General features: G+C 44.9%; 1 protein-coding gene, 1 non-coding gene and 1 pseudogene across 10 annotated transcripts; 1 reads left to right on the top strand and 2 right to left on the bottom strand.

Annotated features, from left to right (window-relative positions):
- Nucleotides 1-453: 453 nt before the first annotated feature.
- On the top strand, nucleotides 454-30093 carry SETD4 (SET domain containing 4). 9 transcript variants are annotated; one of them, XM_065943274.1, is made up of 12 exons: nucleotides 454-884; nucleotides 3499-3668; nucleotides 7411-7506; nucleotides 12432-12469; nucleotides 17195-17283; nucleotides 18828-19257; nucleotides 20030-20204; nucleotides 21864-21945; nucleotides 22804-22884; nucleotides 25798-25921; nucleotides 26806-26953; nucleotides 29670-30093. In XM_065943274.1, exons 2-11 carry the CDS (start codon nucleotides 3596-3598, stop codon nucleotides 26938-26940), a joined length of 1323 nt encoding a protein of 440 aa, XP_065799346.1. In that variant the 5' UTR covers nucleotides 454-884; nucleotides 3499-3595; the 3' UTR covers nucleotides 26941-26953; nucleotides 29670-30093. The 9 variants fall into 9 exon arrangements, with proteins under 9 accessions (XP_065799346.1, XP_065799343.1, XP_065799344.1 ...); XM_065943271.1 differs by having other exon boundaries at nucleotides 26806-26975; nucleotides 29670-30091; XM_065943272.1 differs by lacking the exon at nucleotides 29670-30093 and having other exon boundaries at nucleotides 454-683; nucleotides 26806-27079.
- Nucleotides 6129-6215, bottom strand: LOC136173861 (U6 spliceosomal RNA; annotated as a pseudogene).
- On the bottom strand, nucleotides 16372-16443 carry TRNAC-ACA (transfer RNA cysteine (anticodon ACA)). Its single transcript has one exon. It is a non-coding gene; the product is annotated as a tRNA-Cys (tRNA).
- Nucleotides 30094-60991: the final 30898 nt, after the last annotated feature.

Raw genomic sequence — 60991 nt, 5'->3', positions numbered from 1 at the left:
CCACCTGATGCAAATAACTGAATCACTGGAAAAGACCCTGTTCTTGGAAAGACTGAAGACGGGAGAATGGGCAGACAGAGGATGAGATGTTTGGATGGCATCACGGACTCCATGGACATGAGTTTGAACAAGTTCTGGGAGTTGGTGTTGGACACGGAAGCCTGGCATGCTGCAGTCCATGGGGTTGCAAAAAGTCGCACATGACTGAGCGACTTAACTAAATAGTGAGTAGGGCAGCAACTGAATTCCGTCTTCTATAGGGAGAAGTTACACTGTTCCTGGGACAGCCAACCGGGCCAGATGACCTTAAGTGCCCTTGGGCTGAAAGGGAACGCGACAGGGCGCTCTGGCTCACGGACAGTTGGAGGGTCGAAGCAAAGTCAGCCTGGAAATGGGGGATGGCCTGGCCTTGCAAGGCCCGCCCCCGGGAAAGCGGAAGTGGGCTGGCGACAGAGAGGGCGGGCGGCCGCCCTGGCAGACGCACGCTTGGCTGCTCCTCCCTTGGGACTACCGAAGGAAAGACGCTCCAGGTCGGCTTTCCGAGCGTAGACTCCTGGTCCACGGGCCACAGGGTTTTCTTACCCCTAGACTTGCAGTCCAGCCTCGGACGACCCTAACTAGCTCTGTCAGCCGTGCCGTCCCCTTCCACCCTCCGCCCCGGAAGAAGGCGCATGTGCATGCCGGTAGGCGGAGGCACGCGGCGCCGAGAGCTCAGCCTGGCGACTAAGGACTTGGGTTAATGGGGCCTAGAGACGGGCCTGGCGGCGCTCGGCTGTTTCCCCTGCTGCTGCGGCCCGCTTCTATAACTCGCGAGCAACTGGCGTGCTGTTTCGGGTGTTTACGCGCTTCGGGCCCGCCCACCGCCGTCTTGAAGCTGTATCGAGGTGCGTTGGCAAACTTCCGGGGCGGGGCCTCCGCTTGCCGGTCGGCAACTTCCGGGGCGGGGCCTCGGTTGCCGGGGTAACGGAACTCGGCTTTCTCTTGGGCTCCCCTTATATTTTTATTTAAAAAAGAGAGCTGAATTCAGATCGTCCACTCCCTGCCATGCCGCTACGCATTAAACTTAACGCCCCCCAGTATTTGGGACTCGTTCATTTAGCAAAAGTAGACCCGAGAATCCTCGACGTAAAGTGCCCTAAGTCAGGGCGTTTGTAAGCAGCAGGGGTCTCAGCCCTGTGTCCTCCAGCGGCGGCAGAGCTGTGGGGTCAGGGAGGGGTAGGTGCGGAGTGTGTGCCAACGGAGGGGCGGCCTCAAGTCTGGCGTTCTCAACGGGTCACCCTTGGCGCCACGTGCACACCTCGCTCCCCGGACCTCGGGTCTTGGGGCTCCGCGCGGAGGCATCCCGGCCTGTGCGCAAGAGTGGCGGTGGGGACGCCGAGGGGACGAGCCGGGGTGGGCCCTGGGGCCCGACTCCACCTTCGGGTCTATGAAACACTGAACCTTCCTTCGCTGGAGAGGAATAGTATGGTAATAGAGCCTGGGGTTCGTGTCTCGTTATTCATGGGCTACCTGGTAATTTTTAGTAATTTAAGAAAAACTGATTTGGTTAAAGTGCACATAGTACTATTAGCGTTGGTTGCTCAGTCGTGTCCGACTCTTTGCTACCCCACGGACTGTAGCCCACCAGGCTCCTCTGTCCATGGGATTCTCAAGGCAAGAGTACTGGAGTGGGTTGGTTGCTGTTTCCTTTTCCAGGGGATCTTCTCGACCCAGGGATTGAACTTGGGTTTCTTGCGTTGCAGGCAGATTCTTTACCGTCTGAGCTACAGGGAAGTCTTAAAGTGCACATAATATGCACATAAGTAATATTAGGATTATGTCACTTATGTACCTATATATATATATTAGAATAGGAAGTTACAGAAGGAATAGTAAAAGCCCCCTCCCCTTGTACGCTTTTGAATATTTTCCTAAATCCTCTTGTTTTGTAAACATAAAATGTGCCCAACACAGACCAGTAAGGGGTCTTTGAATTTGTTCTGCAACTCTGTTTTTTCACTTAATATATCTTGTATATTTTTCTATCTTCGTAGGTACTTTCAATTAATGGCTTCATAATACTCCATTACCTGTATCATGCCAGTGTGATTCATGGATTTCATTTTTGTATTTCTGAGGAAGTAACATGTAGAAACTGTAGTGGTCATTGTAGATTTTATAATCATCTCTTTGCTTTGTCTGCTCTCTTGGGTCTCATTTTCTCCCTCATCTCTGGCAACCACCTACTTAGTTTATGTTTACTTCAGGATCCTGGTTTTAAGAACAAGTCATTACTTCACACTGAAAGAGAAACCTTTTTTTTCTTTTTCTTTTTCTTCTACAACTTCTGGGCAGATGGGGGTTTCATTGCTACTGTTTTTTTAAAGAACAGTTGATTTACAGTGTTGTGTTAATTTCTGCTGTGTGGCAAAGTGATTCTATATATATATATATATACACATATATATATATATACACACACATATGTATAAACACACATATATATATTTTTATATTCCTTTCCATTATAGTTTATCCAGGATATTGAATGTAGTTCCCTGTGCTATAAAGTAAGCCTTGTTTATTCATTCTGTATATAATAGTTTGCATCTCAGTGCAATCCATCCCTCCTCGCCTCCCTCCCCCAGGGCAACCACAAGTCTGTTCTGTGTGTGACTCTGTTTCTGTTTCATAGGTAGGTTCATTTATGTCATATTTTAGATCAACATATAAGTGGCATTGTATGGTATTTGTCTTTCCCTTTCTGGCTCACTTCACTTAGATAACCTCTGGTTCCATGCATGTTACTGCAAATGCCATTATTTCATTCTTTTTAAAAAATGGATGAATAGTATTCCATTGTATATATGTACCATATCTGTAGATGGACATTTAGGTTGGTTCCATGTTTTGGCTATTGTCTATAACACTGCTTTGAACATAGGGGTGCATGTATCTTTTTGAATTATAGTTTTGTTCAGATATATGCACAGGAGTGGGATTGCTGGATTGTATAGCAACTCTGCTTTTAGTTTCTGGAGGAACCTCCCATACTATTTTCCGTAGTGGCTGCACCAACTTACACTCCCACCAACAGTGTAGGAGGGCTCCCTCTTCTCCATACCCTCTCCAGCAATTGTTATTTGTAGATTTTTTAAATGATGGCCATTCTGACTGGTGAGAGATGGTGCCTCATTGTACTTTGGTTTGCATTTCTCTGATAATTAGCAATGTTGAGCATCTTTTTATGTGCATGGTGACTGTTTATTCAGACTACAGTTAGGCTGTTACTTCGTAAATGTTGATTAGCATTGAGATGTGCACACAATTATGAACTTGATAATGAGAATTTCCATGATTAATCAGCATTTGGTAGAAAGTTGAGATAAAACTGTTTTAGAGGGACCAATATAATGGTGATTCTGTTACTGCACAGGGATCATGATTTAGCTCATAGTATAAACAATTTGTATGCAAAAACATTTTAGAGAAATGGTTTGTATATCTGTATCCTTACAGGTACAAAGGACAGTGATTGTCATAGAACTGGAAAGAAAAGCAAAGAAAATGCTTTTTGTTTTAGTTTGGACAGTTAAACAGAAACCTCATTTTTAGTATGAAGAACAGAGGAGGAAGAACAAGCCGGATCAGAAGACGAAAACTCTTCAGAAGTTCTGTATCAAGAGGAGGTACAGTTTTGATTCTTTTGGTGCCAGTGATGAAAAAAGGAATCCTTTGCTCATTGATATTAACAGATACACAGAGCTTTTCTCAAAGCCACCTGAGCAGTATTCATAGAGAATACTTCGAATACTGGAGTGGGTAGCCGTTCCTTCTTCAGGGGATCTTCCCAGCCTGGGTCTCCTGCCTTGCAGGCAGATTGTTTACCATTTGAGCCTCCAGGGAAGCCCTCTTAGAGAATACTGTTTTGTAATAGTGCCATTTTATTCTTTTAAACCCTTGTGGGATGACAGATATATCGCTTCAACTGTGTCTTCTCTGGGAATGACTCCCAGGTTTCTGATTCTAGACCTGACCTCTCACTACCTATAGGTTATCAGTGTTTGGATATAAGTTTATCATCTCAAGTTCCGTGTAACCCAGTCTGAACAAGATACTGTATGTGAAAGTACTTGGCCCACTGGAGAGGACTGCATAAGTGCACTTGTTATTTTTTATTTATTTTTTTCACTTGTTATTTTTGATAAAAGTGACTAAAATGTCTCGCAGGTGACCCGTAGCACATCAGCTCCGTTGGAGGTTATCTTTGACTCTGTGGCCTTCTCTACCCTGTAGGTCATGTCCCACTCACTCTCACCTGGTCTTTCTTCGATTAACCTCTCCGCCTCTGATGTACCCAGAGGTGACCTCAGCTGACTCTTCATCACATCCTTCTTTTTCTTGCCTGTTGGTAGTTCCGGTTGCCACCGTCAGGCTGACTTTCCTAAGGGACTGTTGCCTTTTTGGTTTAGGAGCCTCCAGGATCCTCATTGTCTTTATTTTTTTGTTTTAAAGACCCGTTACCCTCTTTCTTTCTTTTTTCTTTGGGTTGTACTGTGCAGCATGTAGGAGCTTAATTCCCACACTAGGGATGGAACCCATGCCGCCTGCTGTCAGCCATGGGACCACGAGGGAAGTCCTGCCTCATTGTCTCTCTCTCTTTTTTTTCCTTATTAAAATTGTAAATATTATTTTTTAATATAAATTTATTTATTTTAATTGGAGGCTAATTACTTTACAATATTGTAGTGGTTTTGCCATACATTGACGTGGATCCGCCATGGGTGTACATGTGTTCCCCATCCTGAAACCCCTTCCCACCTCCCTCCCCATCCCATCCCTCTGGGTCATCCCAGTGCACCAGCCCCGAGCACCCTGTCTCATGCATTGGACCTGGACTGGCAATCTTTTTCACATATGATAATATACATGTTTCAATGCTATTCTCCCAAATCATCCCACCCTTGCCCTCTCCCACAGAGTTCAAAAAACTGTTCTATACATCTGTGTCTCTTTTGCTGTCTCACATGTGAGGTTATTGTTACCACCTTTCTAAATTCCATATATATGCGTTAGTATACTGTATTGGTGTTTTTCTTTCTGGCTTACTTCACTCTGTATAATAGGCTCCAATTTCATCCACCTCATTAGAACGGATTCAGATGTATTCTTTTTAATGGCTGAGTAATATTCCATGGTGTATATGTACCACAGCTTCCTTATCCATTCGTCTGCCAGTGGACATCTAGATTGTTTCCATGTCCTGGCTATTATAAACAGTGCTGTGGTGAACATTAGGGTACACGTGTCTCTTTCAATTCTGGTTTCCTCAATGTGTATGCCCAGCAGTGGGATTGCTGGGTCATATGGCAGTTCTATTTCCAGTTTTTTAAGAAATATCCACACTGTTCTCCATAGCGGCTGTACTAGTTTGCATTCCCACCAACAGTGTAAGAGGGTTCCCTTTTCTCCACACCCTCTCCAGCATTAATTGTTTGTAGACTTTTGGATAGCAGCCATTCTGACTGGCGTGAAGTGGTACCTCATTGTGGTTTTGATTTGCATTTCTCTGATAATGAGTGATGTTGACCATCTTTTCATGTGTTTGTTAGTCATTTGTATGTCTTCTTTGGAGAAATGTCTGTTTAGTTCTTTGGTCCATTTTTTGATTGGGTCATTTATTTTTCTGGAATTGAGCTTCAGGAGTTGCTTGTATTATTTTTGAGATTAATTCTTTGTCAGTTGCTTTGTTTGCTACTATTTTCTCTCATTCTGAAGGCTGTCTTTTCACCTTGCTTATAGTTTCCTTTGTTGTGCAAAAACTTTTAAGTTTAATTAGGTCCCATTTGTTTATTTTTGCTTTTATTTCCATTACTTTGGGAGATGGGTCATAGAGGATCCTGCTGTGAGTTATGTCAGAGAGTGTTTTGCCTATGTTTTCCTCTAGGAGTTTTATAGTTTCTGGTCTTACATTTAGATCTTTAATCCACTCTGAGTTTATTTTTGTGTATGGTGTTAGAAGATGTTCTAGTTTCATTCTTTTACAAGTGGTTGACCAGTTTTCCCAGCACCACTTGTTAAAGAGATTGTCTTTTCTCTATTGTATATTCTTGCCTCCTTTGTTGAAAATAAGGTGTCCATAGGTGTGTAAAAATATGGAACACTTCACGAATTTACGTGTCATCCTTGCGCCGGTATCGTTCCAGTTTTAGTATATGTGCTGCCAAAGCGAGCACCTCGTTGTCTCTTGTATGCTGTTCGACATCAGCTCCCTTTCTAAGTGGCTCCCCCTGCCACTCCTTGTGCTGAAAGTATGTTCTCTACCAACCTCCCCCACATCTGCCACTCCTCAGTCTTTCTCCAACCAAACCAGTTTTCTTCCCTTCTCCCAGCTTGTTGCGTTTCCCTTTCACCTTTGAGACTGAGTTGAGGTCTTGTGTTTTCGGTAATGCCATTTCCAGTTCTCACTAATGTCACCCAGTTTCCATGCTTCTGGTTTTCCACTTGGTTTTTGTGGAAGTCTTGTTTACCCAACCAAAACATTAACCTCTCGAGGGTGAAGAGCATGTTGGACGTCCTCCACAGTGGTTAACAGTGCTGGGAGTGTAGTAGTTGCTTTTTCAGTGCTCTTACTGTGAACTCTTTTCTTTAGGTTGTGATAACCTATTTTAGGAGCCTTGTACTTTGGATCATATGTTTCTTAAGAAAACACTTTCGTTGAGGTATAACTAGCCCACAATGAATGTCACTATTTGATAGAATTTAACATATGTATACACACAGGAGGCCATTACCAAAGTCAGGATATGAACGTTATTTAACACCCTAAGAAGCTTCTCATTTCCCTTGGTAATCCTTTCATCTGGCACCTCTTTGAACCCTCCCTCCCTCCATCTTCAGACAACCACTGATCTGCTTTCACTATTGATTTGTGTTTTATAGTTTTATTTAATTATATAGTATGCATTTAAAAAAATCTGTCTTCTTTTACTCAGCATAATTATTTTGAGATTATTCTGTGTTGTTACGTGTATCAATAGGTCTTTGTTTTAACATGAATTATAGTCCATGATTTGTTTATTCCAAATGTTCTAGCAGTATTTAGTAAAAAAAAAAAAAAAAAATTGTTCTTTCTCCATGGAATTGCCTTTGCATTTAGAAAAAAACCAGTTTTCAGCATATGTGTAGGTCTGTTTTGAACTTTCATGTCTATTCCATTGATTTCTTTTCCTGTCTTGATGACAGTATCACACAATCTTAGTTACTGTCATGTTATAGTGATAAAAAGTTTTGAGATCAGTATTTCAAAGTGGTTTTGGCTATTTCAGGTCTTTCACATTTCCATATGAATTTTAAAGTCATCTTGTCAGTTTGGAGTGATCAATTATATAGTGATTTTAGTCACCAGGTTTTCTTTCCTCTCTTGATTAGTGAATGAGAGCTACAAGCCTGAATTTATAGAGCTTAAGAAGTGGCTGAAAGATAGGAAGTTTGAAGATACAAACTTGATTCCTGCTTGTTTTCCAGGTAAGATCTGGCATTCATTCATCTGTCTCCTGAAAGACACATGGGCCCAGGTGATGGGAGAACCAGGGTGATTCTCGCAGGCGGGCTGTATTCTTTCTGGGAGCACGTCTTCTGTTGTGTGGCAGGCTTCCTACCTTGTAGGTGTAATATTTATTTATGCTTTACCTTATTCTAAAAATGAGTTTTAAGTGGCTTGTGGATAGAAATTCCAAAATGGTGAAATAAAATTTAGAAAAGGGAAGTGAGAACAGAAAAATACGATGAAGGCAGGGATAAGGATAACACCTAAAAGCCATAATCATGACATCTTGTACCCCTGATTGAAGGCGAGAGGAGAAGGGGACGACAGAGGATGAGATGGTTGGATGACATCACTGACTCAACAGACATGGGTCTGAGTAAACTCCGGGAGTTAATGATGGACAGGGAGGCCTGGTGTGCTGCAGTCCATGGGGTCTCAGAGAGTCGGACACGACTGAGACTGAACTGAACTGTAGCCCTGTCAGAGGTGGGCTGTCAGTTTGACTCCTCTGTCTAGCAGCCCATTGTACATGGTCAGTTATCTGGATCTTAGTGTTCTGTGAGCACAACTAAATCGTTTACTCATCAGAACTATAGGTATTTCTGGAAAATAGGCATGAGAAAAATATCTTCACTGGGTTTTTGTAGGGAAGATGCTGTGTAACATGGTGACTGGTGACCCCATCAACCTACTCATGGTGGTTTCTTGAGATTTTCAAGTCCTGCGCAGCTGATGGGATTATCCCCTAGCTCAGGTGCATCCCAGGAGTTTTCTCAGGCCAGCAGGTTCCAAAGAACCAGCGGGGGTGCTTATTCCCTGGGTGGGTGGCTCCAGGACAGGGGCCCTGAGGGAAGCCTTAACTGCACTGCCCCCCGGCCCCAAGCCTTGGAGGAGGAGCCCCTGTGTGGCCCTGGCGTCCACAGCCACTGAACAGGGATGGGTGAATATTCTTTTCTGAAAGTTGAGGGGTTTCCCTGTGGAGGTTGGATTAACATTTACCGAAAATTGAGGAACTTTCCAGGAAGTTTGGGTCAGCATTCTCTTCCGGAACATTCTCTCACAGAAGTTGGGGAGCTGGCGGCTATGGGCATGTGTCTTCAAGCAAGGCCACCCAACTCTGTCCACGAGTGGGCTTGAGGTCACCACCGAGAGGACCGATGTGTTCCTCAAATGGGTTTTTGGGTTTGTGAGCTGAGGGCCTCGAAGTTCAGTATCACAGGGCAGGTGCAGACGTTTCACGTTATAGAATACTTAAGTCGTAAGCCTCTGAAGGTTCCCCTTGGCCATTAAAATGATCATTCAAGTACCCATTAGGTAATTTAACTTTAAGCACACTGACTTCCTTATATGCCCACAAGATGAACTGTTTACCTCATGTGCTCCTGGTCTAGTGAGGCGATGTGTGTGAAGTTATTCCCTACGTGTCAGTAATACATGATGACGTTGGGCTAAAATACTTGATTTTGAACCATTCTCTGTTAGGATTGCTCCTTTTTTATGATGACGAATCATATTTATCAGCCTCTAACACAATGTTTAACTTTCTGTGTGTCAGGGAATGCCTAGGAAAAAACATGCTCTTAGATTTTACTGAATGGAGGTTTTTTCCCTTAATAAATGTATTTAAAGACTTTATGTATTTTTGGCTGTGCTGGGTCTTGGTTGCTGCACGTGGGCTTTCTCTAGTTGCCCCGAGCAGGGCTGGGGGCTGCTCTGTAGCTGCGGGCACAGGCCTCTCATCGCGGTGGCATCCTGTTGCGGAGCACGGGCTCCCCTTGCACCGGCTCAGTAGTTGGGGTGCATGGGTCCAGTTGCTTCAGGGCATGTGGACCTTCCCGGATCAAGGATTGAACCTGTGTCCTCTACTTTGGCAGGTGGAGCCTTAAACCACCGGCCACCAGGGAAGTCCCGGGTGGAATTCTTTGAGATGATCAAGAGAAAAGCAGTGTCCAGAGTAGGCTTGCTGTGCCTAAGGCCTGCCTACTCCTGGAGTGTCACTTTGCCTTAAGAAGGATAGAGTTAAAATGATCAAGCCGGAATTGGCATATGGTTTTAATTGAATGCCTGAAAATAAGTAATCTGTCTATGACTTAGAGCAGTGAAGAGTTAGCAGTTTTTTTTTGTTTGTTTTTTTTTTAATTTTTTTTTATTCTTTATTTTTCAGTGGGTTTTGTCATACATTGATATGAATCAGCCATAGAGTTACACGTATTCCCCATCCTGGTCCCCCATCCCACCTCCCTCTCCACCTGATTCCTCTGGGTCTTCCCAGCCCACCAGGCCCGAACACTTGACTCATGCATCCCATCTGGGCTGGTGGTCTGTTTCACCACAGATAATATACATGAGTTAGCAGTTTTAAAAGTGGCAACAACTTCCTCTGGGCCCACATCCAGATTCATGGTGATGGAGGAGCTAAAGCAAAGTGTTCGGCAGTGAGCAGAACCCAGCACTTACAATTCTGGGGGCAAGGAACCTTCATCATTGTGGGCTGCTGTAACTAATTACCATAGACCCGGTGACTTAAACAGCAATTTATTTCAGACAGTTCTGGAGGTTGAGAAGTCTAAAATTGTGGTGTGGGCAGATTTAGTATCTAGTGAGGACTGATTCCTGCTTTGTGAATCTTCTCGTGTCCTCACGAGAGGAGCTCTCTTCTCTCTTCTTACAAGTGCACAGATTCCATTCATGAAGGCTCTACCCTTGACCTAGTCACTTACCAGAAGTCCCACCTCCTAAACCTGTTGCATTAGAGGTTAAGAAATCAACATTTGAATTTAAGGGGACACAAACAGTCAGTCCACAACACCTTCCCTAGTGCTTCCTGTATCTTTAGCTTTTAATCAGTGTAGGATCAGAGAGAATATTCACGGGAGTCTGTCAAAATGTATGACATTCTGGGGAATTAGTTTGTGGAACATCAAGGCAGGATTCCCAAGTTACAAGCAAGATTCAGTCTTTAGACTTTGATCTGATTTATGCTTTGGGAGCTGACCCCGGTATTTCCTTTTATTTTTTTCCAGTATTTCCTTTTAACACTAAAAGCACTGTCCAAATCTGGACCTCTGGGATAGATGGCCGCAAAAATTATAAGGCAGTGAGTAGTCTAGTAACATTCTAATGACCACTTCCTACCTTGCGTTAGTAAGTACAAGTTACTGTGATCTGTTTTCTGGTCTATTGAACACTGTGTTGTGGACATATAGGTAAAGAACCTTCTGGATTTATTCCATCTGCCGAGGTCTGTTCATACATGTTTAGAGAGGAATTTCCACTTAAATTAGCACATGAATTTTAAAGGATAAAAATGAAAGTGAAAGTTGCCCAGTCTTATCTGACTCTTTGCGACCCCATGGACTGTGTAGTCCATAGAATTCTCCAGGCCAGAATACTGGAGTGGGTAGTCATTCAATTCTCCAGGGGATCTTCCCAACCCAGGGATCTAACCCAGCTCTCCCGAATTGCAGGTGGATTCTTTACCAGCTGAACCACCAGGGACTCCACAGGAAAAAATTTCTCCCGTTTAAGGTTCTTTAAAGGTTCTGGCCCACAGGGATGATTAACTTTACTGTGGGACACACAGAAGAAATTAAGTTCTTAGAACCAGAAGCATGTGTTCGAGCAGACAGTATGCTTCTAGGTAGGAAGGACTCCTCATCAAATTAAACTTGCCAGACACCTGATTCCGGACTCGAGGCAAGAATTCTCTTCATGATCCAGGACCTCCCATTAGGCCCACAGGCATTGACCTTCACTGTATTATATTCCCTCCTATCTGAGAGTTTGAGCAAACTTCGGGAGACAGTGAAGGACAGGAAGCCTGACGTGCTGCCGTCCGTAGGGTCACAAAGAGTCGATATGACTTAGTGACTGAACAACCACAACGACTAGCTGAGAGAAAAAAGTCAGAAACCGTGGTTTTGAGATGACTAGAGAGAGTTCATATAATGATTGCAGGTCATATCCTGCCCATCTCTTCCAGGAAAGCTGTCAGCTGACTGTGGCAGGAGGGGAGCCCTGGGCACGGAGGGGTAAACTTATGGATGTCGGTGGTGTTGCCAAAACCACCGGGGAAGCTAGTGTCATGACTGTGCTCTGGTCAAGGCCTTGGCTTGTGGGAGCAGCGGGTCCTGGATCTATCTCACAGAGCTTGTCCGGTCAAAGAGAGCACGGTTCATGACTTGTCCTGTCTGGGAGAGCGCAGCTCGTGGCTTGTCTAGTCAAGGAGAGCGCAGCTCATGACTTGACGTGTCAAAGAGAGCATGGCTTGTGGTTTATCTGGTCAAGGAGACCACGGCTCGTGGCTTGTCAGGTCAAGGAGAGCGCGGCTTGTGGCTTGTCAGGTCAAGGAGAGCGTGGCTCATGGCTTGTCTGGTCAAGGAGAGCGCACCTCATGGCTTGTCTGTCTGGGGAAGGGAGGGCACAGCCCCAGGCTTTGTGGCACCTGAGTGGGCTTTAGTGGTCATTCAGCCAAAGACTTTAATCATTCCTCCGGAGCGCTGGGTAATGGGTAGAAGTAACCTGCAGGTCCAGCCTCAGAAGTTGGATGGGCATCCTGGGGAGTTGGTCCTCCACCTCAGCCAGGAGACCACAGGGGTGAGAGTCCAGCTTCAGGTGGCCTGTATAAGACCCAGCGCCTTTTCTGCCTGAGGGTGATCATCTTTAGGTGTCACATCTAAGGCAGACTTTGCCCTTCAAGGATCATAACCCCAAAAGGAGGTCGAGACATCGTCAGAACAGCTTCCTGATCCTTGGTTTCCCCGGGGAGTCAAAGGATGCGAGACACTCTGCTTCAGCTTTGTGTCATTTTGAAGTTCACCCACATCTCTTATGCAGAATAGTATCTCTAAGACCTTGAAGCTGTCATAGGATTTATCCTTTTTTTCTCTCTTTGCATTTGTAGGTACAGGAAGAGGACTGATGAGCAAGATGTCCCTGCGGGTGAGATTTTCTCTCTTACCTTGAAACCCAAAGTGGATGTTTCTGCTTGGTTTTGGGGTTCAGGTCAAATGAATTAAAAATATTTTAGACATACAAGTTTTTTTTTTAACTAAATGGATGGCTTTGAATACAGTTCTGTCAGAATTGTTTGCTGCGTGCAAGAAACAAAGCCAAGGTCACAGAGCACACATTTCTTTGGCCGTCAGGTCATGAGCCTGGGTAGGTGCTCCTGAGCTAGTGTGGTGGTCCGGCCTCCATCAGCTCAGCTCCAGGGTGTAGCCCCTGGGTGTGGCTCCAGGGGGTAGCAAGAGGGAGCAAGGGGTGAGGAGGGGCGGGCTTCCGCTCAGCCATGAAGTTCCAGCTGCATCTCACCTGCCAGCGCCCGGTGAGGGTGAGAAGGGAAAGTGTTGGGTTGCATGACTAGCCATCTCTGCCGCAGCAGGTTTTGTAAGTCTGATAGTGTTTTAAATGTGCTGAGGGTGGGCTGGGACTGGAGGGGAACTGCTCAAATCTGAGCCTCTGTAGTAAGTAGAACCCAGCAGCCCAGCAGGCAGGGGAGGGGACTTCTCAGCCTGTCCAGGGGTCCCCTTCTGCCAGGCGAGGCCTCTGCCCCTCTTGGCTTCGGTCTCCCAAGGCTGCACAGCGAGCAAGGAAATGACATAGCTGCTCTGCAAGGTCTGTTTTAGTTCTTCCGTGCTATTTAAAGGACATCCAATGCACAGTTTTCTGTAGAGCTAGACATGAATTCCTTATTTGTAATTATTTAAATTTTCTGTTTAAAAATTGTTTTATGTTTACTCCTTAATTTAGATAAAACCCAGCTGTGTCTGTACCTTTAACCTAAAGAATGGTAGTTTTAAAAGTTGTAATTCTATTATGCTATCGTAATTTTTTTTTTCATTTTTAATTGTGGTAAAATACACATAAAGAGTCAGACACGACTGAGCGACTGAACTGAACTGAACACATAACATAAAATTTACTATCAAAACCATTTTTAAGTGTGCAGTTGAATAGTCTTAAGTACATTCACCATTCACATTGTTGAGCAGTATTTTTCTTTTTGAGGGGTGGTATATGACTATTCTGTAGCAGGCTTTGAAGGTGAGAAATATACCTCTCATGAATATAGTGGTGACTATGGGTAGTTGTTGTTTGGATCAGGAAATGGTGTTTGGCAGTTACTTTACATGTACTTTGAATTGCGGCTTTTTCACAAAAACTTTGAAAATTGAGATGTATTTTACACATAGTGAAATACACACATTTTAAATGTCCAGTTTGATGGGCTTTTGATGATGAAGATATTTATCTCAATCAAGATATAAAACATTGTATTCAGAGTTTTTTTTGCTGTTGACATGGGATGTCAGAGCAGGAAGGGATATTAGTGACCGTACCAAACTCAGTCTTTTTTTGTGTGTGTGAAGATAATTGTTCTTTAAAAAAATTAAAAAAAAATTTTTTTTGGTTGCACTGTCTTTGTTGCTGCACATGGGCTTTCTCTAATTGCAGTGAGCGGGGGCCACTCCTTGCATGGTGCGGTGGCCTTTCTGGTTGTGGAGCACGAGCTCTAGGCGTGTGGGGTTCAGCCGTTGTGGTGCACGAGCTTAGTTGCTCCGTGGCATGTGGGATCCTCCCAGACCAGGGACTGAGCCCATGTCTCCCGCACTGGCAGGCACATTCTTAACCACTGGAGCACCGGGAAAGTCCCAACTCAGTCTTGATTGACAGATGAGGAGACCAGAAAATGAAACCAGGAGACTTTTGAAATGTTTAAACAACTTAGGTGTCAGTTATGATGAAAGCAAGATCTTTTATCTGGTTTCTTCAGTTCAGTTCAGTCATTCAGTTGTGTCTGACTTTGCAACCCCATGGACTGCAGCATGCCAGGCCTCCCTGTCCATCACCAACTACCAGAGCTTGCTCAAACTCATGTCTGTTGAGTTGGTGATGCCATTTAACTGTCTCATCCTCTGTCCTCCACTTCTCTTCCTGCCTTCAGTCTTTCCCAGCATCAGGGTCTTTTCCAAGGAGTCAGTTCTTCGCATCAGGTGGCCAGAGTGTTGCAGTTTCAGCTTCAGCATCAGTCCTTCCAATGAGTATTCAGGACTGATTTCCTTTAGGATGGACTGGTTGGATCTCCTTGCAGTCCAAGGGACTCTCAAGTCTCCAACACAACAGTTAAAAAGCATCAGTTCTTCAGTGCTCAGCTTTCTTTATAGTCCAACTCTCACATCCATACATGACTACTGGAAAAACCATAGCTCTGACTAGATGGACTTTTGTTGATAAAGTAATGTCTCTGCTTTTTAATATGCTGTCGAGGTTGGTCATAGCTTTTCTTCCAAGGAGCAAGTGTCTTTTAATTTCATGGCTGCAGTCACCATCTGCAGTGATTTTGGAACCCAAAGAAATAATTTCTTACTGTTTTCATTAATTCCCCATCTATTTGCCATGAAATGATGGGACTGGATGCCATGATCTTAGTTTTCTGAATGTTGAGTTTTCTTTTTAAAAGTTATTTTAATTGGAGGCTGATTACTTTACAATATTGTAATGGCTTTTGCCATACATTGACATGAATCAGCCATGGGTGTACATGTGTTCCCCATCCTGAACCCCCATTCCCACCTCCCTCCCCATCCCATCCCTCAGGGTCATCACAGTGTACCAGCCCTGAGCACCCTGTGAATGTTGAGTTTTAAGCCAACTTTTTCATTCCTCTTTCACCTTCATCAAGAGCCTCTTTAGTTCTTCCTCACTTTCTGCCATAAGGGTGGTATCATCTGCATATGAGGTTATTGATATTTCTCCCAGCAATCTTGATTCCAGCTTGTGCTTCCTCCAGCCTGGCATTTTTCATGATGTACTCTGCATATAAGTTAAATAAGCAGGGTGACAATATACAGCCTTGATGTATTCCTTTTCCTATTTGGAACCAGTGTGTTGTTCTATGTCTGGTTCTAACTGTTGCTTCTCGACCTGCAAACAGATTTCTTAGGAGGCACGTCAGGTGGTGTGGTATTCCCATCTCTTGAAGAATTTTCCAGTTTGTTGTGATCCATACAGTCAAAGGCTTTGACGTAGTCAATAAAGCAGAAGTAGATGTTTTCCTGGAATTCTCTTGCTTTTTCGATGATCCAGTGGATGTTGGCAATTCCTCTGCCTTTTCTAAAACCAGCTTGAACATCTGGAAGTTTAAGTTCACGTAGTGTTGAAGACTGGCTTGGAGAATTTTGATCTTTACTTTGCTAGCATGTGAGATGAGTGCAATTGTGAACATTGTTTGAACATTGTTTGGCATTGCCTTTCTTTGGGATTGGAATGAAAACTGACCTTTTCTGGTTCTGTAGCCACTGCTGAGTTTTCCAAATTTGCTGGCATGTTGAGTGCAGCACTTTCATAGCATCATCTTTTAGGATTTGAAATAGCTCAACTGGAATTCCATCACCTCCACTAGCTTTGTTTGTAGTGATGTTTCCTAAGGCCCACTTGACTTCACATTCCAGGATGTCTCGCTCTAGGTGAGTAATCGCACCATGGTGCTTATCTGGGTCATGAAGATCTTTTTTGTATAGTTCTGTGTATTCTTGCCACCTCTTCTTAATATCTTCTGTTTCTGTTAGGTCCATATCATTTTTGTCCTTAATTGTGCCCATCTTTGCATGCAATGTTCCCTTGGTATCTCTAATTTTCTAGAAGAGATCTCTAGTCTTTCCCATTCTATGGTTTTCCTCTATTTCCTTGCATTGATCACTGAGGAAAGTGAAAAATGAAGTTGCTCAGTTGTGTCTGACTCTTTGCTACCCCATGGACCATAGCCTACCATGCTCCTCCATCCATGGGATTTTCCAGGCAAGAGTACTGGAGTAGGGTGCCATTTCTTTCTCCAGAGGATCTTCCCAACCCAGGGATCGAACCTGGGTCTCCTGCATTGTAGGCAGACGCTTTACCATTTGAGCCACCAGGGAAGTCTTATCTCTCTCTGCTATTCTTTTGAACTCTGCATTCAAATGGGTATACCTTTCCTTTCTCATTTGCCTTTTGCTTCTTTTTCAGCTATTTTAAAGGCCTCCTCAGACAACCATTTTGCCTTTTTGGATTTCTTTTTCTTGGGGATGGTCTTGATCACTGCTTAGTGCTTTATTTCTACTGGTCTAGTCCTTGCTATCTTAATTTTTCTATGTTTCTATCTCAGTGGGAGAAACTGAAAACTCTACTTTTGCAGGTGAGCAAGTGAAATTCTTGTGCTGGGAGCTGACCTTGCCTTTTCTGCAGCTACTTGTCACTGGTTATATGGCAAGTTTCTGGGAATAGACATCCAGGCATGCGCATTTCACTGGAAGAAATTTTTGGCGTGGTTTCCGTCTGTTGCCTGTAGGTGGCACTATTTCCTGGTATAAGAACAATGAAGGAACACTATGACTTGAGTCGCGGGAGAGTTTCTGCATTCGTTTCTGATGAAAGGTTGAGTGGTGGTGGGTGTCATTCACACAATTAACCTCTAACTCTTGCTGGGGTTGTAGTGCCCGGCGTGCGAGCAGTCCTGCCTGCGTCTCCTGACGGTCCTGGGAACCTGTCCGCTGGAAGGCTCTTTGGTCGTCTGTGGTTGGGCTCCGTCGGATTCTTAGTAGATGATTGTGGGAATCAGGGACTTCAGAAGATTCACTCAGGTCCTCCCCCAGGCACGGGTGTTCTAAACTTTACTTTCTTTCTGGTAAGGAGGGACAGACGATTATCTCGTTGCCTGAGAGCTGCCTGCTCACCACGGACACAGTGATCAGAAGCTACTTAGGGGCGTACATTGCTAAGTAAGTGACTGCTCACCTGCTCATCTGGCGCGGATGTTTCTCTTTTCAAGTTTATATCGTCAGCAAGTGTGTCAGCTAAGACATAGTCCATTAGGACCCAGCCCCTTTGTGTGGCTAGTATACATCAGAAGTGATGTGAGAAGTTTATTCTATGAGGCTGGCTCTTAATTCATGGTAAACTGCATTTTTAAGGTTGTTAATAGGCTGCTTGGGAAGTGGATTTGAATCCAGAGCTGACCTTAATGAAAAATGAGGATTAAATGGGAGCATAGACATACACACCATAACTGAGTGCCTTGATGCACAGCACTCCACTCCTCCTCCACCGTTTAGGTCTTGACAAGTGTTATTTACGCTTTTAGTTTTCCCCTAACTGTACTCGCTTGAATTCTCCTTCAGCTATGAGGAGCTGTTGATAATATGAAGGAGCTGGTTAGATCTGGCATAGAAGTGAGGAGGCCAACATAGGAGTTGAAAACTATCTTCTGGCTTATGTTATAGGGAGGGTCTCTCTTTTGGGTGGGTTTCCAAGGAGAGATTGAGGAAGGTCCTCAGCATAAGAGGTTTCTAAATGATAAAGGTTGAAATACTGTATCGTTTCTCAACCCATGATAAGCCCCTCTGGCTTACTTTTTGTAAGAAAGCTGATATATTTTCATGAGCCTGAGTAGCGCCAAGGATGCTATTGGTCTTAACATTTTTTGTGTTCTGGGGTTTTGAGTAGAATGCATGGTTACATAGGAATCTGTGTGATCTTGAAGGATTAATGAAAACTTTTCTAAGTACACTCATGCAACATGAGCTCTTTTTACTGGTAATAAGCAAAAATATAGCAATATATAATTTGCAGTAGGATGGAAATACCTAATACCAAGTTAATAGCAAAAACTTCAGAACCGTAACAGGTATATAATGAGCTTATTCAGTTTTCTGCCTGGGTTATTACGCACAATGGAACTTTCTTCAGTGATAGGAATGTTTCATGTTGAATTCTCCAGGATGGTAGCCACATATGGCCAGCGAGCACTCGGAATGTGGCTCCTATGACTGGGAATTGAATTTTCAATATTATTTGACTAAAAAAGAAGAATTGGAATAGCTACAGGTGCCCAGTGGGTTCTGTGTCAAATGGGGCACGTCTAGGTTCTTTCTACCAATTGTTCCCTGTCTCCCCCAATTTTATACCCTTACTAAAGTGAAACAAGTGAAATTCCAGCAACAGCTTTAAAACTGGAGAATAGTTGGAAGCAAAGAGGTTTTGCAGAAAGTAATCTCTTGCAAACGAAGCTGGAACTCAGGCTGGTGAGCCAGTTCTTGTGTCTGTGTGGCTTGTTCATGGTCTTTGTACTGGGATGTGGTCCCAGGAGGAGGCTCTTGAGGAAGGAAGACCCTCCCTTGGATGCATTCAGTGAACATGGAGTGTACTGACCACTTGGCCACAGCCCCTTTGGAAGCAGAACTAAGCCCTTGGATGTCTGCATCTCTTGCTTATTCCATATTTTGAATGAAAGTAACTCTTCCAATCTGGATTTTTGTTTTAAAAGGTGGCAACCTCCTCCATCTCCTCTGCTGGCTCTGTGTACCTTTTTAGTGTCAGAAAAGCACGCTGGGGATCGGTCTCCCTGGAAGCCTTACCTGGAGGTTTTACCAAAGACCTACACCTGCCCAGTTTGTTTGGAGCCGGAAGTGGTGAATCTTCTTCCCAGTCCTTTGAAAGCAAAGGCCTGGGAGCAGAGAAGCCACGTGCAGGAGTTCTTTTCTTCTTCTCGAGGCTTTTTCTCCTCCCTGCAGCCTCTGTTTTCTGAGGCCATTGAGAGCATCTTTAGCTACCGCGCCCTGCGGTGGGCCTGGTGCACCGTCAACACCAGGGCTGTGTACATGAAGCGCCCGCCGCTGCTGTGCCTTTCCCCAGACCCAGACACCTGCGCACTTGCCCCCTACCTGGATCTGCTGAACCACAGCCCTGACGTCCAGGTGAGACATCTATTGGGGGACCGGGTTCGGTTTCAGTAGGGCCATGTAGAACCTGCGACCGGAGGAGTGAGCAGAGTCCCAGGGAACGGTGCAGCTGGTCAGCCTCCCTGCCGTCAGGTCAGGTAGGCTCCTGTCCTTCCTCCTGACGCTGTCTCCCCCTCTTGGCATCCTTTTCCTTTGCTCCAGTTCCCGACTGTTCTCCAGGACTTCAGAGCCTGGTGCCGTGTCCCCTGGACGGTCTGAACCAGCAGCTCCCTGTCCTTTCAGGCCTCGGACCAAAGCCTCACTTGCTTTCCTGTCTCTTTCCCTTCCATAGTTGGTGGCATAGCTCTCAGGGTTTAGCTGTGATCGCTGAGGGTCTCACCCCTTTCCCTTGGAGCTCTGCAGCCTTAGAAGACAGGGCTTTTACCTTGCACTTGGTGTAACCGCAGTGCTTAGCACAGAGCCTGGAATGGAGGAGGTGTTCAGCCAGCAGTTTCTGACTGGATGGATACTTGTGGGAAATTGTGACGGGATCCCGCTTTGGAAGTCAGCTAGAGACCTCTTCTTCCCCAGGCTTCTGCCCTATCCTAAAGGACATGACTATATCCCCAGTGGAGTGAGATTGAGGCAAACCAAAGAAATGCAGATATGGCATTTTTTTCTCCATGTGGATAAATTCCATGCTGAGGACTTGAAAGCTGCATCTTGCTTAAATGAATATGATCAGTTAATCTTTTTGGTTTTCTGCTTTGCTTTAAAACGTGTTTTACAGTTTGTTTTTTTCTTCTAGATAAAAGCAGCATTTAATGAGGAAACTCGTTGTTACGAAATTAGAACGGCTACACGCTGTGGCAGACACAAGGAGGTTTTCATATGCTACGGCCCCCACGATAACCACCGCCTGCTTCTGGAGTACGGATTTGTCTCCATTCGCAATCCTCACGCTTGTGTTTATGTCTCAAAAGGTTGGAACTGACTTTGGTTCTCATCACTAAGATAATTGGATTTCCTGCTGCCAATCTGGTTCTTTTTTTATAAAAATGACAAAACCTTAAGATGTGTATCAGTTACTTTCTCCTAGGTAGGGCTATTCTAATTCTTATTGACCACATCATTTCAGTGTTGAAGTAAAAGCAACATAGCTTTGACCCATATTGAAGTTAAGAACTAAGAAAAGTTTTATTGCATTAGGTTGGACAGAATGAAAACAAAGGAAAACTCCTAGGGAAATATAGATGAGAAGAAATGGAAATTTTGTACTGAGACATTGTCACTAAAGATAGAGCAGTGGGGGGCTTGACTGCCATGATGATCCAGTGGCTAAGAATTTGCCTTGCGATGCCGGGGACACAGGTTTGATCCTTGATTGGGGAACTAAGATCCCACCTGCTGCAGGACAACTAAGCCTACTCGCCACACCTAAAGACCCCGCATGACACAACGAAGATGCTGTGGGCCACAACCAAGACCTGGTGCAGCTCACTAAATAAATGAATATTGAAGAGAGAATGGGAGCACTGTAAGAAATAAAGTGCAGGATTAGAGAGTTCCAAGTAAAAAGGACTCATGAAATACCCATGTGTGTAATCACACTGCACCAATCACAGGATAAATGTTACACACAACCCTTGTTTGAAGGGGTTTAAGGCTGTGATAAAAAATGGATTCCATTTGTGTTGTTACTTAGCATCATTGTCGTCATATTTTAAAAATATTTTACATATTAAAGTTGTAAAAATTCCAAATATAGTATTAAAAATAATGCATGGAAGGCTGATTTATTCCTCCTTCCCTTAAAGCAGCAGAGAAGCAGTTTTCTAGGCATTGAAGAAATGGCTGAAGCTTTACCGAGTGTATAATTTGAAGTAGTTTTAATATAAGTTTAGTGGAAATAGAAACTTAGTCAAAGTGCTACCACTCCATCCTCTAGCTAGAGTAATAAAGTGTTTTTCAAAATGAAATAGGACAGCAAAAACTGGGTCTTTCTGGGTCTCTTAGAAAGCTAGCTTTGAGACTAGCATTGTATTACCAGAATAACTTTTAATATTGATGACCATGCAGTATCGATTTGTTAAATATTTTGAACAAAATTCACACTTTATTTTTGCATGTAAGAAAAAAAATAAAAAAATTTTATAAAAAATAGAAAAATCCTTCATTATCCTATTACCCCAAAAAGTTTTGTTAATTTTCACATCATTATGATTGCAATCACTAATATCCAGATAGTTTTGAATTCTGACTTTTAAAAACCTGAAGCCTGGAAACATTTCCTCATGATTGTCTGGAGCCTGTAGTTCAGTGGGTGTGGCTTCCCACTGGCCCTGTCATGTCTTCATTCCCCGATTTTGTGGGTTGATTTGCTTCCTGGGAGCAGGAGCTGAGGTAGTGGATGTTTTGTCTGCTGTCTAGTAATTCTTGCAGCCTTTCAAGGGCTAAGTCATGACCTCATTGAGTTGGACCAGAAGACTAGATTTTTTTTTTTTTTGATGTGAGCGAGGTAAAATTGTTTACATGTGTCTTAATTGCTGATGGGATGGAAAGTAAGCTGAGAAGGGTCTCCCTTTTTGCCTGAATTTTATGCTCTACATCTCAGCCTGATTTTTTTTTTTTTTTTAATGCAGATATGCTTGTTAAATATCTTCCAACCACTGATAAACAGATGAACAAAAAGATTTCCATTTTGGAGGATCATGACTTTATAGAGTAAGTGTTTCTCTCAAAATTTTTCCTTTAGGAAGTCTTGATGAAAAATTGAGAGTTCAGGTTTTGAAAAGTGTGAGAGGCCTGGCTCAGATCTGGTGACAGGTAGCTATTTATTGAGCGTTTACTATATATAGTACACTGTGCTTGATGTGTGGTGGGGCATACAACGAGGGGAAGATACTTGACAAGAGACTTTTCTGGGGACCTGAGATAGAAACTTGATGTTTTAAATGATTGTATATACAGACTGGTGGCCCTGTGTGCTTGTTGCCGACATGCAGTCAGGCAGCGTGGCATCGCTCCTGCAAGCCAGCCTGGCCGTCAGTCTCCTAGCACCCGGGTCCAGGCTCTTGGGATGGGAGGTGCTGAGGTGATTCCACACCAAATGGGATAAACTGGGTTTGAGACCCCCCGCTCCCCCTTGCAGATTTTCTTCTTTATATAAAACTGAGTTCTCAATAGTCCATCCAGCTAGCTGTGATGCCACCGTTGGTTTGATCCTCATGATAACCCAGACTTTTCTTCATCCGTCTCACTGTGGTCTCCTCATCCAGCTTCAGCTTCTTACAATATTGAAAGAGCTTTCTACTTAAGTATTGGCAGACCCACTTTTCTCTTTTGTCTTTGTGACTAAGACTGCGGGCTGCACCATGTTCAATGGCCCCTATTAAAAAAATGTGTGGCCCTTGAGCCATTTACTGGGGTGTAATGAAGTGTCACGATGACGGATTTGTTGTTTTTTAAAATTAATTTTTATTTTGTACGGGAGTGTAGTTGATTTACATTGTTGTGTTAGTTTCATGTGCAGGACACAGAGATTCAGTGATCGATACATAACCTGTCCTTTTTCTGCTTTAGGAATCTGACCTTTGGATGGGATGGACCGTCTTGGCGGTTGCTCGCAGCTCTTAAATTGTTATGTCTGGAAGCTGAAGAATTGTAAGTCCCCTGTCTGTTGGTCACCAGCTGCCGCTACAATTTGGACATAACTTCGGCTTTTGTTTTGGCCGACACTCAAACGCCCTGTATACTGGGGCTGCTTATTCTTCCTGTGGGCTTCCCAGGTGGCACTAGTGGTAAAGAGCCCGCCTGCCCGTGCAGGAGATCGTGAGACGCAGATTCAATCCCTGGCTCCGGAAGATCCCCTGGAGGAGGGCATGACACCCCACTCCAGTGTTCTTGCCTGGAGAATACCATGGACCGAGGAGCCTGGTGGGCTACCGTCCATGGGGTTGCAGAGTCAGACACAACTGAAGCGACTTAGCATACACATTCTTTGTGTAACTTGCCTCGCGTGGGGAATGTCTAGCTTTCTACGGTTTCTGGAAGTGTCTGGTTTTAGAGTCATAATCTGAGTGCACAGTCCTGAGAATTAGTCTCTCTCCAGATATTACCCCCCCGCTCCCCCCACCCCCCCCTCCAACCCGGGTGACCTGCAGTTCTCTGTTGACGGTGAATACTTCAGAGTGTGCGCACTGATGCTGTTCACAGGAAAATCTCTTGAGTAGGTAGGTTTTCCCCCAGAAGCAGACAGGGCTCCTGAGCACGGGCCCCACCCAGTTCCGTCTTGAGGACAGACCCCGACCCCCGCTGAGGAGAGGCGTGGGTGTCTCTGGAGGGCAGGCAGGTAGAGGAGCCCATGCTGGAGACGCGCGTCTCGCTCGGATCCTCAGCACTCCCGGGAGGCTGCTGGTCCTCCCCTTAGCGTGGGAAACGTAGTCAGAGGCCCGCGCTGTAAGCCTCGGAGCCCCTTGCGAGGGAGTCGGGGAGGAGTAATGCCCGCTACTCAGCAGAAGCTCAGGTGGGAGAAACCGCCGGGGGGACTTCCTGGAGGTGGCGGAACCCGTCCTCGAGCTGTGGGGAGGATTCGGCTTGTTAGCGTCGAGACGTAGCCCTCAACTCGGCGCCCGGAAGCAGTTGGCGCTCCTTCCGTCACGCCTGTGACGTTCCATTCGCGACGTTGCCTACGTTTCCCTAGGGACTCTGGGAGAAAAAACCTACCCCTTCCGGGTCTCCACACCAGAAACGGTGTGTTTCTTCTCAGTAGGCGCTGAATTCTGTATTTGACACACTGCCTGCGTCTTGCTGCTTGCTAGAAAACAGGCAAATCAGTGGTCCGTTCTAGTGTGCCAGATTTTAAGGCATGCGGGTCATCACTGACTCATTCCTGACTCGCCGTCTCATCTTTCCTCCTCGTGTCTTTCCTGTCTTGTTTTCCCCATCCATTCATCTCCCGTTTCATTTTATCTCATGTGTACCCACTATGTAAGTTTCTTTGCATCTTCCTTGGAAAAAGAAACGAGTGGTTTTTCAAGACATGTCAACCTCGGATTTAAAAAAAGCAACTGGGTGTTTCCCAGGGGTCCTGCTGAGGGCTCTTTCCTTCCCTCGGAGTCCTTTTTTTCCCCCCTAAAATTTTTTATTTAATTAGTGGCTGTTCTGGGTCTTCGTTGCGGCAGGAGGGCCTTCTCTCGTTGAGGAGAGCCGGGGTTGCTCTCTCTAGTTGCGGTGCATGGACTTCTCATTGGGCTGGCTGCTTGTTGCAGAGCCTGGGTTCTAGGGCCCTCGGGCTTGTATAGTTGCGGTGCACGATCTCAGTAGTAGTGACCCGGGCGCTAGAGCGTGGGCTTAGTAGTTGTTGTACATAGGCATAGCTGCCTGGAGGCACGTGGGATCTTCCCAGCCCAGGGATCGAACCTGTGTCCCCTGCATTGGCAGGAGGATTCTTAACCCCTGGATGACCAGGGAAGCCGTCCCTTGGAGTTCTGTCTGACTGACTGGAGCAGTGTGGCAGAGGAAGCGTGCATTTGGGATTCTGCCTGACTGGTGTTTGCACACTTATTTCTGCCTCTCATTAGCTCTGTCACTTTAGGCTCAGTTCCTCACTGTTCCAGATTCTCAGTTTGTGTCTAAAAGATGGGGATAATAATGCTTTCTTTGCTGGGCAGTCATGAGGGTTAAAACAGATAGCAGTTGCATAGGAAACGCTGTGCCCAGCACATAGCAATGTCCTTTCTTCCTCCCTCCCTTCCTCCCCTTGCTCCTTTCCTAAGAACCTGTCGGCTCCTGAGGTTGCCACCATCGTCTCTAAAGCTAAAGACATCTGAGACTTTATATCTGTGTGACTTGACTGTGGGCAATTTCTCATCAACTTCTGTGCCCTGCACTCAAAAGGTGCAGCCCTCACCTGTCTCTTCTTCCTCGGCCGCGTCCACATCCATGTTCTCCACATCCGTAACCTGTCCACCCCGCTTCCTCCCTCTTTGTGCTTCTTCCCAGCATGTTGATTTTGGCCTGGCTGTCTCCTGCTCGGAGCCCCATTTCCTACAGGCTTAGTATAAAATTGGCATGACCTGCATGGTGAAAAAGACTTCATGGTAGATTCCTCTTTTCCATCTGTAGGGCATTTTACTTGGTGAAACACGTCGTGTGTTGAGTTTGTCGTCTTTTTTTTTTTTTTTTAATGACAGGAGATGCTGTCATTTGAAGAAAACAACCCCCCCTCCCCGCACCTTTGCTCCTTAGTCTGTGGTCCTCTGGCTCTGGACTCACCTTCTTATCTGTCCTCTGTTCTCTGTGGCAGGTGGATGCGGCTCCGCTTACTCGTGAGCCAAAGGACTGTGATGCTAGTAAAACTCAGCTCCTTGCTTCTGATCCTCAGGGTGCCTTGTTTCTTGTCTACTGTGTTTGCTTCAACTCAGGACCTGCACATTGGCAGGAGGTTTGAGGGACTGTGCTGATGGAATAAGTTTTATTATGTTTTTGGAAAAATAGGACAAGTGTTGTATTGAAGTGGAAAAGCCTTTATTTTTGAGAACCTCCTGAAATGACCTTGAACATTTTTGGTTCTAGTACATGCTGGAAAAAAGTACTTCTTGGGGAAATCATTTCTGATACAAATGAGAAGACAAGTTTGGACGTAGCCCAGAAAATATGCTGTTATTTCATAGAGGAGACTAATGCTGTGCTTCAAAAGGTATTATTCAGGAATATCTCATTCTTAAGTGTTTTGATTGAGAAGTTGTTTTGTAACTTGTTGGATAGAAATAGTCCACCTTATTGGGGTGCTGTTAATGCCTTAATAAATAAACACTGATGTAATCTGTGTTTTTGACTATTTACATGTGTTTATACCGTTTAGTGGTCTTCCCAGGTGGCGCTAGTGGTAAAGAACCCACCTGCCAATGCAGGAGATGTAAGACACGGGTTCAACCCTTGGGTGGGGAAGATCCCCTGGAGGAGGACCTGGCAACCCACTCCCATATTCTTGCCTGAAGAATCCCATGGACAGACGAGCCTGGCAGGCTGCAGTCCATGGGGGTCACAGAGTTGGACACGACTCAGTGACTTAGCACACAGCACACACATACCTTTTAGTAGGTAAATTAGTGCATGAATTCTTTCTCATAGATTTTTAAGGTACTCTTTTCCCCTTTGTGTGGTGAAGGTTTTAATTAAATGAGGGATCAGCTCATTTGAATGAAAACATGACTGGGATTAAAAAATGATTTTATTGAACCTTGGAGACATTGTGTTGCGTGAAATAAACCAGGACATGAAAAGACAGATATTGTATGATTCCAATTAAATGAGAGGTCTGGTATTCCAGAATTTATGGAGACAGAAAGCAGACTAGTGGTTCCCAGGGATTTGGGGAGGGGGAGGTGGGGAGTTAATGTTTAATGGGTGCAGTTTCTGTTTGGGAAGATGAAAAAGTCCTGGCGATGGATGGTGGCTGTGGTTTCACAACACTGTGAATGTACTTACTGCCACTGAATCGTGCATTTAAAACTGATCAGGGTCTTAAATCTTAGGTGTATTTTACTACACTAAAAAAAAACATTTAAAAATAACTTCCAGGTTTCTCGCATGAAGGATGAAGAAGTGTCTTTGATGAACCAATTGACTTTGGTAGAAACACTGCGGACCGAAGAGTTGAAGATTCTCCAGGCCTCTGCCAAGGCCCTGATCACCTTGCAAACAGCTTTTACATAACACACTTCACCACGTGCGTAAGATCATCTCGTCTGGTGGGTGTGACTTCTTTAAACATTTTTTAACTCAGGTTTATTTTATATGGACTCACTGAGAGTCAACGAAGAGTTTCTATTAAACAGTTATCTGCTCAGTCCTATCCCTCTGCTTCTGTCTGTCTGTGGGGGGAAGTGGCTGCTTGGGGACGTGGAGGCACTCAGCAGGTGCTGGATGATTCCGGGGGGACCCTGGAGTGGTTGGTGAGGGGGTTGTGCTATCCGTCCCAGCGACCCTTCTGATGCCCTTGGGGTGACTCGTAGTCAGTCCTGGAAGAAGATGGCTGCGCGAAGCGCGACCTGGAATGGGGAAGGGAGGTTGGGACGGAGCCAGGGTTGGCCCGGGGCTCTGTGTGTGGTAACAAGAGGCTGTGCTGCTTTATGCTCAGAGCCCTGCACCACCCCCCAACCATTTTGGCTTTTGAAGCGGTCTCGTGGGCAAGCTACAGCCATCCCGGGACTCGGCTGCCCTGAGCTGGAGTGACTCACTTTGAATTTTTCATCCTTGATTGTACATCTGAAAATGAGGTTGTTGGATTGGGATTGGGCATGGGGGTGGTTCCCTGTGCTCCCACCCAGCGGCGGGGTGGAGGAGCCAGCACGGGGTGCTCCCCCTCCCCCCTCGCCTTCTCCCCCTCCCCTTCTCCCCTACCTCCTCTCCAGTCTTCCCTCTATTTACAGTTGTTTTTCCAGAATGTGTTTGAAACTCTGCTCAGTCGGTATCCTCCCCTTACCATTCTTTGTGTGTTGGTCCCACCGTCATGTCCGACTCTGTGCGACCCCGTGGACTGCAGCCCACCAGGCTCCTCCGTCCGTGGGATTCTCCAGGCAAGAATACCGGGGTGGGTGGCCATTCCCTTCTCCAGGGGATCTTCCTGACCTAGGGGTTGAACCCGGGTCTCCCGCATCACAGGCAGATTCTTTACTGTTTGATTCCCCAGGGAAGCCTATTGTTTGTGGTGGGGTTTTCACTCCTGCTGCTTTTCTTTGTTTTAATGGGGGTGTTGGGAGGAATCAGAGGTCAAGTTTTGTGCTCGGGGCTCACCCTGCACAGCTCTTTTAGCTCTGTTCCCAGGATCTTCCCCATGCAGGCTCTCCCTGGGGGTCCCAGTCCCACCCAGCACAGCCCGGCCGCAGTGGGGCCCTCTGCTTGGCTCAGGGACTCTGTGTAGGGAGACCGACCTAGGACAAAATGGGCATGCTTTAACCTTGATCCTTACCAGACAGTATTTTTTAGCCTTTTTAGGATTGGGGTGGGAAGGGGACGTGTCCCTCCTCAGGCCTCAGCAGTCTTTGGTCTCAGGGATCCCTGGATAAGTCAGAAGAAGGGGGACTTGCAGAGAAACTGGGGCCCTGAGGTTGGGGAGGGATGCTATTCATCCCTGTTGCCACTGTGCTGGGCACCTCAGGAGTCAGAGTTAGAAATAAAATATCTTCACTGTTGTATCGTGAACCCCTTTCCCTGTTCATAGATGCAGTTGGTGTTGAGTTTGTTTTTTAATAGCTGCAGCGTGTTTCAGGATATGCTCTACCATGCATTTGCCAACTTTTTTTGTAAAATTGTAAATATTTTTGTAAAATAGTAAATAAGCTTTTGGGGCATTTGTCCAAGCTGTAGGACACAGCAATCATAGACGGTGTGCAGACATAAATGCATGGTGTGTCCTAGTGAAGCTTGATTCACACTCAGGCCACGGGCCGTGGTGCACTGACCCTGCACTGCACCATCATTTATTTTCCTTTTCTGTCTTTGTGGACATTTAAGACCTAAGTATACTAATTCTTGGACTTCCCGAGTGGGTAAAGAACCTGCCTGCCAATGCAGGAGACATAAGAGATGTGGGTTTGATCCCTGAGTTGGGAAGATCCCCCTGGAGATGGGAATGGCAACCCATGCCAGCATTCTCACCCAGTAAATCTCATGGATGGAGGAGCCTGGTGGGCTGCAGTCCATGGGGTCGCAAAGAGTTGGACCCGACTAAGTGAGTGAGCGCACACATATTAATTCCTGCTTGTAGATGCTTTACACCTTTTGAAACTAAAGCCTCCCCTTGACAAGAAAAACTTGATAGACCCCTGTGGTAATTGTGTGCTTTCGTTGTCCATGATTAGAAAAAATGGACAGTGACAAGAAACAGTCACTCAGACCTTTGCAATGAGAACTATTTCATCATCTGCAACAGATCTACCCTCGTCTGGAAAGAAAACAGTGGTCTAACAAGAACCTATTGGGGACACAGAGACCTCTCCTCAGTCCTCTGTACTGACCATTACAGGAAAAGAGTCTTAAAGAAAAGAATGTGTATATGTGTGTGTGTGTGCATATCACTGTTTCGCTTTGTGTACGGCAGGAACCAACACGACATTGTAAACCAACTATGCTCCAATAAAAATTAATTGGAAAAAAACCCCAGTAATATAAGACCGTCAGTTTGCAGATGATGCTTGGTGTGGAAATGCATTCCGACTCCTTGCAAGGCTCGCGTGGTTCCTCGTGGACAGTGTGGCCCACAGGGTGGATTGCAGGCAGGCCACGCACTGCCTCCCGGGGCTCGTCCGTGCTGGCCTCCGAGGGCCGCAGCGGGTCCGCCCGCGCGGGGCAGCGCTGTCTTCCACCAACACAGCCCTTCTGCGCCCTTCTCTCACTCACCGCCCCTACCCCATCACCATTTTTTTTTGTTTTCTCTTTCCTAGGCCTTGGCCGGCCTGAGGTTCCTGACACTCCTGCCTTTGTTGGTGTCTGGTTCCAGAGTTTGTGGCTGGTAAACCTCCGGCTGCTGACTGGCCCGAGGGGACAGACGCCAAGAGGTTAAGGATGGTTTGAGGCAGTCCTTGAATCTTTCAAGCTAGGCGTAGAGGAGGCTCACCTCAGACTGAAGCTGGAGACTGGGAATGACCTTTCAGGAAACCAGGGCTATAATTCCGTGAAGACGGCTTTCATCGAAGCACCTGGACACCCCCTCGAAGGGGCCATTGGCACAGAAGTGAGGGATTTATTTTAGCCCCTCGGTTGGTAAACAGTGGCTACATTCTGTGATAGATTAGTGTGGGGCAGTAAGTTTTGTCCCGAGGAGGAAGTATAATAAAACCTATTCTGGTTTATCAGCTGACGTTTGAATGTAGAGCTTTGTCAGGAATGCCACCCTGTGGGTTTACTGGAAAAGAGCTTTGTTTTGCAGATCCAGGAGGTCATGTGTGAGTTAAAGGGAACAAGGTTAGGAGGAAGGCCTGATGTAACTTTTCTACGTCCCTGCCAGTGTACCACGCTCACCAGTGTCGTCGTACCACAGGCAGCAAAGCAGTGTGCACACACCAGTGTCACCTATAGTAATGTCGTAGTAGACACTACAGTGCAGTGTACCACACACACCTGTGTGATTGTACCACAGATGTCATACCACACACTACAATGCAGTGTACCACACACACCTGTGTGATTGTCCCATAGACGTCATACCACACACTACAATGCAGTGTACCCCACACACCTGTGTGATTATACCACAGATGTCATACCACACACTACAATGCAGTGTACCACACACACCTGTGTGATTGTACCACAGGCATCATACCACACACTACAATGCAGTGTACCACACAAACCTGTGTGATTGTACCATAGACGTCATACCGAATACTACAATGCAATGTGCCACACACAACAGTGTGATTGTACCAAATGTCATACCACATAATACAATGCAGTGTACCACACACACCTGTGTGATTGTGCCACAGACGTCATACCACATACAATGCAGTGTACCACACACACTAGTGTGATTGTACCACAGATGTCATACCACACACTACAATGCAGTGTACCACAGACACCAGTGTGATTGTACCACACACATCATACCACATACTACAATGCAGTGTACCACACACACCTGTGTGATTGTACCACAGATGTCATACCATATACTACAATGCAGTGTACTTCACACACCTGTGTGATTGTACCACAGACATCATACCGAATACTACAATGCAATGTACCACACACACCAGTGTGATTGTACCACAGATGTCATACCACACACTACAATGCAATGTACCACACACACCTGTGTGATTGTACCACAGATGTCATACCACACACTGCAGTGCAGTGTACCACACACACTAGTGTGATTGTACCACAGATGTCATACCACACACTACAATGCAGTGTACCACACACACCAGTGTGATTGTACCACAGACATAATACCACATCCACAATGCAATGTGCCACACACAACAGTGTGATTGTACCAGATGTCATACCACATAATACAATGCAGTGTACCACACACACCAGTGTGATTGTACCACACACATCATACCACATACTACAATGCAGTGTACCACACACACCTGTGTGATTGTACCACAGACATCATACTGAATACTACAATGCAATGTACCACACACACCAGTGTGATTGTACCACAGATGTCATACCATATACTACAATGCAGTGTACTACACACACCTGTGTGATTGTACCACAGACATCATACCGAATACTACAATGCAATGTACCACACACACCAGTGTGATTGTACCACAGATGTCATACCACACACTACAATGCAATGTACCACACACACCTGTGTGATTGTACCACAGATGTCATACCACACACTGCAGTGCAGTGTACCACACACACTAGTGTGATTGTACCACAGATGTCATACCACACACTACAATGCAGTGTACCACACACACCAGTGTGATTGTACCACAGACATAATACCACATCCACAATGCAATGTGCCACACACAACAGTGTGATTGTACCAGATGTCATACCACATAATACAATGCAGTGTACCACACACACCAGTGTGATTGTACCACACACATCATACCACATACTACAATGCAGTGTACCACACACACCTGTGTGATTGTACCACAGACATCATACTGAATACTACAATGCAATGTACCACACACACCAGTGTGATTGTACCACAGATGTCATACCACACACTACAATGCAATGTACCACACACACCTGTGTGATTGTACCACAGATGTCATGCCACACACTACAATGCAGTGTACCACACACACCTGTGTGATTGTACCACAGACATCATACTGAATACTACAATGCAATGTACCGCACACACCAGTGTGATTGTACCACAGATGTCATACCACATACTACAATGCAGTGTACCACACACACCTGTGTGATTGTACCACAGACATCATACTGAATACTACAATGCAGTGTACCACACACACCTGTGTGATTGTACCACAGACATCATACTGAATACTACAATGCAATGTACCACACACACCAGTGTGATTGTACCACAGACATCATACTGAATACTACAATGCAATGTACCACACACACCTGTGTGATTGTACCACAGACATCATACCACATACTACAATGCAGTGTACCACACATACCAGTCATTGTGTCATAGACAGCATCATTCCATAGACAACAATGCAGTGTACCACACACACACACCAATGTAATTGTATCAGACAATAATGTCATGCCGCATAAAACAATGCAGTGTACCACATACACCAGTGTGATTGTACCACAGAGAGCAATGTCACACCACAATGTCATGTCACATACAACAATGCAATGTACCACACACATACCAGTGTGATTGTATCACATACAATAATGTCATACCACATACAGTGAAGTGTACCACACATACCAGTGTGATTGCATTACAGATAACAATGTCACACCACAATGTCATATCACATGCAACAATGAAATGTACTACACACACCAGTGTCATTGTATCACATACAATAATGTCATACCACATAACAACAATGCAGTGTACCACATACACCAGTGTGATTGTACCACAGAGAGCAATGTCACACCACAATGTTATGTCACATACAAGAATGCAATGTACCACACATACCAGTGTGATTGTATCACATACAATAATGTCATATCACATACAACAATGCAGTGTACCACATACACCTGTGATTGTATCACAGACAACAGTGTCACACCACAATGTCATATCACATACAACAATGCAATATGTCACACACACACCAGTGTCATTGTATCACAATAATGTCATACCCCACACAATGCAGTGTACCATGCACACCAGTGTTGTAGTACCCAGGCAACAATGCAGTGTACCCTGTACAACAGTGGCATCTGCTCTTTCTAGGGCTGTTCCCTCTCACCTTGCAGAGGACATTTCTGTCTTTATCATTCTGCTGTAACCTTTCCTTGAGGAGTTGATTTCTTGTTTAATTTCTTTCTGTTCCATGTAGTTTTAACACTAGGCTATGACTAAATTAAATTAATTTAAAAATTAATTTATTAATTAAAGTTTTAATTTATTTAAAAAATAAATTTCTTAATAAATTATAAAACTGCTCACAAAAATAGAGTACGATTTAATAAAAACATAAGTGTACCGCTTCACCTCCACTAGCACAACAATCTTAAGGGTGGATAGCAACAGGTGTGGAGGATGTGGAGAAGCTGGGACCTTGTATACTGCTGGTGAAAAGGGAAGTGGTGCAGCTGCTTTGGAGAACATCTGGCAGTGGCTCAGAAGGTTAATAAGCATATATGTTACTTTATGACCCAACACTTCCCTTTTTAGGTACATACCCAAGAGAATTGGAAATGTATGTCCACATCAAAGCCTGAGCATGAATGTTCGTAGCCGCCCCAAACCCAAATGTCCGTCAGTGGATGAATGGATAAACAAATGCGGTCTACCCATCAAGTAGAATGTTACCATAGAAGGAGTGAAGTACTGACACATGCCACATGGATGAACCTTAACAACATTATGCTGAATAAAAGAATCCAGTCATGAATCTCTAGATGTGGAGGGCGGTTCCCTGGTTGCTCAGTCCGTAAAGAATCTGCTTGCAGTGCAGAAGACCCAGGTTTGATCCCTGGGTCAGGAAGATCCCCTGGAGAAGGAAATGGCAACCCACTCCAGTATTCTTGCCTGGAGAATCCCATGGACAGAGGAACCTGGAGGGCTACGGTCCATGGGGTTGCAAGAGTTTGACACAACTTAGCGACTAAACCACCACCTAGAGGTGGAAAGTAGACTAGTGATTGAAGGCAGGGCAGAGTCCAGGAGGGATTGGAGGGTGACAGCTAAAGAGTTCGGGGTTTCTTTGGGGCTGATGAAAGGATTCTAAAATTGATTGTGGTGATTGTTGCACAACTCTAAATATACTAAAGCCCCTTGAATTATAAACTTTAAATGGGTGAATTGTATGGCATGTAAGTTACATTTCAATAAAGCTAGTTTTAAAAATGTAGGGTTGGGGACTTCCCTGGGGGTCCACTGGCTAAGCATCCGCCTGCCAGTGCAGGGGGCACACTTTCGATCCTTGGTCTGGGAGGATCCCACATGCCAGGGGACGACTAAGCCTGTGCACCACAATGACTGAAGGCCGGCTCTGCGACGAGAGAAGCCACTGCAATTGAGAAGCCCCAACACTGCAACTAGAGCCGTGGGTAGCCTGTGGGTAGCAATGAAGACCCAGCACAGTCAAAAAATAAATAAATATAGCATTAGTACTTATTGGAAATTTCTGTCCGTCTTTTCATGCCCAGCTAACTCTTTTTCACAGGCAGGACTGAGTGCATGCCGAGTCGCTTCAGTCGTATGTGACTCTTTGAGGCCCCATGGACTGTAGCCCGCCAGGTTCCTCTAGAATTTTCCAGGAGAGAATGCTGAAGTGGGCTGCCGTTTCCTCCTCCAGGGGATCTTCCTGACCCATCTCTCACATCTCCTGCATTGGCAGGCGGGTTCTTTACCACGAGACCCCCCTGGGAAGCCAGGCCTGGAGTCTGTCAATCTGAGGATGATGGTAACGCCCTGGCAGTGTTAGGCCCTGTGGCCTGTGCGTGATATTTATCACCCTCTTTAATCCTTAAAACCATCTGTGAGGTGATCCCTTCCTGGTATTGTAAATCTGGAAGCGGAAGTTCAGAGAGGTCACAGCTAGGAGTCCCTCCACCCCCACTCTCCTGAGATTCATGCTGCACAACCATTTGTGAGACAGGCCGGTTTCTGTGGGCACCTGCCCTCACCTGATCAGAGCCTCCTGCAAGCCAGGTGCAGCTGGAATGGTCTCCCTGGGACGAATGGTTTCCCCGGAACGAACACTGGGAGGGCTGGCTTTTGCAGTCCTGCTGTCGAGCACCCTCCCTCCTGGCTTGGACCACCACCTCCCCTTGACAGACAAGAGAACCCTCCATACAAGAAAGCTCAGACTCAGAGCCCCTGACTTCACACTGACCCCAAGAGGGCGTGTTATGAGCCACATTTTCTAGAAAACCTGGGCTTCCCAGGTGGCTCAGTGAAAAAGAATCCACCTGCCAATGCAGGCAATGGGGGAGATGCGGGTTTGATCCCTGGGTTGGGAAGATTCCCTGGACGAGGAAATGGCCACCCCGGTGCAGTATTCCTGCCTGGAGGATCCCATGGACAGAGGAGCCTGGTGGGCTAGAGTCCATGGGAATCGCAAAGAGTTGGACACGACTGAACACGGCATGACTTCGGCTATAGAAAAGGAAACAGAATCTGCAGAGAGGGGGATCGTGACAGAGGACAGGTTAGCGTGGGGTGATGTGCTCTCCGCCACAGGCAGGTGGGGCCTTGATGAGGCTCATGTTTGTCAGGCTGGGTCCCCTGACTGACATCAGATAAAGGTGGCAGGAGCCCAGCCCAAACCCACTGAGTCAGCCTCAAGGGGGCCAGGGGGTGGGGTTCCAGGAACATGTATTTGCTTAGCTCCTGGGGAGCTTCAGGGTGTATTGGCTGCAAAGTCCTAACCTTGAGATGCCAGAGGAGGCCTGTGCCCTCACCCTGAGCCCTGGTCTTTCCAGGGCTTTCTGCAGTTATCATTCTGTGGGCTCTTGATGTGAAGTGTTGGGCGGTGAAGTCCCTCAGTCATGTCTGACTTTTTGTGACCCCATGGACTGTAGTCTATCAGGCTCCTCCATCCATGGGATTTTCCAGGCAAGAGTACTGGAGTGGATTGCCATTTCCTTCTCCAGGGGAATGTTCCTGATCGAGGATCGAACCTGGGTCTGCCGAATTGCAGGCAGACACTTTACCATCTGAGCCACCACGGAAGCCCTGTGTTGGGCAGACCTGACCCTAAATTGGGTGACTCCAACACTGAGCCTCTGAATATGTGTCACATCAGAGGATTGGGGTGGGAGACGTCCTCGGCGTGATCCACTCTGACCCCTTATTTTGTGGGTGGAGCCCCCAGGCCTTGAGGAGCTTGCTCTGGGCCGTGGACTTAGCATCAGCAGCCACATTTTCTTGTCATTTCTAGTGGGTTCTCCCCTTTCCTGCATCCTCCCTCCAGACTATAAGATCAGACACAGCCCCAGAGGAACTCCCCGAGCTGTATTCTGGGAAGAACCAGAAAGCAGGAGCCAGGCACTGGAGGAGAAAGGGGAGTGGTAGTGTCAGCCTTGAAAGGTCCAGGGACTCATAGAAACCTCTGTCATCCCAGCCCCTCCTCTGCTCTTGGACGCACTTGCTTCTATGCTAAGTCTCTTCATCGTGTCTGACTCTTTGGGATCCTGTGGACTGTAGCCCGCTAGGCTCCTCTATCCCTGGGATGCTCCAGGCAAGAACACTGGAGTGGGTTGCCATTTCCCTCTCCAGGGGATCTTCCTGACTCAGGGATCTGACCTGCATCTCTTACGTCTTCTGCAGTGGCAGGGTAGATTCCTCACCACTAGCACCACACGGAGATACATATTACGTCTTTATGAGACAAGAAGACACTGAGGTGTAGAGAGGCCAGGGGACTTAGTTGGGGTTTGACCCCAGGAGAGTCTGAGTTCAAGACCATCACTTGTCAGTTTCATGTTTCTACCTCCAAACGTGGGCAGCCTAGGGGACAGGGTGGGAATGGGCCACCTCAGAGCAGTTGGTTCTGTTTTGTCTTGCTTTTGGGTTCTAATGGGTAACTTCACTGGCCACAAGGAATGAGGCAGCGCCGAGCTTTGAGGAGAGAGAAGGCCTGCCTGGTAGGTCCCTGGTAGGGCCAAGCGCCCTCCCTGCAGCCTCACTTTTTATGGTGGAGTTTCAGTTTTCCAGCCCCTCCCAGGCACCGTGAAGACCCACCTTCCATGGAGGGCAGCAGGTGTGATCAGAGGAAGCAGGAGGGGAAGGTAGTCCTGCCAGGCGAGCTTATCCCATCCTGGAGGAATTTGTCCTGGGGTGGGGGGGTCCCTGATGATCTTAAGGGTCCTTGTCCAGCTCCGTAGCTCTGGCCACCAACTCCTGGAAGCCTTCTGAATCGGAAAGTGAAAGCGAAAGTCGCTCAGTTTCTGTCGGACACGACTCATCTACTAACACTCACTTCTTTTAAAAATGATCTCTGTTTGGTGAACTTTTATTTTGTTCATGTATTGTTTTCCTGAATTCATTAAATTGTGTTCTCCTAAATCTTGCTGAGCTTCCTAACATAATTATTTTGAATTCTTTTTTAGGTCACTCTCAGATCTCCATTTCTTTGGGACCGGTTCCTGGGAAATCACGTTCCTTTGTTGGTGTCCTTGTTTCCTTGCCTTTTCATGTTTCTGATGGCTTTGCATTGCTGTCTGTGCATTTGAGGGTGCATTCACCCTTCGGAGGAGCCTGGCAGGCTACAGTCCATGGGGTCGCACAGAGTCAGACCTGACAGAAGTGACTTAGCACGCGCGCATCATCTCTTGGACTGCCTTTAGTGGGAGACGACTTTTACCAAGAGGTGGCTGCAAGGGTGCCAACCTGGTGGGCTGCAGCGTCTGTCCTTCTCGGAAGGCCCAGCGGAGCAGTCCCCCTGCAGCTCTGTCGGCTGAGGTCAGAGAGGTGCAGATGGCTGGAGTCCTCTGTGCAAAAGTCCTCCTCCAGGTAGCACTGGCAATGAAGGCTTTTGGGTACCTTGGAGGTGATGGTTGCTGGGGTCTTCTGTTCTATTTTCCCCTTGGGAGGAACTTCTAGTCAATAGGGTCCCTCTTGGCTGTGATCTGGTGTGCTGGCAGACCTGGAGTGGACCTGGAGCCCTGGAGCCATTTGCTGAGGCAGAGGCGCTGGTGTCTATGGTGTGGGTGTGTGTGCAGACCACCTGTGGACCCAAGCCCGGGTCTCTGGGGTCTCACCACAGTGACTCTGGCAGGGGTGGTAGTGGTGGTGCGGAAGAGGCTCAGGTCCTGAAGTGACAAGGTGCAACGGCGGTCAGGATGCAGTCACCACCCAGCCTCCAGGTAGGGGGTCAAAGTCCCAACTTTGACTCCAGTTGGGGTGCAGTCGTAGGATGGTGATAGCAGCTACCAGGTTCAGTTCAGTTCAGTTTAGTTGCTCAGTTGTGTCTGACTCTTTGTGACCCTGTGGACTGCAGCTTACAAGGCCTCCCAGTCCATTACCAACTCCTGGAGTTCACTCAAATTCATGCCTTTGAGTCAGTGATGCCATCCAACCATCTCATCCTCTGTTATCCCCTTCTCCTCCTTCGTTCAATCTTTCCCAGGATCAGGGTCTTTCCAAATGAGTCAGCTCTTCGCATCAGTTGACCAAAGTACTGGAGTTTCAGCTTCAGCATCAGTCCTTCCAATGAACACCCAGGACTGATCTCCTTTAGGATGGACTGGTTGGATCTCCTTGCAGTCCAAGGGACTCTCAAGAGTCTTTTCCAACACCACAGTTCAAAAGCATCAATTCTTCGGTGCTCAGCTTTCTTTCCAGTCCAACTCTCACATCCATACATGACCACTGGAAAAACCATAGCTTTGACTAGACGGCCCTTTGTTGGCAAAGTAATGTCTCTGCTAAACCATGCCGTGTAGGGCCACCTACCTGGTGGTGGCCTGTTAAAACCTTGTGGCAGGATCTGGGGAGCAGATCTCAGTTGATGACAGTTGGCCTCTGGCTAGGACAGTTCAGAGCTCTGACCTGGGCCCCAGGGGCAGGGCTGGGAGCACGGACAGTGTGTCTTGGCAATGATGGCTCAGAGTGGCGATCTGGGACCCGGGCGTGGGGCCCCGGGTGGAGGCAGGGCGGGGTTGGGAGTGGTCAGGTGTGACCTGGGACCCGGAGGCTGACCTGGATGTGGTGGCACAAGGCTGTACCGAGACCGAGAGCAGGGCTCTGGGCCGCCGTGCTCCCACCCTGCGTGTGGTGAGCACTCGAGAGTAGGTTGACGCAGATGAAACATTTCCTGTTCTTGTCCTTGTGACCATCCTCAGTTTTGGAGCTCTGCAGGCTTTTGGCTGCTTCATCATTGTACTCCAGAGCTTTCCTGAGCTAGGCGGTTTGCAGTTGTTTCTTGTTTTTATGAGGAGATGAACACTGGGGCCTCCTAGCCCTCCCCCTTGCTGATGTCGCCGCCTTCTCACATGTTGAGCTTTCAGTACTGTGGAGGCTGGGGTCCTACTCCAGAGGGTCTGATTGAACTGGCCTGGAGTGTGCCGAGATCCTCGGAGTCCTAAAGCTCCCAGGTGACTTTGACGTTCAGCAAACTTCCTTCTCGGAGTCTCCTGGCTACAGGACCAAACTCTTTTAACTTCTCCCAGCCGGAACACTCTGGATTTTCAAACCTATAATTGCAGTAGTCTGGGGAGGCAGGACAGAGGACGCCAACTGCTGCACCACTGTACAAGTTTATGCTGCCTAAGTATTTTTTAAATATAGGACCAATCCACGTGGAGCATAGATGGATCCAAAAAGCACAAACGTTTTAGCGTTCGGTTCAGTCAGTAGGGTTAATTAGGGTGGTCAGATCAGAACAGGTGCTCAGTACCTTTTAGTTCTTTTCATGCCTCTCCTTTAAAAACAAGCTGTAACAGTGAGGGTCCCAAGTGTTGTGGTTGGTGGCTGAAAAATATGAACCGGATCTCTGATTCTGGGGGACTTTGCGATGACCTTGAGACACTTCTATTTTTGAACACTAGATGGCATACTAGGCCCACCCAACTACAATGCTGACTCAGGTCATGGAGGCTACCATGGAAATCAGGCAAGTGTTTGTTTTTGTGTTTTTTTTCCCCCTCAGATGTTAGCAGGATGCAGACAAGGCTAAAAAGTGCTCTCTGCGCCACTACTGGGATAAAGTCAGACTTCATATTCTCTTGTGGGCCCCTGGATCTCCTTGGGTGAGAAACACAGGCAGATAAACTTTAGTTCAAGGTGAGGGCCGCTAGAGAAGGGACCTGGCCAGGTGCGGTGCCTCCGAGGTGGGGGTGAGAGGAGGGGCCTATGATAAGAGGCAGGAACTGCCCGGTCTCTGCCAACAGACAGGCTATAAACAAAGGTCGATATTTGGGACTTGTTTTGAGAAGGAAAGAATCTTTCGTGCACCGGGTCACAGGTTTTAATTTCCATCATCACTGGTGGCTGGTAGACAGGTCCTGACATGCTGGCAAACAGAGCAAAGGTCTTTTGAAGGAGTTTAAACTGACCACCCACACAAAGGAAGGGGGGGTGACTCCTGTGTCTCCCCTTCTGCCAGATGCTTCTCGAATTAGAAAGCGGTCCCTTCAGTGGAGAGCTGGAAAGGAGCCATTTCTCCCAGAGTAGGGGAGGGCTGCCCGTCTGCTGTTACAGGCCCACGTTTGATCTGAGGACAGAAGCTTCAAAGTGGAATGAAAACAACGCCAGGGTGCCCTTGAACTGCTGAGTCTGCAGGTGGCCGACAGGTTCCAGACCTTGCAAGGCAGGGCATGGGATGTGACCCAGCACAGCATCGCCTAATGACTGCGCAGCGGGGGTGGGGGTACAGTGGGGGAGGGGATGTCTCATTGGAAATGAGCTCTTCAGTTTGCTGGACTTTCCCAGGGCATCCGTGACCTGTCCTTCCATCAAGACGAATCCAATTTGCAGATCAGGAGAGCGCTAACCGTCATGGTTTCTGCCTTCTCATCTTTCCCTTCCACTCCTCTTGCTATTTATACATATCCCAGCCTTGTACTTCCCAGGTGGTTCTGATGGTAAAGAATCCGCCCGCAATGCAGGAGACCTGGGTTCGATCCCTGGGTCGGGAAGATACCCTGGAGAAGGGAATGGCAACCCACACCTGTATTCTTGCCTGGAGAATCCCCACGGACAGAGGAGCCTGGTGGGCTGCAGTCCATGGGGTCACAAAGAGTCGAACAGGACTGAGTGATTAACGCACACGGCCTTGTCTTGAGTGGGCGGGGCATTTCACCTAGAGCACGCTAGCATGAACTGGTGAGGCCCTTAATGTGGTATTGAAGGTTTCCCCCTTAACTGGAAGAGTGGAGAAAGCTACAGATGACAGTGTCTCTGATTGGAGTCTTCTTACCAGAGGTAGCTGGCTGTTTGGGAAACCAATCCTGCACCCAGTGTTCAGGTTGGGATAACAAGTGCTGCTTTGTTTGGTTTGACTGTTGTGGTTCATCCTTCAGGCCAGGGAGCCCCTCTGCAGCCCAGCTTGGGAGCCATGGTTCACATGCACACAGCCATCAGCAGAAATTGTATGGAAGAAGAAATATTCTGTCCCTATAGTTAGAAGGCAGCATCTCGGATACTAGTAGGAGCAAAATATTGGCAGTGAGCAGCTGTTGGAATCCATCATCTTTTCTAGTTTACTCGTTGGCAGGAATCTATGGGGAGGCCTCTGCCACCAAAAATGTCCCTCAGGAAGCTAAAGAAACGCTTTTGGCATCTTTTACTGGGGTCTCTTGCCTTAGGACCCTGCTCCTTAAAAGGTGATCTGCAGACCAACAGCATCAAGGAGCTTTTGAGAAATTCAGCCTCAGACCCTGCCCTGGACCTACTAAGAGTTAGAGAAGCATTTCCTCAAAGTATGGCTGGGGGTCCAGTGGTTAAGACTCTGAGTTCCCAATGCAGGGGCCCTGGGTTCAATCCCTGGTCAGGGATCTAGATCCTGCATGACACAACCCAGTACCTGGAGGAGCCAAATAAACAAATACATTAAAAAAAAAATAACAAAAACAGAAGTGTGGCTGCCTGCAGACTTCAGGCCATTTTGGTAGCGAATTCCCAGTCTCCTGGACCAGTGGCCTGACCATCAGCAGATATTTGGCATAGCTAGGGGATGCCCACCCTTGACACGAGGCTGCCGTTGGAGTCACTCACCTACAGACAGTGAGGCGGGGCCTGGGGACTCTGCTGGGAGGACCCCAGAGGTCAGATTCTCGTGATTATCACAGTATTGCCCCTTTGAGTTTGGGGGATGGAGGTTCTCAAATACCTGTGATGTGCCAGGGGAGGTGGCCTGACAGAAGTCACCCAGCTCCTCACCTACACCCTTGCTGGGGGCAGCTGGGTAATCAGCCTTGGAACCCCAGTCTCCCTTTCTTACATATCTGAAATTTGTGTTCACAGGGGGAAAAAATAGATTCCAGTGCAGCGGTGTGCTTGTGAATTTACTGAGCCGCTGTGATGCCTCGGGGCTGTGGGGCTTGGACTAGAAGAGTCTGGGGATTTTTCAGACCGGGCTATGCTATTAACTTAGGAGTTCCAGGGAGTGCATGCTTCCTAGGGGCCCGCACTGCACCAGACGGGTGCCACGTGCGAATGGATTTCTTCCCCACCGGGCACTGTTCTTCCGATACACGGGTAAAGCCCAACCCAGCAGGGCAGGGGCAAAGTCCCTTCAAGGTAGCCTTTACACCCATCCAGCTTCTTTCTGGCCATTTCCACGAGCTACTTTCTGATTCCCTTCAGCACTGAGGTCAACTGCAGGGTCGAGTTTCCTTGGAACCTTGAAGACCAAGGCAGTGGTGATAATGGGGGTGGATGTGGTCCTCACTTGTTGGAGGCCAGCCATGGGTTCTGGGACGGAAAGACCTCAAAAGTGGAGGAGATTTCGGGAGAGATAGGATGCGGGAAGGACCAGTCAGCTGCCCCCTAAATGCCGGCCTGGGTGCCCTGCAGGTTCTGACATGCTCCACACTCAGATCTGAGCCAGGTTGACTTCACAGCACTGCTGTCATCCATTAGCTCACATTGTGCAAAATGGGGGTTGCAGCAGTGCCTGCCGTCCCTTCCTTTGTTTATAGACATATTTTCCTTTCTGAGGGGAAGAAAAGAGCGGACTCCCTTTCAAGGGACTTGAAAACTGAGTTTTGTCTTCTCTTCCTATTACTGTCAAACAAAAGTCACCTTAGAACTCTGGATCGCATGGGGCCGTCCCTGGCAGGAAGCAAGGCCTTCCCCCGTGAATGGATAACTTACAGTAAGTTCTCAGCAGACCAAAAAAAATGCCTTTTATCATGCTCTGCGTTTTTTTTTTTTTTTCCTCCCACTGTTTTATTTCACTTACAGCATCACTCAGGCCCAAATGGTATTTGTCAGGAGTAATTGGCAAACGCTGGAGGCGGTGTTCGAGGCTGCCTGAATGGAAAATCTCAAAGCCCGTTGTCCATGTTGAAAGAACATATTACATTTGATCTTTTTTAATGATTTCTGCAGACATGATGCGCGTCTGCATTCTTTAGCCTTATAACCCTTTATATTTGAGGGAGAAAAAAAAAGTCCCAGCAGGAAGTAGCCCTTCCCAGCTAATTTACAGTGTGCCTGAGAAGTAACCACAACACACGGGAAGTCATTTTAAAAACATGACCATGATTTATTTTTATTAGCCGTCTAATAAACCTGAACCGGTTTGTGAGTCCTTAGACATTGAATTATGACTTCAAGGTTTGCATTTCATGTCTCTTCCTACTAGGATGTTTATTCCTCTGGGTTTATGCTGAGGATGGTGGCGGCTGTCAGTATGTAGGAATCTCTTGAGGGCTCGTTGGCGGCTGTGTGTTTTTCTGGTGCAGAGCATCTTGTAACCAGCAAATGAGAATCATCTGATCACATTGGGGCCCAGAGAGCAGAAGCCAACCTTGGGCTCTTGATGAGTGGTGAGACAGTAGTTAACTCTCCTCTTCATTTTAAGCCAACTTTTTTTTTTTTTAAATTGAGAAGGTGTTTCTTTTTTTTAAGAAAAAGTTTCTATTTTGTATTGAGGTAATGCCGATTACATACAGTTGTGAGAGCTGGACCATAAAGAAGTACAGAGCATCAAAAAGTCAATGCTTTTAAACTGTGGTGCTGAAGACTCTTGAGATTCTCTTGGACAGCAAGGAGATCAAACCAGTCAATTCTAAAGGAAATCAACCCTGAATACTCATTGGAAGGACTGATGCTGAAGCTGAAGCTCCAATACTCTGGCCACCTGATGTGAACAGCCAACTCATTGGAATAAGACCCTGATGCTGGGAAAGATTGAAGGCAGAAGGAGAAGAGGGTGTCAGACGATGAGATGGCTGGATGGCATCACTGATGCAATGAACATGAACTTGGGCAAACTCTGGGAGATGGTGAGGGACAGGGAGGCTGGCGTGTTGCAGTCCATTGGATCACAAAGAGTGACTGGGTGACTGAACAGCAACAGAGACAATGAACAATGTAGCAACACAGCAAAGGAAACTATAAACAAGGTGAAAAGACCTTGTTTATAGGTCTCAGAATGGGAGAAAACAATAGCAAATGAAAAAACTGAAAAGGATTAATTTCCACAAGTATACAAGCAGCTCATGCAACTCTAGCAGAAAATCAAACAACCAATCAAAAAAGTGGGCAAAAGACCTAAACAGGCCTTTCTTCAAAGAAGACATACAGATGGCTAATAAACATGAAAAAATACTCAACACCACTCATTGTTGAAGAAATGCAAGTCAAAACTACACTGAGATATCACCTCACACTGGGCAAAATTGTCATCATCAAAAAACCTGCAAACAATTAATGCCAGTAAGGGTGGGGAGAAAAGGGAACCTTCTTGCACTGTTGGTGGGAATGTAAATTGATGCAGCCACTATGAAAGATGGTATGGAGACTCCTTAAAAAACTAGGAGTAAAACTACCTTATGAACCAACAACCCCACTACTGGGCCTATACCGAGGAAACCATAATGGAAAAAGACACGTGTACCCCAATGATCATTGCAGTACTAGTTACAATAGCTAGGATATGAAAGCAACCTAGATGTCCATCAACAGATGAATGGATAAAGAAGCTGTGGTACATCTATACAATGGAATATTACTCAGTCGTGAAAAGGAACATGTTTGACTCAGTTCTAATGAGGTGGATGAATCTAGGACCTATTAAACAGAGTGAAGTAAGTGAGAAAGAGGAAAAACAAATATCATATGTTAACACATATGTACGGAATCTATAAAGATGGTACTGATGAGCCTCCTTGCAGTTGTGATAGTTTCAGGTGAGCAGTAAAGGGGACTCAAGCATACATATACACGTATATGTTCTCTCCCAAACTTCCCTCCTATCCAGGCTACTGCATAACATGGAGCAGAGTTCCATGTGCTAAGGTGAATCATTATCTCTTGATTAAAAAAAAATGACATTGGACCAGGTATGGTGGTCCAGTGGAGAAGAGTCACGCTTCAAATGCAGGGGGACTGGGTTCAATCCCTGGTTGGGGAATTAAGATCCCACATGTCGCAAGCCATGGCCAAAAAAAAAAACCCAGAAGACATTATTTCAGGGCTAACATTAAATCCACTCTAAATTATTGAAAGAATAATTTTATATCAGAGCTGTTAAATTTTTATTAATAACAAGTTATTTGTGCACACCTTGAGCTGCCTGGGATAATGTGAAGGTTGTACTTAATATGCAAGATCATTCCCCTGTTGAAAAATAAGGGTCTTCTCCAGCCAGAGCACTGTAGTAATACACAGGGGTGGAAACGGGAATTACAGCTACATTTTCTGGAGATGGGAGAGCAGAACAAAGCAGAGAGGCCTTTCCTGTGAGAGGTAGAAAGCGAACATCAGCAGTGAGCTTTTTGGAGTGGGTCATGGAGAACGAGAGCAGGTTAGGATTAGGATAAGAAGACTTCAAAAGCAAAGATGAACCAGAGACATAATCTAAGTGGTGATCTTTTTATTGTAACATTAGATTGCATTTATACTCCCCCCTTGACTTTTTTAGCATTTGGAACTGCTTTTACATAAAAGTGAAGAGTTGACTGGTAAACTCACAGAAAACAAATGACAGTAATAGGTGGCCCCAAACTCTTGTTTACTGTTTTCTTGCCAAGGATCTATTAGATATCTTCATTGTCTTCAGAGCACAAGTGCTTTCTTTATATTCCGAAAACCCTGATCACTTTAATCAATCCCTAAAATGTTGATCAGCTTAGTTCAGTTCAGTCACTCAGTTGTGTCCGACTCCTTGCAGCACACCAGGTTTCCCTGTCCATCACCATCTCCTAGAGCTGGTTCAAACTCATGTCCATAGAGTCAGTGATGCCATCCAACCATCTCATCGTCTGTCGTCCTCTTCTCCTGCCTTCCATCTTTCCCAGCGTCAGGTCTTTTCCAATTAGTTGGTCCTTTGCATCAGGTGGCCAACGTATTGGAGCTTCAGCTTCAGCATCAGCCCTTCCAACAAAATGTTGATAAATACCAACTAATAGATATTTCCCACAATTGTAATGTATCTGAAAAGCAAATAACCAGTAATACAAAAATGAAGTCATTTATCACGTACGAGAAATCCTCACACACACAAGTGTGAATTCTCATGATTGACGCTGTGACTACAAAGGAGAAACACAATTTTTTACATCCTCTAATTACAAGAGCATACTTTTCCTGTTTGTTTCGTTTTGAAATATGATTGCTGTACAATGTTGTGTCAATTTCTGCATACAGCAAAGTGAATCAGCTGTATGTATCCATGTATCCCCTCCCTCTTGAGCCTACCGCCTACCCCTCGAGGTCATCATGGAGCGCAGAGCTAAACCCCTGTGTTACACAGCCGCTTCCCACTAGCTGTCGGTTTTACACATGCGAGTGTATATACGTCAGTGCTGCTCTCCCGGTTCGCCTCACCCTTCCCTTCCCATGGTGTCTCCATGTCTGTTATCTGTGCGTCTCTAGTCCTGCCCTGCCAATAGGGTCATCTGTATAGTTTTTCTAGATTCCATATATAAAAAGCATAAACTCTATATTTTGAATAGAGGAAAAGAAAAAGGCCCATGTCTTACATATTTTTAAAATGGATGTTGGATGTGCAGACCTTTGAGACTTTGGGGAATGTGGTCCAACATTTTACTGAGCAATTTTAAAGAAAGAGTGGGTGGAAACGCAATGAATTTAGGATGGAGAGGCTGTGGATTGAATTTCCAGCCAGGCCTGTCGGGCAGTCAGTTCATCTGTATTTCTGATTTTGTCATTTTGCACATCTGACACATTTAGTAAGTGAGATTGATTTGCTCACCTTCAGAAGAGCAGTGAGTCCAGAAACTGTTTCTAAATGACTTAGGCAGTAAAATTCCATCAATTAGGACTCTTAATAGTTTAGATAGAGTGCATCCTCGAGGAGTTTCGTATTCACATCCTGGCCCGAGTTGTGCTGTTCAAGGAAGCACGGCCCCAAAAGAGTTTTGTGTCTTTATTAGAGCTTTTGGAAGAATCTTAAATGGATACAAGAACATACTTCAAGGTGGCTCCTAAGAAAAATCTGTTTCTCTCATTCTTTTGCCCAGGAGAACTGTCTTCCTCAAACATGCTTTCTATCCGGTCTGAGTCCTTGGGCCACCAGATCCCTCCCCAGGGTCCTCTCCCTTCTGAGGAGAGCCTTTCTTTTCTGTCTTAGTTCTTTTCATACCTTTCCACTCCTCCTTCTTTCCCCGAGGACCCTTCCTGGTTTCTCTTTGACCTCTGTCTGATTCCATCCCATTAGTTCTCCTGCAAAACAAACATTTCTCACCCACCACCCCACACCCACACAGAAGCCCCTGCTTCTCATTGCCCTAGCAACAGTTGTCCTTTCCACCCCCTTCCCCTTATATCTTTTGGGGGAACACTCTTAGGCACTTCAAATTCTCACTTTACTTTTAAAAACTGAGATACAACTCACATATAAAATTCACCCTTTAAAAATATCCAGTTCAGTTGTTTTTTGGTATATTCAGAAGCTGTAGAACTATCACTGCTGTCTAATCCCAGAATTTTTTCTTCACCCTCAAAAGAACACCTGGTCAGTTAGCAGTCATTCCCCACTTCCTCTCCCTTCAGCCCCTTCTAACCATTAATCTACTCTGTTTCTGAGGGCTTGCCTATTCTGGACATTTCATACTAATGGAATTGTGTAGTAGCTGGCCTTCTGCGACTGGCTTCTTTTACTTAGCATAATGTTTTCATAGTTCATCCATGGTTTAGGATATATCAGTACTTCATTGAGGCTTCCCAGGTGTTTCAGTGGGACAGAACCCACCTGCCAATGCAGGAGATGTAGGAGATGAGGGTTCAATCCGTGTGGGTCAGGAAGATCCCCTGGAAGAGGAAACGGCAACTCACTCCAGTATTCTTGTTCGGAAGATTCTATGGACAGAGGAACCTGGCAAGCTATAGTATATAGGATTGCAAAGCACTGGACACAACTGAGTGACTGAGCATGCACACACCTAGTACTTCATTAATTTTTATGTGGAAGAATATCCCATTATAGGGATATACCATATTTTTGTTTATTCATTCATTCATCAATTGGACATTTGTATTATTTTCATTTTGGGCTGTTATGAATATGGCTGCAATGAATATTTCTGTACAACATTTTATGTGAATACATGTTTTTAATTCTCTTGGGTATATATGTAGAGTGGAATTTTGTAGAACTGCCAAACTGTTTTCAAAAGTGGTTGCATCATTTTAATTTCCACTAACAATGTATGAGGGTTGCAGTTTCTCTGCATCCTCACCAACATGTTTTGTCTATCTTTTTGATTATAGCTATCCTAGTAAATATGAAATAGTATCTCATTGTGCTTTCTGTTTGCATCTCCTTATGACCATGATGTTGAGCAAATTTTCATGTTTCTTATTGACCATTGTGTATCTTCTATGGAGAAATGTCTATTCAAGTCATTTGTCCATTTAAAAATTGGATTATTTGTCTTTTTATTGTTGAGCTATAAGACTTCTTTGTATAGTCTATAAATTTGACCCTTAGCAGATATGTGATTTATAAATATCCTCTCCCATTCTATTTTCACTTTCCTTTGAAGCACAAGGGTTTCCCTTGTGGCTGAGCTGGGAAAGATTCTGGTGAAGATTCTTCTGGTGAAGAATCCACCTGCAATGCAGGAGACCTGGGTTTGATCCCTGGGTTGGGAAGATCCCCTGGAGAAGGGAAAGGCTACCCACTCCAGTATTCTGGCCTAGAGAATTTCATGGACTGTATAGTCCATGAGGTCGCAAATAGTCAGATATGACTGAGCGCTTTCACTTGAAGCACACAAGTTTTTGATTTTGAAGTTCAATCAATTTTTTTCTTTAATTGCTTGTGTTTTTGATGCCATAGCCTAGAAACTGTGTCTAATTGAAGTTCACAAAGATTTACACCTGTTTTCTTCTAATAGTTTTATAGTTTTAGCTTTTACTTTTAGATCTTTGATCCATTTTGAACTAATTTTTTGTACATGGTGTGAAGCAAGGGTCCAACTTCATTCTTCTGTGTATGAATATCTAACGGTCTCAAAACCAGTTGTTGAAGACTATTCTTTCCCCATTGAACTGCCACGACACCCTGTTGGAAGTCAATTGCTCATAAGTGTATGGGTCTACTTCTGGACTGTCAATTCTTTTCCACTGATTTTTAATGTCTATCCTTATGCCAATATCACACTATTTTGATTACTGTAGCTTTGTAGTGCATTTTGAAATTGGAAAATGTGAGTCCTCTGATTTTTTTTTTTTCCAAGATTTTTTGCGGTATTCTGAGTCTCCTGAATTTCTATACGAATTTTAGGATCAATTTGTCAATTCCTGCAAAAAAAGCCAGCAAGGATTTGGAATGAGATTGCGTTGAATTTGTAGAGAATTTAAGAGGTATAACCATTATATCAGTTAGGGTTCTATCAGTGAAACAGAATTGACAAGACACATACACACACTCACACACACACACTCTCTCTCACACACATACATTCTTACACACATAGCCCTAAATTGACTCATGCAATTGTGCGGGCTGGCTAGGCAAATCTGAAATCTGTAAGCCAGGGTGTCTAAAGGGCAGGGTAGAACCCTGGGATATCAGCAGAAACTGCAGACCACGGTAGAATATTTTCTACTTGGAATGTTGTTATTGTTTAGTCGCTAAGTCATGTCTGACTCTTTTGCAACCCCATGGAACGTAGCGCTCTGTCCATAGGAGCCATCAGGCTCCTCTGTCCATGGGATTCTCCAGGCAAGAATACTGGAGTGGGTTGCCATTTCCTTCTCCAGGGGATCTTCCCAACCCAGGGATCAAACCTGCGTCTCCTCCTTTGGGAAACAGATTCTTTACCACTGAGCCACCAGGAAGTCAGTTTTCTACTTGGAAACCTCAGTTATATTTTTAGGACTTTCAACTGATTGATTCAGGCCCACCAAATTATTTAAGGTAATCTCCTTTACTTAAAGTTAACTGTTTATAGATAATAATCACATTTATTAAAAAATACCTTCATAGCAACACCTTGATTAGTATTTGACTTATTGAGTGGAAACTATAGCCTGGCCAAACTGACATGTAAAATTGACTGTTATGACTACCTTGACTATGTTAAGTCTTCCAATCTATGAATATGAAATATCTTTACATTTGTTTAGATCTTTAAAAATTTCTTTCAATGATGTTTGTAGTTTTCACTGTACATGTCTTATACTTCTTTTGCTATATTTAATTCCTGCCTATTTTATTTTTTTTGATGTTATTGAAAATGGAAGTGGTTTTTTTTTTTGGATTGTTCATTACCCTGTGTATACAGAAACACAGTTAATTTTTGTAAACTGATCTTGTATCCTACAGCCTTTCTGAACTCTTCATTAACTCTCACAGTTTATTTTGTGGATTTCTTAAGATTTTCTCTATATATCATCTGCAAAGAAAGTTTTACTTCTTTCTAGTCTGGATGACTTTTATTTCTTATCTAATTTCCCTGGCTAGAACCTTCAGTGCATTGTGGAATAGAAGTGACAAGGGGACATTCTTGTCTTGTTTTCTTTATTAGTGGCAAAGTTTTCAGTCTTTCTCCATTAAGCCTGACATTAACTATGGGTTTTTGTAGAGCATTTATTAGGTTGAGAACGTTCCATTCTATTCCTACATTTTTGAATGATTTTTTAAAAAAAGTATATTGAGGTTTTTCAAACACCTTTTCCATGTCTAATCATGTGGTTTTTGTCTTTTATTCTCTTGTTGTTTAGTTGCTAAGTCGTGTCTGACTCTTGTGACCCCATGGAGTGCAGCTTGCCAGGCTTCCCTGTCCTTCACTGTCTCCTAGAGTTTGCTTAAACTCATGTCCATTGAGTAGGTGATGCCATTCAACTGTCTTATCCTCTGTTGCCCCCTTCTCCTGCTTTCAATCCATTTATTCTCTTAATAATATATATTATGTTGCAGGCTTCCCTAGTGGCTCAGATAGTAAAGAATCCACTTGCAATGCAGGAGACCCAGGTTTGATCCCTTGGTAGGGAAGATCCTCTGGAGAAGGGAATGGCAACCCACTCCAGTATTCTTGCTTGGAGAATTCCATGGACAGAGGAGCCTGGCAGGCTACAGTCCATGGGATCGCAAATGGGTTTTCATGTCAACTAACCTTACCTTCCTGGGATAAGTTCCACTTGATCATGGAGCATAATCCTTTTTATATGTTGCTAATATTTTGTTGAGGATTTTTGTATCTCTGTTCATATGGGATATTGGTTTATAGTTTTCTTATAATATCTTTGTCTGATTTCAGTATCAGGGTACTACTGACCTCGTGGAATGAGTTTGGAAGTTTTTGCTCTTCTTTTCTTAGGAAGACTAAGACCTTGTAAAGTATTGGTGCTTTTCACTGTATTTTGCAGCAGAAAGTAGATCTCCTCTGTTTTCATTCTAAAATGTTAAGAGAGGCAAGTAAGAAGGAATAGTCCTTTTGTGCTTCTAGATGTTATCATGTCTGCATGATGCCTAGATTTATGCAACTTCCTTGAGACTGTGAGGGGAGTCATTTCAAGTCAACACCCTGAGGATGGCAGAGTATAAGGAAGGAAAGAACCCACATTCATTATGAGCAACTGAATGATCCATCCTGGAGTCTCCCTTCCTCTCCCCAGGTCTCTTATTATATGAAGTAACATATATCTTTATTATTGCTTAAGCCCCTTTAGCTAGGTTTTCAGTTATCGGCAGCTGAAAATTTCTACCTGGTAGTTATTATTGTATCATCTGTAACAGGAGCATTCCCTGTTTTCTCTTTTTTATTTTTCCCCACTTTATATGTCATCAGGCTAAAAGAACTCCTATAGTAAGGTATCATAAGAGAGACTACACATTCACGGCATTCTGCATGAAACAAATCAAGTATAGCCTCAAGGTTATGTGGAATATAGCTCTTCCAGGGCTGTCATGGACATTAAAAAACCCTTGAGGGACTGCCATTTTTGCTCACCGCAAGAAAGTGGATAATATAAAGTTACTGATTGGGTTTGGAGTGACAGACAGAGGGGCCTGAGTTGTAATTCATACAATGACCATGTGTATTAGTCAAGGTTCTCCAGAGAATCTAAACCAATAGAATTGTAAAGCAGTCCCACATTCCTGCTCGCTGATGTACATAATCTATAATAACATCCTTTTCTCTCTCTTTGTTTTTTTAAATTTCTATTTGGCAATCTCCCTGACCCAGGGATTGAACCCATGTCTCCTGCATTGGCAGGCAGATTTTTTCTTTTACTGCTAAGCCACCAGGTAAGCCCTCTCTCTCTCTCCCTTTTTTAAAAAAATTATTTCTTTGGCTGTGCTGAGTCTTAGCTATGGCACATAAGCTTTCAATTGCAGCTCATGGGATCCAGTTCCCTGACCAGGGGTTGATTGAACCCAAGCCCCCTGCATTGGGGGTGCAGAGTCTTAGCCACTGGACCACCGGAAAAGTCCCAATACCCCTCTCTTCTTAAGTGTGAACAAGTCTATGAATATCATGTTAGGTGATGCTATATGACATAAGTTAAGGGATTTTAAAGGTTCCAAATCAGTTAACTTTTTGAGTGGGCCTGACTTAATCAGGCAAGCCCTCTAAAGGGCCTGAGTCCTTCCTGAAGAGGTAGATTTGAAGTGTAAGGGGTCCTGTGGAGGAGGCCACAAGGCAAGGGCTTGAATGTGGCCCCCAGTTGGCAGTTAGCAAAAAGATGAGAACCTCAACTCTACAGCCCTAAGGTAATGAATTCTGCCACCACACTGCAGTAGCTTAGAAGTGGATTTTCCATCACTGAACCTCCAAATGAGGATGCACCTGGTTAATCAATGAACAAGTTGATTTCAGCCTTGTGAGGCTGTCTTGGTCAGCTCACGCTGCTATAACAAAAATACCATAGACTGGGTCACTTAAACAACAAACATTTACTTCTCACTGTTCAAGATTTTGGAAGTCCAACATCTGTGTGCTGGGGGATTCCGTGCCTGGTGAGGACCCTCTTCCTTGTTTGCATGTGGCTGCCTTCTTGCTGTGTAATCACAAGAATGAGAGAGCTCTGTTCGCTTCCTTTTCTTTTAAGACACTAATCCTATCATGGGGGCCCACCCTCTTGAACTCTTCTAGTCCTAATTACTTCCTCAAAGTCCCATCACATGGATGATTAGAGTTTCAACATATGAATTTTGAGGTGGAACAAACAGTCCATAGCAGAAATCCTGAGCAAAAAACCCAGTTAAAATGTGCTGGATCTTGGAAACTTTGTGAAATAATACATCTGTCTTACTTTAAACCACTAAGCTTGGATAATTTGTTATTCAGCAATAAAAAATTAATAAAGGTAGCATTTTAAATATCACCCCTTTATTTTGGAAAATATATGCTAATGATCAATATAAAGTAAATTACTAAAAGTAATGTTTAACAACTCAGGAAAGGGCATATATGAAATTCCCCAGCAAATTACCTTTTCTTTTTTTTCATTAAACATCGTCACTTCTGATGGGACCCCATGGACAAGGAGAGTGTAGGGGATGTTCTTGCATCTTCTCCAGGAGAGTTGGCCAGGCGTGATCAGCTCTTGAGAGGCCAGTGCCTCTGAGCGGCCCTCGTTCTGGTTCTTGGCCAGGGGAGGCCACAGTCAGCACCAGCTTGTACACATTTGGGGGTTCCTTCTATCCAAAGGAAATCTATTCGGGATAAGCGCATCCAAGTTAAGGAAAGCCTTGGCATTGGGAAAGATTGCTTAAAATACATGGAACCCATATCTGGTTGATTTTTTTTCTCTATGTAATGAGATATAACTATTTCTTGAAACCTTATTACTCAGAAAAAGTGTTCAGGCAAATGCAGTTTGCTAGATAGTTCCACTTGTCCTGTTACCGGTTTGAGTCTCAATCGTGGTTGTTTGGAATAGCAGGAAGACTGCGTCCTGACTGTGTGCTACTAAACTGTTTTTTAAAGTGATTTTTTAAAAAGACAAGTGAGCATCAAGACTGCTTACCTTTTATTAATCTTACTTAAGAAAGTTCTTGGGATTATTCCTTAATGTTACAGATTTTTATGGAACAATTTTCTCTCTTTGGCTTTGATGGGATCAAAAGTACTTGTGTTCATTTCTAGTTTGCAAGATGACAGAAAAGAAGAGGCAGAGAGGTACCATTTTTCTTGTTGAATTGACAATGAAAATGAGAATCAGATGGAGGCTTTTTTTTTGTAAATGTAAAAAATGTTCAGTCATTTGTATAAATGGTTTAAAAGCCTTGAGATTTTAGGAATGTGTATTTGCAATTATTCTCCTTTAATAATTAATTTCTAATATGTTTTAATCACTGAGAACATTGTTTTGATCATTAAGTATTTACAATGTAAAGATTATTTCAAGGTCAGATTTCAAATGTTAATCATTGTAACCTAATGCATGTAAATCTCCACTGAATTGAGTTTAAAAATAAAAAGTAAGTCATTAATTCGAGCTAGCATACTTACTGGAAATTGTCTTTTATTATTCTCTGCTATGGCTCAAGGTCATTTCTTTACTCAAACCTCAGAGTTTGATCCAGGCTTGGGTAGAAAAGTCATTCTTCTCCCTTTCTTTCCCTAAAAATACAACTCTCACAGGAAACCTCTTCCAGCATTCCTTTTCTCTTCATTGTTCTCATTTCATCTTTAATTATTGCCACTGCTTATATATGTGTGTATATGTGTATATATATATATATATATATGAAATATATATATTTTTTTAGGCTTGCTTTTGTTTTTGAATTTTGAGGGTGGATTGTGTCACCAGGCACAAGGCACTTTAAAGTCACATAGCTTTGCTGGCCGGCAGTGTATTTATAAAAATTTGTTAGGGAAACTTTGAACTGAAACTGCCCACCCTGGCCAAGCACAGTGATAACCACTTGCACGAGTTATCTCACCAAAAGAGGTCCCAAACATGGTGCTGCAACTGAAAATTAACTGGGAGAATTCAGGAGGGGCCACAAGGAGGGAAGCAACACCAGTCCACATGTCCTACCAACCTCCCAGAATCCTTCATGCTGGAATCCATCCTTGCTGAGAGATGCCCGAGTCACCAGCAAGGACCATGAGTCAGACCAAATGTGGGCCAAGCAAGGCGACTGGCCAGAAACAACCTGGAAACCAATCTCATTACCATAATCACTGAGATTGTGAGTCATGTGGCAGAGCAGTTCTCCTGGGTTTCATTATCCTGCCTGGGTACCCCTTCCCACTAAAGGGGGTACCTTTAGTGTACACTTGCTATGGGGTACACTTGCTATATCAGCCTGTGAGTCTCCTCAGACAATTCGTCTCCACATGTTAGACAAGACCCACTCTCCGGTCCTGGAAGGGGGTCTTCCTTCCTGCAACACTCTGATGCAAAAGCTTCACATGATATCTTCCTTTTGATTTTTAATGGGCTCCTGATGATGTGGGCTTTTTGCTTAGCTTTACTCTGATCAGGGACCACATGGGGTATGGATTACAAGTATGGATTCTAGATTGGACCCTAGCCTTGACCTGTGATTGTGATTTTGTGGTTGTTATTTTCAGTCTGTCTGCCCTCTGATGGAGAATAAGAGGCTTATGGAAACTCAGGAAATCAGTCCTGAATATTCACTGGAAGGACTGATGTTGAAGCTGAAACTCCAATACTTTGACCACCTGATGCAAAGAGCCGACTCATTGGAAAAGACCCTGATGCTGGGAAAGATTGAGGGCAGGAGGAAAAGGGGACGACAGTGGATGAGATTGTTGGATGGCATCACTGATTCAATGCACATGAGTTTGAGTAAACTCCAGGAATTGGTAGTGGACAGGAAGGCCTGGCGTGCTGCAGTCCATGGGGTCGCAAAAAGTCAGACACGACTGAGCGATTGAACTGAACTTGACCTGCGTTTGGGTCCTCGTACACCACCACTCACTAGTTTTGTGACCACAGAAAGTTTATATCTATTTGTACCTCCTCCTCCTCTTTTGTAAATGTGGATAAGCACTGATGCCTGAGGGCTGTTGTCAGGTTGAAACATACCTCTGTGTGAAATCAGGCTTGGCTGTTGTACAGGGGCATCGGTTTAACTCCTGCTGCAGAGAAAATGTGATGCCTTCATTTTGGCTGTGTGACCTGATCCTTCTCTGGGCCCACCTGTGGGTTATTAGGCAAAATTTGGCTTCTGGTTCTATCCAGTTTAAATCTTGTCCCATCCAATTTAATTGAAAAAGCCTCAGCTGTGTTGAAATAGCTCCTTTAAAGTGAAATTTGCTCCAGTAACCTCTCTTGGCTTTTTCCCTAAGATGGTTTTGGGTTGTGAGTTTGCAGTTCTACCCGCCGTGGTGGTTCTCCGGCCTGGAACTGGGGAAGCGGCAGTCTGTTCTTCGTGCTCAGGCAGTACCTCTGGGATACATCTGCTTTCTCTGTTTTGCTGTCTGCAGATCCCTGAGCCTGATTCTCGAACTGGCCCCACGAAGCTGACCTTCAAGGCGTCCTTCAGAATGACCATGTTTTTGCACCACCAAATTTTGTAGCATGTGTCTGGACCCTGGATTGGAATATGGGGTAACCTGTAAGCTGGCTCCATCATAGCCTGACCCAGTGGTAAGGCCAGAACTCCGTCCTGGGTGGGTATCCTCACTTGAACTATTGTGTACCTGTTGGCTTGTAGGTTTGGACTGCATATTTGCATCCCTCTCCACAAATTTCATAGGTTGAAACCTTACCTCCCCAGAGTGACAATTTTGGGTCTTGGAGGAGTGGTTAAGTCTAGATGAGGTCCTGAGAGCGGAGCCCCCATAATGGGATTACTGTGCTTGTAAGACAGCTTCCTCTCTCTCTCTCCACCATGTGAGGACATGCAAGAAGATGGATGAATGCAGACCAGAAGGAGGGTTCTCCCCAGAAACTGTGCTATCACCCTGATCTCAGACTTCCCAGCCTCTAAAACTGTGAGCGTCAAATGTTTGTTGCCTAAGCCACCCAGGGCTTCCCTGGTGGCTCAGCTGGTAGAGAATCTGTCTGCAGTGCGGGAGACCTGGGTTCGATCCCTGGGTTGGGAAGATCCCCTGGAGAAGGGAAAGGCCACTCCAGGATTCTGGCCTGGAGAATTCCATTGACTATATAGTCCATGGGGTTGCAAAATGTCGGACATAACTGAGTGACTTTCATTTCACTAAGTCTACCCAATCTACGGTATTTCTGTCATAGTAGCCAGAATGGCTCAAAGCACTTGTCTTGACCTCCTTCCTGCCTCTGGGTCTCCTTCTCCTCGTGTATGAACCTTACATGGTTTAGTCCTCTAGGCCTGGCTCTTGATACACTAATGGAGAGACAAGGAAAGCTGGGCATCCTTTCTCTGGTCACCGGCCCAGCCTGGAAGACTATCTCTTGCTGAAAAACCATTCTTGTTAGTGCATGAAGGTGAGAATTACCTTCCTCTGCCTCTTTGCTTTCCTCATATAATTCTCATTTCCCCTTCCAAGCAGTGGCATGTCTCCAAAGATCAGAGCAAAGAGAAAAGCAAAAGAGAAACACATACTAATGTTTTGCAAATGGTTACCCTTATAACACTGATGTTAGACTAAAGTTGCATGAGGTTGAATATTACCTTGGTCTATCTCTTTGCTTTCCTTATATAATTCTCATCTTTCCCTCCCAAGCCAAGGCATGTCTCCAAAGACTTGAGCAAAAGAGAAAAGCATATTAATGCTTTGCAAACGTCTATCCTTGTAACACTGATGCTGGACTAAAGTTTCCAGCATGGCTTGTATCTGCATGCTTCCCAGTGCTTTCCCAGGACCAGGCAGTTTCTGGCCAAAATCCAATAAGCATTTGTTGAGTGATGATGATGGTGAATACTAGTAGAAATCCCTATGAACAAACATATATGCTTGCCAGTAATTTGCAATAGTTATCTTATAGACATTATACCCTGAAGGAATTGTCGATCCTTTGTTATGAATGATTGTGAAACAAGTAACATTTTGAAGCTGAAAGAAGAGGATCTTTTACCTTTTTTCCTTGAAGGGCAGAGTTGTAGAAATGATAAACTCTTGTTAAAGCAAAAATTGCGGTGGTCAAAATTAAACAGGCAAGGGAAAGTTTACTGAAGGCTATTGCAATAGGAGAGCGAGACGCTAGAACAAAGTCTGAGCTCAAATCTACTGCAGCAAAGGGCAGGGAGTGTTTTAAGGGCTGGGATGAGCTAGTGGAAAAATACTGGAGGATGGTAAGGGAGGTTGATCAGTGGGATGTGTTGAGCACATGGAGTTATTTCCTGAATTTGCAAATATTTAATTTTAATCTCTGTGATTAAGGTAATCAAGTTAGGTTCCTACCCTCCTATAGGGCCTGGAAGATAGGGGACTCTCTTCCTTGATGATTACATTTTAAGAAGATGGTTCCCATGTCCTTGAGAAAGACACCCCTATGTTGTAAAACTAGCAATAGGCTTTATAATAGTTTACATACATCTCAAAGTGGCATACAGAATTTATGATGACAAGTCTTCTACAAAAAAATGCTCTAAGTAATAGGAGGTCAAGCCCTAGAATGGAGAATTAGGTTGTCTAAACTTAAGTCAAGCTAGGGGAACTAATATGGCCATCTTTACTCTAAACCAAATGAGAAGATGGTTCAGTTCAGTTCAGTTCAGTCGCTCAGTTGTGTCTGACTCATTGCTACCCTATGGACTGCAGCATGCCAGGCCTCCCTGTCCATCTTGAGAATTTAATGTAATATAATGCTTTGTACTACTCACATTTAATATCCCTTACTGAAGTAAAATAAAATTTGCTATTTTATAGCAAATATAGGTTCTGACCTATAGTATGCTTTTTGGGCTTATAACTTGGGAGCAGCAATCAGGAAGGAAATGGGCCAGAGTAAGTCCTATTTGTGGAAGCTCTTCATAACTTTGGTGTCACTGACAGAAAAAAGTTGGCCATGGTTCTTCTCACTTTAGAGGAAGCATAAAAAATGAGAGTTTCCTCAGTTCTGACACTGTTATCAGCCATATTTGTGTTGAATCAGATATTAATGCCTTAATGGTAAAATATGTTATAAATCTACAAATACATTTACTGCAAAGAAATCTGTTCTCTGGGCTATTCTTTCTTGCATTTCCCTCTCAATTGCACCATTCCCTCTTGACTCTTTGCGACCCCACAGACTGCAGCACACCAGGCTTCCCTGTCCTTCACCATCTCCTGGAGTTTGCTCAAACTCATGTCCATTGAGTCGGTGATTCCATCCTACCATCTAATTCATCCCATTTCGCTAATAATTATTAGTAGGTCTTCATCACTCTAGCACTCCAGCACCAAAGAAGTTGAAAGAGAAGCTCCATGGAAGTTCGGACACATTGCATGAGGATTTAGTCATACAAAATAGCATGGATTTGGGACTTAACCGAAAGGAACCTAATGCTGGAAGCAGGCAGAAAATGACAATGAAAAGTAAATGGTAAATTTAAACTAACTATATTGGTTAAGCTAAGAAGACACTGGCACATTTTTACTTTGATGATGTCAGGTGTGGGCAACTGATAGAAATTTCATGAGCTGCCCAAAAAGGTTGGTTACTCTGAGGTTCAGAAAAATCTCTCTGTAGGTTTTGGTTAAATGTTTTAAGATGCTGTTTGGTATATCCTAAGACTATTCCCAAGACCTTACCCTTCCTCTAAATGTTCCCGTGTTGTAAGTTACCCCTTGGCTGTTCATTTATAGAACAGATAAGTGTCAGTCCTCAGGGAGTTGTCAAGTCATGCATCTTTGCGAAGAAAAATAAGAAACACCATGGGCCAATAGTATTGCTGTGCCAGAAGCTGTAACTCCCTCATTGGCTAGTCACATTTGATGATTTGCATAGATTTTACGATCTTGGATTAAGTGCCTTCTGGATTTTGTCTCGTTGCTTATTGAAACAGTAATGGACATTAAGTTTAACAACAGTTTTTCAGATCATAAGGACATTGAGTGAAAAGTTGTCTTTTATCTATTAAATGCTATAGCCACATTTTTTTCCCCATCAGAAGCTAACTACAGATGATTTCTAAGATATGTATTTTGACTTACTTTATCATTTTGATCTGAAATGAATGTCCAAGAGTTTCTGATTGAGGGAAAGCCCCTTTAAATTATATTAAAAGATATAGGTTAGGAATAGAATTTACTTCCCATAAATTTACTTCCCATTGTTTTACTATAGATAGATAGATGGGCTTTGCAGGTGGCTCAGTGGTAAAGAATCTGCCTGCCAATACAGGAGACGTAGGTTTGATTCTTGGGTCAGGAAGATCCCCTGAAGAAGGAAATGGCAACCCACTCCAGTATCCTTGCCTGGGAAATCCTATGGACAGAGGAGCCTGGTGGGCTATAGTCCATGGGGTCGCAAAGAGTTGGACACAACTTGGTGACTAAACAATAAAAAGATAGTTATTTATTTTAGTGGTATGGTTTAACTCATGGTATTTGTACATTAATGATTTTTTTTTTTTTTTCC

The sequence above is a fragment of the Muntiacus reevesi genome, chromosome 8 (assembly GCF_963930625.1).
Source record: "Muntiacus reevesi chromosome 8, mMunRee1.1, whole genome shotgun sequence".
Classification (NCBI taxonomy): Eukaryota; Metazoa; Chordata; class Mammalia; order Artiodactyla; family Cervidae; genus Muntiacus; species Muntiacus reevesi.
Note: the sequence above shows the minus strand (reverse complement) of the source record. Positions and strands in the feature narration are given on the sequence as shown.

Bases quoted from the DNA above. Each gene is read 5' to 3' on its own strand.
- SETD4 (XM_065943274.1), top strand. From the start codon at position 3,596: ATGAAGAACAGAGGAGGAAGAACAAGCCGGATCAGAAGACGAAAACTC. The intron at 17,284-18,827 runs GTAAGTGACTGC...TTGTTTTAAAAG, and splicing joins TTAGGGGCGTACATTGCTAA to GTGGCAACCTCCTCCATCTC. The intron at 20,205-21,863 runs GTTGGAACTGAC...TTTTTAATGCAG, and splicing joins TTGTGTTTATGTCTCAAAAG to ATATGCTTGTTAAATATCTT.